This window comes from Pongo abelii, chromosome 7, assembly GCF_028885655.2.
Source record: "Pongo abelii isolate AG06213 chromosome 7, NHGRI_mPonAbe1-v2.0_pri, whole genome shotgun sequence".
Lineage (NCBI taxonomy): Eukaryota > Metazoa > Chordata > Mammalia > Primates > Hominidae > Pongo > Pongo abelii.
Window position 1 is genome coordinate 76,737 of NC_071992.2, and position 72,089 is coordinate 148,825.

Sequence of the window (72,089 nt, forward strand, 5' to 3'; positions counted from 1 at the left end):
TCCTGTGTAACCTGCCTCTGGTGTTTTTTGTTTTTTATTTTTGTCTCTGTTTCCTGCTATTCAACCATCTTAGGAAATTTGTTCTAGCAGCTCAAGAATGGCCCATGGGTCTTTACCTCCTCTGAGAGGTTTTTGTCCTGACAGGGAACACTGTGCATTGATCCCTGAAGCAGTTCCACTCCTCAAGGCAGCCTTCTGTGGCTCCCTGGACTGTGCTCCTTTAGAGGAAGACCTCCGGACCTCATCTTCTTCCTGTATGAGATGAGGGAGGCTGGCATTTATACACTCCTTACAAATTCATATTTTAAAGCATTTTCCAGCCAATCCATCCCCAGAAGAGAACAATTTTTCTGCGTCTCCCAAACCAATTATTCAATAACGCGCTGTGATACCCACCCAGCGCAGGCTGGAGACAAGATGGAGTGTGGACTCTTGGGAGGCGGCGGCTCCAGGCGTCCACCGGAGCGGGGCTTAGGGTCCCTGAGGCGGCGCGGCTGAAGAGTTGGTTTAGGTTTAATTAGAAACAACTTGGCAAATCTGAAAAACAATAGTTGGGGAAAGTGTTAAAAAAGACCAAGCCCAGGAGCATGAGACAAAATCTGGCAGTTCCCCCCCGCGGCCGCCAGGGGTCAGTGCGCACCTTAGGAGGGGGAGGCCCGGGATCGGGGAGCACCTGAGGAGGGAGGGGTCGGGGGTCAGTGCGCACTTGCGGAGGTGGGGGCGGCCAGGGTCAGTGTCCACCTGGGGAGGGGGGCTCGGGGGGTCAGTCTTCACCTGAGGAGGGGGAGGCCCGGGGTCAGTGCGCACCTGGGGAGGGGGCGGCTGGGGGTCAGTGTGCACCTGCAGAGGGGGCGGCGAGAGGTCAGTGCGCACCTGGGGAGGGGGAGGCCAGGGGTAGGTGAGCACCTGAGGAGGTGGGAGCGGCCGGGATCAGTGCGCACCTGCGGAGATGGGGGCGGCGGGGGTCAGTGTGCACCTAGGGAGGGGGCGGTCTGGGGGTCAGTGCGCACCTGGGAGGGGGCGGTCTGGGGGTCAATGCGCATTTGCGGAAGGGGCAGTCCGGGCGTCTGTGCCCACCTGCGGAGGGGGTGGCAGGGGGTCAGTGCGCACCTGCAGAGGGTGCGGTCTGGGGGTCAGTGCTCCCCTGGGAGGGGGCAGTCGGGGGCCAGTGCGCACCTGAGGAGGGGGCAGTCTGCGGGCCAGTGCGCACTTGGGGAGGTGGGGGCCGCCGGGGGTCAGTGAGCAGCTGAGGAGCGGGCGGGGCCGGGGGTCAGTGAACAACTGTGGAGGAGGCGGCGGGAGTGGGGAGAGGGGACCAGGAGGGGCGTGTGGGGAGACGGGAGAGGGGCTTGGGGGGACCCTGAAGTGAGATGTGGGGGGGGCAATGAGTGGGGTCTGAGGGGACAGGGGAGTGTTAGGAGGATCCTGCAGTGGAACGTGAAGGGACCGAGACGGGGGTGTGGGGGGACCACAGGGGATATGGGGGCATGAGGGGTTGGGAGGGTTGGGGGGACCCTGGAGTGGGATATAGGGCGACCAGGAAGGGATGTCTGGGGAACAGGGGCAGTGGGGGGATGTGGGGAGATGGGTGAGGGGATTGGGTGGGACCTGGAGTGGGACGTGGGAGGATTGGCAGGTGGGTTTTGGGGACAAGGGTGGCTACGGAGACCCTGGAGGGGGATGTAGGGGGCACTCACTGTGGGATGTTGGGAACAACCTGGTTGGGAGCTGGGCAGAGTGGGGCAGATTTCCTGTGCTCTTGTGGAAATGCAGCCTGGATAATCGCTAGACCAGAAGACCACCGCACAGAACGGTTTTAGTTGACAGAGCCCATAATGTGAAGCCACATCCATGTGGACATGCTTAGATAGACATGAGATTTTTCTGGAGGGATTCTTCAACTGCTAAGAGTGGGAGTAGAAATAGAAGAGTGGGGAAGGGCACAAAACCTTATTTTTCATTTCATAACCTTTGGAACTCTTAATTTTTTTCTATGTGCATGTATTACCATGTAATAAAAATTAATTTAAAAGACGTTTACTAAGAGCGTAGAGGCATGAAGGACTATGGTAAGGCATGAATAAATTACAGTGTGCTTGAAGTCTTCACCATAGGATGAAAGGACAAACAGAGAATTAGGAGTATTGTTTTCCACATCAAAATATCATGACTTGGCTGAAGAAATATATCTATCTGTATCTGAAATCAATGTTAATGTTATCAGATAATTCAGACTTAGAGTTTTCAATAAATGTATAGAAATTGTTTTATTCAAAGACTAAGGGGGAAAGGGTGAGAAATTAAGTCTAGCAGTACAATTATAGAACCTATGGTGTATTCTCATGGGAAAATTAATGTTTTAGGTAAAATGGAGAGGACAGTAGTTACGATAAATACTTGAGAAAAGCCTATGAAATTACTGACTTTGGTAGTCCAGCCAAACATTTGCTTCAGGAAAAGCATCCGGAAATATAATGATTTAGGGACATCAAGGTATACTATATAAAGCATTGTTGTATGTATTATTTCCTCTTTTCCCTTGGGCAGTAGGATCTGAATTATTATCAGACTCCTAATGAGGAAACACTCTGAGAAGTGAGAAGCCTGCCTTGTGTCAGAGTGGGCAAATCAGAGACACAGAGGCGTTAGGGCTTGAACTCAGGTCCTCTGACTTTGCAGGGCTCTATTGAAGTGGCCACCTTGCCTGAGGCTATGAGGCTGAAGGAGTGGGCAGAGCAATACACTGTGGTCATTCACACCTTAAATTATCATCTTACCAAGGAACCACCTTTCCCGATTAGGTAACCAATTCACTATTTATCCTTTTACTATTCCTTAGAAACCCCAAAGCCAATATATACGCTATCCCTTAGTAAATTATAGGGTCAATGAAGTTGAATTGATTGTTTCAGGCCACTCTGATAAAGGGAAATTGAGTAAAGTGTAAACCTGAAACAGCATGGGTTAGGATACTTCTCAAGGATTTCGGTGCTACCCTCATATTATCTTTGCTTTTAGGCATTTTTTCCTTCAGATATATAGGTTTTATGCACAAATGTTAGTGAAACAGACTGTGAACTGTGAGGTAAAATTTTTGTCCAGCAAATTTTAGTTTCCACATTAAATGTTTCACTGAATTTGGATAATTTGAAAAGAGGAATATATTATTTTATAAATTGTTAACTGTTTTAAATTTGGTTAGGGGAAAACAGTGTGGTGATTCCTCAAAGACCTAGAACCAGAAATACCATTTGACCCAGCAATCCCATTACTGTGTCTGTACTCAAAGGGATATAAAACATTCCATTATAAAGATACATGCACGTGTGTGTTCATTGCAGCACTATTCACAATAGCAAAGACATGGAATCAACCCAAATGCCCATCAATGACAGGCTGGATAAAGAAAACGTGGTACATATACACCATGGAATACTATGCAGCCATAAGAGGAATGTGGTCATGTCCTTTGCAGGGACATGAATGGAGGTGGAAGCTGTTATCCTCAGCAAACTAACACAGAAACAGAAAACCCAACACTGCATGTTCTCACTTATACGTGTGAACTGAACAATGAGAACACACGGACACAGGGATGGAAGCAACACACACTGGGACCTGTTGTGGGGTGGAGTAGGGAGAGGGAGAGCATCAGGAAAAATAGCTAATGGGTGCAGGGCTTAATACCTAGGTGAGGTTGATAGGTGCAGCAAACCACCATGGCACATGTTTACCTATGTAACAAACCTGCACATCCTATACGTGTATCCCATAACTTAAAATAAAATAAAATAAAAATAAAATTCAGAAATAACCACCCTCCCCCAAGAAAAAAAGAAGGAAGGATGAGAAGAGTAAGAGGTTTGTTTCTGTGCCACCGTGTTCCAGAAAAGAGTTGAAACAGTTTACAATGAAGTATTTAATAACGTAAAACCAAATGAAGACAGAAAATAATTATAGAGTAAAAATGGAATATCAAGACAGGAATATCAAGAGACAGGTAAGTGATGGGCATTGTCACAGATCTTATTAGAGGCTGAGCTCCTATGCAGAACCCATGAATAACTGGACCTAAACTCTATGCAGCTACCTGATAGATGTCATATGCTCAAAAAGATGTTAGCAAGCAGTGGATAGCAGTTGAATATGAGCCTGAATGTATGTTGTATAAAGACGATGTGTAAGAAGTAATGTGTTCCCTTATCCACATAACACCACCACTGAACAAAGAGCAAAAAGAAAGAGGGAGGGAGGGAAAGTGTCTATCCTACATGTTGACTGCAAAGTTACATTGTTTGAATACCAATGTAAGGAGCTTTGTCACCACCTTTGCAGACTGCCTTGACTTCATACATTCTCAACCTTAACAACAATGTAATTTTTGCAACTACAGACTGTTTTAAAATTAGGGTGGACAACTATATTCAAAACAGCAGGCTCTGTCACTTCAAGATCTGCTTTGAGAAAGGCAGTGATAATGGAGAATCTTTGCTGGGGTGACTAAAAAATTGAACACAAAGGGGTTTTTCTGTCAACTGAAATGAGCACTAGCATTTTAAACTTTCATAATTTTAGGAACACACAGTTGGTTTTCATTAAGCTGGGGATGGCTTTGACCACCTGGTAAAGACTACAATCTCACAGAGGTCGAAACCATGGCAGATGCTTTAGATGTAGACATAGTCATGTAAATTATAATGCTTCGTTGAAGTGAGGAGAAATCACACTTACATAGCTTAAAAATATCTCACTGGATTTTGCTCAAATTTGTATTAAATATTGTACTGAAGAGCTATTCAAGATCAGAGCCCCATGGATAAACTCAGGGCTTATCAAGAAAAATATGCACAGCTGTATTGATTTTCAGATATACAGGACTCTAGAGAACGGATGTGATCAAGCAAACAACCTAACATTTTTAAGTGGCTAAACCAAGGCCCAGAGTGGGGAGGGGACTTACCCAGATTCACAGTGAGCAGTGCCAAAGCTGGGCCAGACACACATCCCCCTGATGCCAGCCAGCTCCCCGACATAGGACAGATCAGAGTAATACTTGAAAATTTACAATTCACTATGTAAGATTTGTGTTCCTGGAGAAGCAAGTCGGTCAGTGGGGGCGGGGCAGGGGGGCAAGTGCAATGTACAAGTGAATTCTGTGATCCCTAAATACCCGAGGAGATGAGGGAAACCAGAGCTAGTGACATCAGGGGAGTCAGAGGCGGCGCTGTGACAGGGCTTGAGTAAGGATATGGAGCAGATCTGAGTTCCTGGACAGGATAGTGCGTGGGGTGGGCACCTGGGTAAATGGAAAAGGAGGAACAAGAGGCCTGGGGGAATTCATGATGGACTAGGTCACTTTAGGCCATATGGGCAAAGGGGATCAAACAATTAATTTAAAAAAAGAAACAGATTGTACATCTCCTCAAGATTTAGCACCAGAGATATAGAAAGTAATAAGACACAGTTCGAGCCCTCCAGCCTCACCACACAGAGCAAACGACAAACCCTAAACTGATCACGACATGCAATGAGAGAAATGTCACACTGGGGAACTCAACAGGGCATGGAAGACCTGTGCAAACTGTTAAGAAAATGAGATGAATTCTTCCTGGGAAAGTGTGACAGGTTCTGAAGAGCAGCAACAAAATATCTGCAGTGGGGGCTCTGAGAGTGGAGTGAGGGGAGGGGCAGTGAGAAGCACCTGCCCCTGCACTGCTGACCAAATCCTACACCGGAACCTGCAGGCCCCCCAGCTCCAGCTCTAGGCCTGTGTCCACCTCCTACCAAGCCTGTTTCCTCCCGCCTGCCTCTGTCCCCACATTTTCACTCTGAAGTCGTGATACCAGTTTGCTGTTTTCAGAAACATCTGCAATTCCAAAGGAAAAAATCTAAAAGAATATCTAATGATGACGTTTCTCATTAAAATACCTTTTTGATGTTATTTGCCTTCTAGTGAAAATCATACCTAATCATTTTAGAATTAATTTTTAAAAATTTTTGTAATATCAAAAGAATATTACATTTTCTAAATTGGTCAGTTGGGTTAAATACACAACAATAGAGACACACACAAAAGAAGCAATACCTGAGGCTTATAGTCAACAGTTACCCAAAATGGACACTCAGAAATCATTGCGTTACTTATTTTTAACTGCATCCTATCTTCTTTAAATAGTAGTATCTGAGATTTGAGAAGGCAATGAGTTGCAGTTCTTCGAGAGCACTGAATTCCTACAGATATATTCGTTTTGTTTGTTTTCTCACTTACCTTTTTTATTCTTGTTCGTCAAAGCCATGACATAACAGGTCCACAGATCAGGAAAACACCTTATTACATAAAGGGGGAAATCAGATTCACACCCTACCTCGACTTTAGCCCAAACCCAGATGGCAGAGTGTCCTCCAGGGTGGGAAATTAGCCATGAGCATCCGTTTCAGTCACTCCACATGTGTAATCACTCCATGTGTATTCACATGACCTGCGGGGGGCCCCAGAGGCCAGGCGGCCGCTGGTTCTGGGGATGTTTTTCAGAAGAGCAAACACACCAGATGTCAGGTTTTGGAAAGCTTTTCACACCCTGGCCATCATGTTTCCCCTAAAGCAGACCCCAAAACCCAGCAGCGCTGAGCACTCAGGACCGTTTATATCTGTGTTATTGCCCATGAATAGAATAGATGGCATGAAAGACATTATTATTAAAGTTGGTAGTGCAAGAACACACAGCAAATTTATGTCCTGTAGTCTAGATAAAATATTACAGTGTCTGCTACAATTTCAGCAGGCTCACTGGGGCCTGTGACCCCAGCATCCTGGGAGCTCCATGTAGCCCACCTTAGCGCTGGGGTCCAAAGCCCTCATCCAACTCACACCTCACACTGCTGCCACTCACAGGTGAGACTGAGCTGCTGGGAGCATAGGGCCATGCTGACATTCCTTGTCACTGCCCTGGCGTGAACACAGGACATCCTGCATGGAGCATGGGGAGGGGTAGGGTGGGTGTTCCTTGGCTTCCTGCTGCATGTCCCCAGTCATCACACCCTCCTGAGCAGGTGCTTCATCAGTGAGTGGGATGCTCCATCTGTAGTGAGGACCATTGTGATCCCTGCAGGCAGGGTGGTGAAGAGGTTGAGAATAGGGGAAGGCTGCCCGAGGGGGAGCTTTGATGCTGTTTAATCTGAGGCCTTTTGTGGAGCCCAAGCACCTCACCCTCTCTCGCAGAAGGAGGCAATTGAGAAGTTGTGACCCAGTGCATGCTGGGCTGCTTACCGTGTGCAAACTCAACAGCAAGTGCAGTGAATGGAAAGCCACTTTATTTCCATAGCCACAGGGGGAAGTGGCCAGGTTTACACCTAGAGAAACTGCTTTGAAGGTTGGCTGACGGCAGGGGTTTAAGAAAGAAAGCTTGATATGGGAGGCATTTCACTTTGTAATGGTAAGTGAGTGATGTGGGGTGTGAGATCTGTGTCTCTTGTTTCAGTAGCTATCTCGGGTCACAGTCCTCCTGGAGCATGGACTGGCATAACCACAACAATGACCAGGTTGTGGACTAATGGCTTTAAGGTGATATTTGGAATTTTGCAGCTGGGTCTCCAGGTTTGGTCTGTCTCAAGGGTAGCACCTGTAACTTCTAAGTAAGCATACAATTAGATAATGTGGAAAGAGTTTACAGCCGGAGAGGGAGGGATGTGGAGTCTATTTTAAGGTTAAGGGGAAAAGACTTCTGCAGTCTGCTTGAGACTAGTAACAAAAGAGAAAGCAAAAAAAGTTTCAGAATGCATTTTGAAGCAAAGCTGCTCAGCTACAAGGTTAAGGGTTATGAGACAAGGTGATCCCCTCACCTCTGCATCAGCATGAAAGTCAGCAACATCCCCAAGACGTGTGAAGAAACGAGTTCAGAAAGATGGGATATGGCATCCAGGGAGCCCCAAATGACAGGGCCGGGATTCACACCCAGGTTTAGTTTAGGCTAAAGACCATGCTTCTTCCAGGACCCCTGGACTTCCTTAGCACTGCCCCCCACCCAGAGCTCTAGGGCCTGGGATCCTGAAGATGGAGGGGGTCCCTGGGTCAGATTTGTCCCATGCCATCCTCCTGGGTGAGGCCTGCAGTAAATAAACCAGAGCCCAGAAAGGCCAAGGGCAGAACCCTGCCCCGCAGTGAGGAAGAAGGAAAGAAACCCAGGAGCCAGAAGTGGGAGGCACACAGGAGGGAGGTTGTGGGTGTGGGAGTGGGGGGTTGGGGGACTGAGGGGTGGGGATGGGAACAGGGGTTGGGGTGCAGATGAGGGGTGGGGGAAGGGGGCGTGGGGTAGAAAGTGTAGGGTGGGAATGGGGTTGAGGGGTGAGGGGTGGGAGGTGGGGGTTGGGAGCAGGGGATGGGATGTGGGGGTTGGGGTACAGGTGAGGGGTTGGGATATGGGATTTGGGGTGGAGGGGGTGGAAGGTATAGGGTGGGGACTGGGTGAGGGGTGAGAAGTGGGAGGTGGTGGGTGAGGGTAAATGTGAGGGGTGTGGGATATTGGACTGGGGACTGTAGGGTGGGGTAGGAGTAGAGGGTGGGGTTGGGGTGAAGATTGTGGGGTGGGGGTGGAGGTGGGGGGTAGGAAGTGTGGGATGTGAGGTGCAAGGTGGGAGGCGTGGGTGGGGTTGGGGGTGTCAGGTGGGAGCTCTGCCCTCTCCTTGGCTCCCACAGGCCCAGCTTGAAAGCACATTTCCAGTGCCCTCCCAGGAACCGATGTGATTCAAAGAAGTGAAACAGACTCTCAGAAAGGCTTAGTGGTTTAGCATGCAGCCTGGGCAAGCACGGGGATTAATCCAGTTGCTGTGAAGTGTGCCTGCTTGGGTTTGGTTCCTTTTCAAAGTCAGGTGCTTCTTATCTATCAACTGGGGGTCCCAAGAGGCAAGCTCACCTGGTTAAATAAGGATTAAATGCGCTTTCTATGCAGACTTGAGGCTTTTCCCAGCATGTAATCTGTCAAGGGCCTGAGATAACAAGAGGGTGGAGCCCTGCAGGAAGGCAGCCCTGGGCACCGGCAGCTGCCAGCAGAATGGCCAGTCTGCTGCTTGTTTACACAGCAAATTACATTTTCCAATAACATATCATAACAGATTAAGCCTGAAAAACACATTCTTTCCAGGCCAGCAAGTGCTTCAGAGGATTACTCAGCCCACAGGGCTTCTGACCTCCCTGCTCTCAAGGTCAGGGGAGCACAGGTTCCCATCTGCCACCTCTAGGTCCCAGTCTGAACCTGGAACGCAGCTGATCTCAGCATGGAGCTGCCCTGCGGTCACCACACCTGAGAGCTGGAACTCACAGAGGCCACTGAGAGTTACTTTCTCTTAGGAGATGCAGCCAGCTCTTATTTTAAAGCCCATAGCATCCACTTAAATGAATGAGCACTTTTTTTTTTCCCAATGAGCACCTTTAAAAAATTAGTTTGGAACGACTACAGGGGTTAAAAGCCACTTCTTGGGGCTTGGTTTTTCCATAGAAGGAATGCTTGATCGCTTCAGCAGCTGAACCTGGGAAGCCACCACATTCCTGCTGGTAAAAAATAAATCCATTCCCCAGGGAGGTACCCTTGGGGTCCGGTTACCCCAGGATCCAGGAGAGCTGGTCTTTCATGGAGAGGTCAGGAGAAGCAGGAATAACATGCTGTTTCATGGGTCATGAATCTTGGTGGCAGAGGCTGCCCACGAGTGGCCCATGAAAATGTGGGGTGTTTGTTCCTCAAAGTGATAGTGTGCCTCATTCTATGCCTCTGACTTAACACAGCTTCTGGACCCCACAGCCCGAACCCAGTTCTGCCCCCTCACTACTGGGGCTGTCGTTATGTCATTGACTGGGGGCCCCCTGTGGGACAGACGCTTGCAGGGAGGCCTGCCCGCCTCCCAGTGCCTGTTCTTGTGGCCTGCACATACGTAAAACCCACACTGCAGGAGTCATTCCTCTGTCCAGGAAGGCTCTGCAGCCTCTTCCTCCCTTCACAAAGGCTGCCAAACTCTCACATAGGAGAGGAACTCATGAAGCCTGCTCCGCTGAGACACCAGCGGCAGAATCGGGCCATGTCAGATTTGGGATCATTCAGCAAATGCTTACGGAACACTAACCTTGGCCACCTGGGCCCAGGGCTCTGAGACATGTGGCAAACGAGACAGGCAAGGGTCTGGCATTCAGGAAAATGTATATGAGTGGCAAGAAAGACCACAAATGGTGACTTGGTGACTACATAGACCAGAAAAGCTCACTGAGCGATGGGCCTGTGACACACAGTGCATCCTGCAGGGGCTTTCTCCTTCCAGCCCATTAGCGTCACGGGGAGGCTGGGAAAATGGGAAGGTCGGGGTGAGGCAGAGTGAAAAGCAAGGAGACGCAGGAGGGAGTGTGCTCCCCGCCCTCGAAGTTCAGAAAGAAGCCCTGAGAGGCTGCCCTGAGAGCCAGGGAGCCAGCAGGACCCGAAGCTGCAGGGAAGGGTTTGGCTTCTTTTCATCTTTTCAATGTGGATGTGACTGGCCTCGATCTCCCTCCTTAAGGGCTCATTTCCTCTGTAGTGTGGAGAGTGAGAGGCCAGTCAGAAGGTGTTGGCTTGGTTCAGCTGAGAGATGACTTTGGCAGAAGAATCAACAGGACTGCTTTGAGACTGGATATTGGGGCTAGGGGAAGGAGAGGGGAAGTGGGGGAGGCAGATTCGAACGCCTATAGGAGGCAACACCCACGCACAGAGCTTGCCTAGCTCCCTAGATGCTTCTGTCAGCAGGGGACAGCCTAGGCCAGAAGCAAACCTGATTTCAGTGATGCCTGGAGGAGGATGTGGGTAGCCCCACCTGCACCTTTGCTGCAAAATTCCCCCAGGGATTTAGTCCTTAGCTGGAGTAAAGGTCAGACTCTCTCCGATCTTCAGTGAGTGTGGAGACAGGAGTGCAGTGGGTCAGAGAATGGGCACAGAACAGACGGGAAGAAGCATGACAGGGAAGAGGCCACTGGGTCAAGAGCCAGCAGCATTGCCCACGCAGCTGCAGAAGCCGTTAGCTCTGTGTGTGGTTACTGTGTGACGGACTCCAGATGCCCCCTGGGAGGCCACAAGCCACTGCCCCCAAGGGGTGAATAGCTGCCCTCTCACCAGAAGCATTTTGCTGAAATGGACTCTCAGGCTCTTCCATATTTAAAATCAAAATAGATAAAGCACCCTAGGTGTGATACAGCTTGCAGAAAATGCACATACCTCTGGCAGCTCAGCTTCCGGGTAGGGTTGAGTCAGGAAGACAGCCTCTTTGGTGAGGGTTTTGGTACAATTTAGAATGCTTTTGATGCTGCAGAGTGGCACACAAACCCAGTGTCACAGGACGCGCATCCAGTTCTGGTCTACAAGTGAGATTGCTTAGGATTCTGCAGCGCTCATAGTCCTGTAGGATGGGGTCCATTCCTGTTCCCTTCCAGATGTGTATGTATGTGTGGCTTTGTACTTATTTATTTTGCTTTTTACTTTTGTTATGGAAATTTACCAATAGTACAAAAGACAGAATAAAATGTACAAGTCCCTGGCTCACAGAATTGCAAGCAAATAAAAAGGATGTGATTTTAGGGCACCGTGTTTTAGGGTGGCATGTTACACAGCAACAGAGAAACAAAACACCCACGTTCTCGTTTCCTCCCAATTGTACTTAGAGTTTTTGGTTTGAATCAGAATCAGAGGGTCTCATCCATGATTAATTGGAGTGTCTCTTGCATTTCTTGTAACCTAAGAGTTGACCCTTCCTCTCCTTTTTTGTCCAAGATACAGAATCATCTAATTTCCCACAGCATTACCATGAGCCATTTAACACATTTCACCATCTCCTGTACTTGGATCTAGAGGTTTGACCAGTGTCAGGCCCACTTTCTAGTTTTATTTCTCGCCAAATGATGGAAGATGCATGTGGATGTGGCGGCTCCTTTCCTCCTTCTGGGAGCTCAGCAGTGAGCAAGCTCAGCTGGACTCGGCTGCCCTCGGGAACCTCAGGGTCTTTGGGTAATGTTGGCATCCCAGGTGGGCATGGCTGTCCCAGGCCCTGTCATGGACCAAACGTTTGTGTCTCCCCTGCAAATTTCTATGTTGAAGCCCTAACCCCCAATGGGATGGTATTAGGAGGTGGGGCCTCTGGGAGGTCTCTAGGGTTAGATGAGGTCGCATAATGGGATTGCTGTCAAAAGAAGAGGAGGAGACCACAGCCCTTTGTCCTCCTGGTGAGGACACAGGCAGAAGGGCCGTCTATGAACCCAGCACCACCAGAACCCAGCCTGCTGGCACCTTCGTTCGTCTCAGACTTGCAGCCCACAGGATGGTGAGAAAGCAGCTCAGGTGGTGGTGAGCAAACCCTCCCTCTAGATGTCTGTTCCCTCTCCAGGCTCCTGGCCTGGAACTCCTTGGACAGATCACTCATGATGTAGAGAAACTCGACATCCGCACCTCTGAGGCTCACCCACAAAGTTGCTACATGACATGGGCAGGTCTGGCTCTGCCCTGCAAGGGTGTTCATGCACACCAGCCCGACAGCCAGTCCCTCTCCCAAACACAGTGCACCCGAAACTTCTGCATCCAGCCCATGCTGTGGAGGAGTGAGCATCCATCACTTCTCTGTGACAAGTTTTGCACATGAAGCCCTATGTTGTATCTGCACATGTGGCAAGAGTGGCTGTTACTGAGCTCCTCGCACGGAGCAAGCAAGGTCCACCAGCAGCACGTGGTGTCTGGTGGCCTCTCCCTATGGTGTCAGCAGCCACTGAAGACTATTGCCTAGATTTACCAATTTATTAGGATCTATGAAATGATGATATTTCAATTCCAAATTTTTATCAAAGAAAAAATTCCTAATTGACTAGTTGTTTACCTTGAGGTCAAGTTCATATTTTGGACTTTTTGTTTTACTTTGTTTTAGTATCACCATTAACTCATAAATTAAACAGTTGATGTGTTTCAATACAGTGGTTATTTTCCTTACTGATGCTCACGCTCTTGCAGCATTGGCCAATGGGGGCTTATTTGGGTTGAGCCTTTGGAGGTAAGTTCGGCAGTCTCTGATAAGTCTGTTCCTTCGGTTGTGGTGTGCTGTTGCAGGTGCAGTTGGGACACGCTTGGTTCAGGCCTGGAAACCCACATTTCTCCAGAAGCCACAGGTCGTTTGCTGAGAGAGGCCATGAGTGACCACAGTCTACTCACGAGGTGTTCACTGATCTGGATTTCATGCTTGTTTTTAGTTTTTTTTCCTAGCTAGAATTAGTCGTTTCATATCGGGTGATTCAAATGCAGGAATACAGTGTTTTGAGTTAACCTCACCGATTGCACAACAATTGCCTTTCAATCACATTAAAAATTTTGATTTTCAATGATGCAAAAGTAACACTCACTTAAACTACCCAGCATGTAAGTGCCCACCTTGCCTCCAGGTGGTCTAACTTAATGTTTTTGTTTTTTTAACTTGTTTGCTTTCATCATTATTGTTATAGTTGTTAACATAGTAATTTCTTTTTAATATTCAGGAAAATCTATATTTTCCTGACTTGCTTTTATTGTGGGTGGGGATTTGAAAATGCTTGTGTGGATTTTCCCGTGGTTGTTATCTGCTTTCCTAAGTGTGCAAGACAGGGCGGGAGGCTGGGATAGGTTCCTGAGTGTGGCGGCTCCAGAGTTTCTGTTGTTTCCACAGGGACAACTTGGCCTTGTGCATTCAGAAACCAGCCTTCCCCCGCTCCCTAGTCTGGTGTGGAGTTTCCTTCCTTTGCTGTGTTGTGCTTGTCCTGCTCCTGCTCTACTTGGATCCGAGTCTGTTCCTGGCAGTTTTTCTGCAGGGCAGGGATGTGCTCGGTACAGGAGTTTGTAGGGAGCAGACGGCTCCGTGACTGTGGGATCCTATTCCATTCATGCTCCCTTTGGCCCAGCTACAAATTGTGCCCTTCAGGAGCTCCTGGGCCAGGTCCTCTGCTCATACCTCACTTCCCCGTGAATTTCTTTTGGCATCTTGAGGTGCTTCTGTTTGTGGGGCCATTGGAAGCATACTTCCCTTCCCAGCTTTCTTCGACACAGAGTTTGAGCCGTAGTGTTTGTCTCTGCCCTGCCATATGTGGGGTTCATGGGGGTACTTTGTCCCTGGTTTTGTTGAAGGTATTTCAATGGGTCCTTAGTTTTGCTATAAAGTGTAGTCTGTGTATGTTTCTGGGAGAATTTGGGGAAATACACAAGCAACAGAACATTGCCGCCACCTTCCCAGAATTCCTCTTAAATGTGCTTTTAATTCTCTGAGGAAACTTAGAACAGGGTTAATTATAGAAAAGATCAGATGCATGTTATGTTTAGCTCTACAAAACTCTATGAAGTATAGATTCTCATGCATTCAAAGAAAAATAATACATCATCATAAATTGTGTCCAATATAGTCATTCCTCCAACTCTAATTCAGTGTGACTTTCTGGTACCCAGAATTCTCTAGAAATCTCGTCTTCTCCAAAAGTTCTTGACTGTACCATATTTTTGATATTATTTTGCCACTAAAATTATGAAATAACTCTTCTAACCGCAAAGCAAATATGTTCACTACGCCTCCTCCCTCACAGGAGTACTGTGCATGGTATTGACCATGGAACCCTGAGAGCAGGGACGCTGGAGAGCAGCTTAGAAGAGGAAAGACGTGGGTGCTGGGTTAGATCCTGCAGCGGCTGTAAAAAGTTGCCACACACTCATAGTTTAAACAATTTAGTTTTCTTACAGTTCTGGAGGCCAAAAGTCCTGAAATCAAGGTATGAGCAGCGCTGCGTTCCTCTGGAGGCTCTGGGGGAAAATCTGCTCCCAGCCTTTTCCAGCTTCCAGAGGGGCCCGTCTTTCTGGGCTCGTGCCCATCTTCCATCCTCAAGGCCCACAGGGCAGCACCTTCATTCACCAACTGTGACCTCTGCTTGGCTCCTCACACCTTTCTCCTGCCTCCCCCTGTATGGACCCGTGTGACAAACCCAGATAATCAGATAATCTCCATCTCAAGATCCTTAGGTTAGTCACATCTGCAAAGCCCCTTTTCCAAGCGAGATAGCGTATTCACAGATTCTGGGGATTAGGATGTAGGGGGCCATTTGGGACCTTTGGGGCCATTATTCTGTGCACCAGTATTCTAGGAAAAACAAACAAGATTAGGGCACTATTCTGACAGGTGAAGCCAAGACGAAAGGTTTCTGAACACCATCATGATGAACAGCATAAGAAGGAGGAACAAGGTTGCTCCTGAGGCCCTTTCACCCATGCACTCACCCCCACCCCCAGCCTTGCATCTTCAGGGTGCACCCAGGCTCCTCAGTGAACTGCGGGGTGAGTAGAGTGGCCCTGGCCCGAGGATTCCTCAGCCAAGGAAAGCAGATGAACAAATGAATCATTGTAATTTTATATTGAAAATCTATGATAGTTACACACAGTGCCAGAGAGGAAGAGACAAACCCCGGCTGGGGAAGTGGGGAATGCTGAAATAAGTTTTGATGCATGCTCAGTGTAGAAAAGATGACAAGAATTCTAGGATAAAGAAATCCTGTTAAACACACAAGGACAAATGGGAGAACATGATTTTTGAGAGATCTGTGAGTGGCTGGGTGTGGCTAAAACCTAAAGGGTCCTGACTGTAGATGAGGAGAAGACAGAGGACAGAGAAGGAAAATGGATTCCGACGCGCATGTCTCTCTAGGAAGTTGTACGGGATTAGGTCTTCTCCTGCAGATAATGCGGAGAGCTTGGACATTCGTAATCACAGCTATTTTGGAGAGATCCCCCTCAGAATCCTCTGACAAGCATTGTCCGTATCATGGCCTTTTGTGCACGTGTATTTCCTCCTATACTGATTTGTAAACTCGTTGCAAGTCATGGCTGCATTTGTCTTACTTTTCCTTCCCTGTAACTTAAGTTTTCAAAAAATTTTTTATAGTTAAATTAGGTTGGACTGAATTGAGACCACAAAATGCTATGAAATGATGGAACTTTTATATAACAGGTATATTTATATTAAAGATATATTTAAGACAAAATACTAATTTACATATTCTATTGTGGAATTTAAATAAGCATGTATTCATTCTAATACCTCATATGCACATGCTTTTTAGAACACCATACTCAGGCATTCGAAAACAATCTGAATTTGAAGGTGTGTTCTCATGTGATGGTTAATTTTATGTGTCAACTTAACTGGGCCATGAGATGCCCAGATAGCTGTTAAAACATGATTTCTGGGTGTGTCTGTGAGGATGTTTCTGGAAGAGATGAGCATTTGAATCAGTGAAGATCATGGGCTGGCCTCATCCCATCCTCTGCAGGCCTGAATAGAGCAAAAGGTAGAGGAAGAGGGAGGAAGGTTGAGTTCCCTCTCTGCCTGATGGTGGGGCTGGAATGCCAGTCTTCTCTTGCTCTTGACTTTCTGGCTCTTGGGCCTTTGAACGAAGCCACTGGCTTTCCCAGATCTCCGCCTTGCAGATGACAGGCTGTGGGACTTTGCAGCTTTCATGATCACTGAACCAATACCTCACAGGAAATCTCATTGAAGCTCTTTCTCCAGTCTTCAGACAGAAGGTTCTCTGTTAGGCACAAGAACAAGCTGTCCCAGCCTTGCTGTTTGTGCTGGAAAGGGCCTTATTGGAGACACTCCATGTTACAGAGTCCACACTCCACGTTCAAGCACAGGCCATGTGTCCTCTTCCCTGTTGCCCCAACACCTCCCTGCAACCCCCACTCCGAGTCTGAGGCTGTGGGGTTCTGGGTGGGGTCACACTGGTGTTGAGGTGGGGTGTGAGGTCACTGCAGTCTCCTGAGGCAACAGGCAGCCAGGGCCACTGCGGCTGCGGGGGAAGCACCTTGCCTGAGGAGCCATGCTTCTCGTTGTCCAGTTTCTAGGGATCTCCAAACTCTGCACCTTCCAAACGGGCTGGGTATCAGGCATTTTCCAATTTTCTTTGTCCAGTAATCTTCATTTCATCTCAGACTTCACAGTGGAAAGTGGTCTGCAGAGATTGCCCTGTGAATCTCCATTCTTGGGTCAAACTTAACGTAAGATCAAATTTCTAATCAGTTTGGCAACTGACCACTTTCTCCCAGGACTAATCTGCCTCCTGCGTTCCTCTGTTCTGGCCAACTCTCTGCCATCAGGGACCTCGATCATGTCTCCTGCAGAACCACAGAGCAAGAAAGTGCTGAAAGCTGGATCTGCAGCAGCAATTGAAAGGCAGTGCAGTCACGGCATTCTTTATACAGGTGGCATGGGGTTGGGGCATGCATTTATACAGTGAGGCCCCTGATTTCGTAAAACTTTTCCATGTGAGAAGACAGTGGCTTTGAGAAGTAGCAACAGGACTAACCAGTACAAATTTTTATATGCCAATCATGTCCCAATAAAGTGGTCTTAAAAAAGGCTGAAGCTTATGACAAAAAGAAAGAAAGAAAGAAAGCAAAAAAGAAAGAAAAGAAAAAAAGAACGCACCCGCAAGGTGAATTCCAGGCAGCAGCAGCAGCCGTGGTGGATGGGCTCAGACCAACCCTCAGCGGAAGGGGCTAGGGAAGACCCCACAGCTGCCCCACTAGGTAATGACTGTGGGAAGCTGGCCCTAATCCCAGAGTTCCCAGTGCCCTCACAGTTTGTTAACACAGGACACCCCTAACACACCAGTGTCATGAAAAGAGGGGGGTCCCTGAAGAGCACCCAGGTCCCTCCAGGCTACCCAGGCCCAGGGGTCGGTCTGGACCTGCCATCTCCTGCTTGTTCCCCCCAGCCCCTCTAGGGTCTGCCTCTGACACCAGCTGAGTATGACCTTTGATGTCTCAGGGCTTCCGTGTCGTCAGCTGTGAGGTCATCTCTTGTCTTTCTTTCCCTTGGTGTTGGAAACTTTCAAATAACGTCGCACTCAGAACTCAACTTGTAACACTCCCATAGGGACACCTTCAGTGATGCTGGCTGGTAGCTGCACCCCTCATCCTTCTGTCTGTGCTGCTTCTTCTAGTCCTTTCTTGGGATCTGAATTTTACCCCTAAACTCTGTGCCAGGGGCCAAGGCCACAGTGCATGCTGGATGACGTCCCAAAGCTGCACTCAAGAACAGCTCACGTTGGCGAGGCACAGACCAAGCGCTGCCCCATATGGAGAAGAGCCACCAGGACTTTAGACAAACCCGAAGAGAACCCCAGAGGTGAGGACGCCCGGTGCTGGCTGGGACCTGTGCTCTTCCCCACGGGCCGACACAGCAGGGCCTCAGATACAGGGCAGACACATCCAGCCCTGCAGGGAATAGCCAACAGGCTTCTGTGGGGGACGTGGAATCCTCTGCAGAGCTGTCTGTGTCCAGGGGCATTTTGTTCACTAAATCGTTCACTGAAGTGCTGTCCTGGAGAGATTTTCCAGCTTTAACGTATTTTTCAGTTGCCTTTTATGAGAAATATCTGGTAGCGATCAAGAAAGCGCAGTTGTCATAAATCAATAACTTTTTTAATGGATTTTTTTTCTTTTAAATAGACTTCAGTTTTTAGAACAGTAACATTAAGTGGAAAGTACAGAAAGTTCCCTTACCCCCTCCCCTCACAAGGCCTCCCCACAGTCAACATCCCCCACAGAGCGTTGCATTTGTGATAGTCAATGAGGCTGAGTGAACATCCTTGTCACCAAGAGTCCATAGTTCACATTAGGGTTCACTCTGGGTGTTGTTATTTCTATAGGTTTGAACAAGTCTAATGATGTATATCCACTATTACAGCACCATGCAGGGTGGTTTCACTGCCCTAAAAATCCTCCGTGTTCCAACTGTTCATCCCTCCCTCCCAGCTAACCCCTGACAGCCACTGGTGCTTTTACTGTTTCCATAATTTTGCCTGTTCCAGAATGTCATATCGTTGGAATCATACAAGTATGTACCCTTTTCAGGTTGACTTCTTTCACTTAAGAATGTGCATTTAAGCTTCCTTCATGTCTTTTCATAGCTTGACTGCTCATTTCTGTTTAGCTGTGAATAATATTCCATTGTCTGATGTACCACAGTTTATCCATTCTCCTACTGAAGGGCATCTTGGTTGTTTCCAAGTCTTGGCAGTTATGAATAAAGCTGCTGTAAACATCTGTGTGCAGGTTTTTGCATGGACATGTTTTCAGTTTATTTGGGTAAATACCAGGGAGCATGATTGCTGGATTTTGTGGTAAAATGTTTAGTTTTATAAGAAACTGCCAAACTGTCTTCCAAAGTGGCTGCGCTGTTTTGCATTTCCACTTTGGAATGGATGAGAGTTCCTGTTGCTCCACGTCCTCGTCAGCATTTGGTGCTGTCAGGGTCTGGATTTTGGCCCCTCTAATAGGGGTGTAGTGGTGTCTGGCTGACATTTTAATTTGCATTTCCCTAGTAACATATCATGTGGAGCATCCTTTTCATATGCTTGTTTGTCATCTTTATGAATTTTAATTCAGTTTCCAACATTCTTAAAGGAAAAAAGAAGATTTTCAGCTAAAGTTTTCTGGTAAATTGAAGATGTAACACATATCTATTCATATGGAAAGTGATGTCACCTCTGAAACATAGATAATTCTCAAGGAGAAGTTTCCACGGAGGACACAGCACAGCGAGCTCCGAGTATTCTAGCTTTCGCCAATTGTGAGAGGCTCCTGTAGGTTAAAGGCAGAATATGGTTAAGAAAACCACAGGGAAAAGGGGCATTCTCCAGTCTCTTCGTAAAGAAATTGGAGTCTAGAATAAAATGTGCCCCTTTGTTAAAATATTACTGCTCAAGAGGTAGAAATATATAAAATGTATATATCATATATATATAATACACACGCACAGCAAAAAAAATACGGTTCCAAATTCATTCAAACTGGTTCCGTACTGTGCTTCAATTCTCATGTCAGATGCTGGGTTGGAAGGATTTTGGGTGTCATGTAATCTGAAGCCTAATGATCCAAACAGATTGAACGTTAAGTCAGTAAGAATTTCTTATTGCTTTTTATAGGATGTTTACTGATTTGAAAACAGAATGTTTTTTAAGAGAAAGAAGTTAAGTGCCACACATTTCAATTTAAAATGTGAGATGAAGTATATTTCCTTGCCAATAGACACAAAAACATGTAGCTTTTTTCTTTTTCCACAGACTTTATAGAGCAGATCCATTATTTCTGTGGAAATCCCTGGTGTGCCTGTTGATGGAATAAACAGTGAGCTCAGAGCACCTTGCCGCTCCCTGGCCACAGGCGTTCCTCAGCTTCCCGTGGCTCTGGGGTGTGTCCAGGTCCTGTAGCCCCCAACAGATGCCTTCTGCTCCTCAGGCTCCATGCTCGGCACACTGTGTTCCAACTCTGGTCCTGTAAAGCTCCTCTTCTCTTAATTCCACTGACCATTTTTGTCTCTTTCCTCTTCACATTTGTTGATAGTTCCCTGCACATGAATGCCAGCCTCTTTTTCTCCAACAGTTAAGAGATGCCCAGGTTTCCCAGCCACTGCAAAGGGGCCCTGCGTGAGGCAGGCAGCGCATCTATCCTGTCTTGGAATCAGATGACCTGGCTCCAATTCAGCCACTCACGAGAACTGTGGAAGCACTTACCTTACTTCAGCTCTTCAAGCTTCAATCTGCCCCGACAGTGGAGTGGACATAATTTAAGAGACGACGTGCCTCTGGTGCCTGCTCCATGCTGGACATGGTCTCAGCTGCTGGGGATGGCAGAGAGGAAGGCAGAGCTCACCCAGGAGGCCAGGCCATGCAGGGCTGTGGGCCACTGTTAGGGGCAGGGGCTTGATTCTGTGGGTGACAGGATTTCATTGCTGGGTTTTGAGCAAGGGAATGCTATGATGGTATTTACCTTTCTCAGGCTCAGGCTGCAGTGTGGAGAGTGGAGGAGGGGAGACAGCAGGAGGCCTGGTAGCATGGGGCTGCCAAGCTCCTGTGGAAGGGACAATGATGCTTGGGCCCAGTATAGCAATGAGGCGATCGACAACCTGTCCAGTTTGGAATGTGTGTTGAGTGTAGAGGCATCAAGGCTCACCGGATGTCAGGAGGTGTGGGTTTAAAGAAAGTTCCTAAGTCTGGGCCGCGAGCAGCCCGATAAATGCGGTGTCAGTTTCTACAGTGAGGAACAGAGCAGGGAGAGAAGTCAAAAGTTCTGATTTGAACCAGACTTCCAAGTGGAGATGTCCTACAAGAAGTTGGATATGTGAGCCCAGAGAACAGGGCTGAGTATATAAATCTGTGAATCCACCAGCATGATGACTCCTGGGACGGCGGGATGTGGCCTAGGGAGGCACAGAGGAAAGGCAGCTCCGTACACTGGAGCTTTCCAAAGTGTGCAGTCCGGGAGAGAAGGGTCCAGCTGTGTGGCAACGAGACAAGGAAAGTCAGAAAGGTGGTGCCTTGGAAGCCAAGTGAAAAAACTGTTCACAGAAAAATATTTCAAATGTTGGTTCCTGAAAGGTTAGCAAAAGTGTCCAAGTGAGACTTCATCTCTACAAAAAAAAAAAAAAAAAAAAAAAAAAAGCCAGGCATTGGGGTGCATGCCTGTAGTACCAGCTACTCAGAAGGCTGAGATGGGAGGATCGCTTGAGCCGGGGAGATTGAGGCTGCAGTGAGCTATGATCACACCACTGAACTGCAGCCTCGGTGTTAGAGCAAGACCCTGTCTCAAAATAAAAATAAAAAAAAAAGTGTCCAAACACTGTTGAGAGGACAAAGAAGGTGAAGAGTGAGGTTTTTGAATGGATTTTGCAAAATGGACATTAATGGAAACTTTGTAAAGAGCAGTTCCTTTTGAACCCTAGAGTTGGAGGCAAACAGAGAGAGTGAGAAGTGGCTAAATGCAGAAAGGAGGACGGGCAGCTCTCTTGGGGGTTTACGGTAACAGAGGAGAAGAACGGGCTGGTATCTGGAGGTGGGTGCATGAGCACCAGAGAGGAAAGTCAGGTTTTCTGTTGCTTTTTGTTTGGTTGGCTGATTTTTGTTTACTTTGGTTTTGGATGGAGAGTAGCATATTTACATATTGATGGGTTGATAACTCTGGGTTATGAAAAGATCTCATTAATGGATATGGAATACCTAGTCGTGCGAGACATTGAGTAAATGCTGGCTGTTGTTTTCATCACTGTCACCTTTTTCTAAGCCTCTCTTCACACGTTCTGGCTTATTCCAGTTTGAGTTAGAGCACTGTTGTATGAGCTACATTTCTGGTTTTATCAAACACTACATTATTCTACACTATTTCTCACATGGGCCTTTGCTTCTGGGTTTGGTACAAACTCCTGGATGGCAAATTCTGTGCCTTGTCCACTGCCCACCCTGCAATACCTGGCGTTGTGCTAGCTCACAGTTTGAATTCAAATCAGCTGCAAAACTGCACCCAAGAGTCATCTGGAGGAAAGCGTTGCTTGCTCTTGGAGCATGCAGACCCAATCTGATGGGGCAGATGCCGTGTCTTCAACTCCCTCTGTCCCAAGGAGGGGTAGGAGGAGGAGTGGCACAGGCAGCTGTTGTACCTCCCTGTGAACAGAAACCCCAGTGGCGGAGTTCGGATTTCTGTAGCTGGACACATTCTTGGCCTCAAACTGCACTGCAATCACAGCCATTTGGCTCCAAGTTCTGAAAGGGTGGCTTGTGAAAAAATAACTCTAGAGAGAAATTAAAGCTCAACTTCCAAGAGATTTCTAGTCTGTGTATTTGTGTTTTATCCCCAGTTGATGGTACCTGGAAGACCAAAAGGAAGGCAGCTTCATGTCTGAGAGTAAGCACCGACTTGGAAGTCTAAAAGGCACCATGCATGAGCCCCGTCTCCCATCCTCAAACATTTGAGGCCCCTGCACATGGCACCCAATAGCGTCCTCTTCTCAGGAGGAGAAACCACCACATGATGTGCAGACATGGAGACACATTTCCCTCAAGTGTGTGCAACGGAGGTTGGAGCACTAAAGCCCTAAAGTTACAGCCAGAGGTGTGGACAACGCAAGGCCAAAGCCTTGACAGTCTGCTTTTTCATCTAGCGCTAAACAAAGGAGAATATAGTTCAGTGCAAGAGAAACTTTGAAGCCAATAAAATAGCAGGAAAAATGGAAAATAAGAGGAGGGCCAGGTAATTTAGGATATATTTTAAGTTTTACAGCAGAAACAGACACAAAAACCTGAGAAAGACAAGTACAAATTTAAATGAGAAAATGAAAGCACATTGTTTGTTTTCAGGATACCTAAGATAATGACACAAGAATGAAAATGAGTTCATTTCTACAATTACATGAATCGACCAAATGGGCGTTAATGTCTGCGTATTATACATCTTGTCCCCTCTGAAGATCTGTCCTCATTTCTCCTCCCTCTTTCAGAGTCTCCATTATTTTCCTCTAGAGATTGGCATTCAAGGCCCACGGCTCTGAATCAGAAGTTGCTGTAATTAGGGTGTATCCATGGTAATGATAACAAGGGCTAATACTAATCCCTCCTTCTTCCGTCTTCCTTTCCTTTTCTGACTCTTGTCCCCAGGGTCCCCATCCTACTCATGTGTGCACACACACGTGCACACACACACACACAGGTGCACACAAGCACTCTTAGGACATCCACAAGAGGGTGGGCACCCATGCAGAGCGGCCTTGCCACCCCCAGAGCAGATGGCCAGCCACACGTCAACACCAGAAAGGCTCATATCCTTCTGAAATGTAGGACTCTCTGTTGTGAATCTAATAGAATATCGACATGTGGACACCACAGTTCAGCCAGATTCTCTTGAAAGTGTCTCTGCTGATAGAGGTCCACAATGCCATACTCATGTTTAGAAGCCTGAGATATTTGGACTGTGCATTCGGCTGAATTGTGTCCTGCCAAAGTCCTGTGTTGAAGCCGTAACCCTTAATGTGGCTGTCTTTGGAAATGGGGTCTTCAAACAGGCGATGAAGGTTAGGTGAGACCACAAAGGAGGGTCCTGATCCAATGGGAGTGACGTCCCCAGGAGAAGGCGAAGGGACGTCAGGGATGCGTGTGCAGAGGGAAGAACATGTGAGAGCACGGGAGGACATCAGGGATGTGAGTGTAGAGGGAGGGCCACGTGAGGACATAGGAGGATGTCAGGGATGTGAGTGCAGAGAGAGGACCACGTGAGGGCTCGGGAGGACATCAGGGATGTGCGAGTAGAGGGAGGACTACATGAGAGCACGGGAGGACATCAGGGATGCAAGTGCAGGGGGAGGACCACGTGAGGACATAGGATGATGTCTGGGATTCGAGTGCAGAGAGAGGACCACGTGAGGGCACAGGAGGACATCATGGATGCAAGCGCAGTGGGAGGACCTCGTGAGGACATAGGAGGATGTCTGGGATTCGAGTGCAGAGAGAGGAACATGTGAGGACATGGGAAGATGTCAGGGATGTGAGTGCAGGGGGAGGACCATGTGAGGACATAGGAGGACGTCAGGGATGTGAGTGCAGGGGGAGGACCATGTGAGGACATAGGAGGATGTCTGGGATGTGAGTGCAGGGGCAGGATCACGTGAGGACATAGGAGGATGTCAGGGATGTGAGTGCAGGGGGAGGACCACGTGAGGACATAGCAGGATGTCTGGGATGTGAGTGCAGAGAGAGGAACATGTGAGGACATAGGAGGATGTCTGATATGCGTGTGCAGAGGGAGGACCACATGAAAACATGGGAGAAGATGTCGTCTGCAAGCCAGGGAGAGGCCTCAGGAGGACCAGCCCTGCCACACCTTGCTCTGGGACTGCCACCCCCCAGTACCCTAGGAGAACACATTCCTGTTGGTGAAGCTGCCAAGGCCGTGCTGCTGCATCGGGGCCTCTTGTTGACAGACTGCAGAGCAACGATACCAGTGGTAGCCTCCACGTAAACTCTCTAAACGGATTTTGTTTTCTATCCTCATTTTTCCTGCCTTGTCTTTCAAGAGGCTTCCTTTACCTTCACTCTGTGGGTTCGTTTCTAAATACAGAGGAGGAATGCAGGCAAGGGAGTACCAAGCCAAGCCATCTTTTTAAAAGATAAAAAGGGCACATTTTTCTTCCTTCCTGAGCAACTCATACACCAAATATGTACAGAACACCTGTAAATGGTAGAGGATTCGGATATTTTTAAAGCACAAAACCTACTCTCGAAGAACATACAACTGCTGAGTGGTAACAAAGTTTTGGCTGCTATAGCTGCTAAAAATAGAGTTGTCATAACCTAAAACTAAAAATAAAGAAACACATCAATGATCAAACACATCAGTGATCAAACATGCTTGATGGCCTTCATTTGCATACGGTCATGACAAGCCCGCTAGGAGGTGTCAGAATGCTTGGGTGTTAGCCCTGCCCCCTGAGGAACTCATGATAACGGTGTTCACAGCACGCTGCGGTTGCTCACATTGCAGTTCATAAGGCATTTTCTCACACGCCACCTAAACTCTTCTGCGGGGCAGCTGGGGCAGGCACCGCCTTTCTATTTCTCAGGTGTGAAAACTGAGGGTCTCAAAGAGGCAAGCACTTGCCAAAGTCACACAGCAAGCAAGGACAAATGAGAGGGAGGCGTCTCCAACCAGGCGCAGGCCGGCAGATGTGGGCCCGGGAGCGCCACTTACCCTCAGGTCTGTGGCAGGGGTCAGACAAGTGACAGCCACACGAGAGGCCATCCTCTTGGGGTTGAGGAGAGAGGCCACTCTCCTCTGGGGCGGTCTTGAAACACGTCTCCGTACAGGGTGGGCAGAGAGGAGAGGGAGACCTTCTCAGAGCAGGGAGGTGCACGCCGTCACCAGGAGCTGGCCAAGAGGCTCACCAGAGCTGTGGTGGAGGCCGTGCAGACTGTGCGGCCGGGCTGGAACCTGGTTTCATAGAAACAACAGGGAGAAAACAGAGTTCTGAGCTGGAGAGGTTCATGGCCAGACGCGCCGCACAGGTGGGTGGTGGGCCAAAGGCTACAGTGGCCAGGAAATGCTGGGAGGGGACAGTGAGGAAAGGGGATGTCCCAGGGCCGTTCATGCTTGTGACCACAAAGAAGAGATGGCTGGGCCAGGCTCCCCCTTAGCAGGTCTCGTAGCAGTTATGCAGGTGCGATCATCAGTTGATTGAAGAGCTCTCAGGTGAAAAGACACAGAACAGTTCCCTTGTCGTTGGTGCCAGGGTGGGTTTTTATCTCAAAGAAGGCCCGTGCCCTACAGCTGGGAAATGCCATTCCCTTCACTGCTGCTTCTGCATTTAAAAGTCCTATCAGTGCTAATGGAACTCACAAATGCCTCACGCAGGGGAAAACACACTGCATGAATAGGGATAGCAATTTATAGGACTGATTGAACTCAAAGGCATTGAGATTACATCCTGCAGAAAGAGGCTGGCATACAATCCAAAAACTGGCCTAGTTAGGTGGCATTCAGAATGAACATCAGAAGTAGCCTGTATTTTTGCCTCAGTCAGCCTCTGCATATTCTTTTTCTTAAAAGCTTAAAGCAAACAGAAGGACACACTCAGTCCTAAAGGTTCTTTGTGGCCCAAGATGTTCTGGCATGAGAACTGCCCTATGCCAGGAGGGAAATGTTCCAGGAAAGGAGGTGCTGGTGGTTTTCAGCCACAGGAATGAGCTCCTTGTGACACCCAATCCTGGGGAATTGTGTGACCCCAGAATAAGTTTCCAAGGACAGGGATGTCACTTGGGTAAGGCATACCAATTCTCCAACTGTGAACACATGTCCGCTTTTCCAACCTCAGCCAAAGGAGGCTGCAGCTCTGGTCGGGCTCTAACATGTGCATGGCTGTCATGGATGCCCATGTGTGCCTGGGCAATAGACAAGGAGGGTGTGCCTTGCTGGCCCTTTTTGTGGTGCCCTGGCTAGCCCAACACCCATTGTACAGAGGAGGGTGCTGAGGCCTGTGGAAGTTACTGCAAGGTCACCAGCCCTTGCCTCTGGAGGAATCCGTGTGGTCCCAGGTCTCAATCTGCACACGTTGTATCTCCTCCTCAGGGGAGGTTTCCCACCCCCTCTGAACACAGTGAAAAATGAGTGTGGTTGAAAGCACTGGCCTCAGTCCATGTTCCCTGATAGACATGGCCACATCTGTCAATCTAACCTTTCGGCACAGCACCTGCAAGAAACCAAGGCCCAGGCTGCAAAGAAAGGACGTGACAGAGCCTGGGCGCCGCTGCCTTCATGGGAGCCTGCGTGTGCGGGTGATACTGATGTGGCTCCTCACATCCTGTAGGTGAAGCTGGAACTCTGAGGCTTCACCATCCCTGGTTCCCCACTTCCCCAGTTTTAATGCTGTCCTCTCTCCCCACCCCTGCAAACACATCCTATGATCTAATTTAGCATTTTTCAATTTATTCACAAAATCATTTATTGCTCATGAAGGGATCAAGATCCACGCTCACAAGCATTATTCCGGTTTACACAGCATCTTCTCGCTTCTGTGACAGATTCACTTAGGATTGTACACCTTCTCAGATTGTGTTTCCTTCTCATACAATGTCCAAACACCACTTCTCTATCTGGTGAGCTCCTAGTCATACTTCAAAGCCCAATCCAAATGCTACCGACTCTGAAACCTTCCACTACCCAACCCTGTAAGCAGAGCTGCTGTTCCCACAGCCGTTTGCCGTATAACTGATTATATTTGTATTTTTGTATTATATTTGTATATTCCAGATATTTGCTCACATCTTTTTCCCGCATTAGGTAGTGTTGCATGCCACAGCACCAGCACCAAGTGTGGCTCGTAATGTGCTTGCTCTTTATCCAAGGAAAGAGGCATGAAAGAGGCACAACACTAATGAGAGAAGCATTTCATTGGACTGTGTAGTAAAACCTAAGTACAGCTGTCCTAGGGAACAAGCCAAGGGAATCTGCCCTCCCCTCCCTCACTTCCAAACAGAACTGGCAACTGCAGGTGCACCCCTTCCTCTTCTTCATAAGGGCCCTTGGTTTTTCTTTGGAAGTCATTCCTCTCTGACAGTCTGAGCATTAATTTGGATGGGGAGGCTCCAACCTTGTGTTTTCAGGGTAGGCACAGAACCTGGGACTACCCTAGGAGAGTTATCCATCCCCTGGCCTCTGAGATTGGTGCAAGACGGCTCCTGACCCCAGCAAGACCAGCATGTTACCCCAAATTTTGCCAGAAGTCTTGAGGGAAAGTCCTCTCTGATATACTGGCTGCAAAGCATCATGCAAGCCCTGAGCTTTGTTACAACTGTGCAGAGAAAACCATCTTAGAGATGAAGCCCACACAGAGAAAGCAGAGTCAAAGATGGAGACAAATTTCCAGATGTTGCTGAGCACCTGGATCCAGCCATGCCTGATGCTCACACTGGGACTTTTGGTTACTTATCCTAAGCCATTTTGAACTGGGCTTCAGCCTCCATTGCCACATAAAGTGTCCTGGTCATTCCCCATGAATCTCCATATCAGAGGGGAACCAGCACCATAGTCAGGCAGCATGGAAGACGGTGCTCAGGGAAGAGATAGAGGAGTTTCTGCTGCAGGGTCCTTGTCATCCTGCAGACCCAGGTCTAGGGAGGACAGACACCCAGCATGGTCAGGGCATTCTGCAGACCCAGGTCTAGGGAGGACAGACACCCAGCATGGTCAGGGCATTCTGCAGATCCAGGTCTAGGGAGGACAGACACCCAGCATGGTCAGGGCATTCTGCAGACCCAGGTCTAGGGAGGACAGACACCCAGCATGGTCAGGGCATTCTGCAGACCCAGGTCTAGGGAGGACAGACACCCAGCATGGTCAGGGCATTCTGCAGACACAGGTCTAGGGAGGACAGGCACCCAGCATGGTCAGGGCATTCTGCAGACCCAGGTCTAGGGAGGAAAGACACCCAGCATGATCAGGGCATTCTGGGCAGAGGAACTGATCATCAGCCCCTCAGCCACCACAGAGGGAATGAGTAAGGGAGTCACCAAACAGCAGAAGCAAGAAAGCATCATATGCCTTTGCCTTCACAAGGTCCAGCCTCCACCCATTGTGACAATGATAACGCCGACTCAGAGGAGATGTGGAGAGGGCTCTGGCTCCACTTCTGCTGCTCTGTGCCCATGCTGAGAGGTGCAGCTTCTGGAATAGCTGCCATTTCCATGCCCCCTTGTTTATCTTTTGTTGTCAGATTACAATATTTCTGATAGCTGGCCGAAATTCGACATTTCAGTCTGCTGACTTTTGAACCTAACTGGTAGCATTCAGTGAAGTTATGATGCTCAGTCTATCATCCTTCTCTCTCTCCATCTCTCTATCAATCATCTATTATCCATCCATCTATCATCTATCTACTATCTACCTTATCTACTATCAGTTATCTATCATCCATCCATCATCCATCTATTTATCTAGCATCTCTATCTACTATCCACCTATCTACCATCTATCAATCATCTATCATCCATCCATCCATCTATCATCCATCTATCATCATCTCTATCTACCATCTACTTATCACATCTATCTACTATCTACATATCATCTATCATTATCTATCTATCATCTATCTACTATCTACCTATCATCTATCAATCAAGTATCATCCATCCATCATCCATCTATTTATCTATCTATAATCTATCTACTATCTACCTATCATCTATCAATGATCTATCATCTGTCTATCAATCATCTATATACTGTCAACCTATCTACTATCTATCAATTAATTACCAATATCTGTCATCTACCTATCCATAAATCAACTATGTATCTATCATCTATCCATCTTCACGTGCACACATATGCACATACACAAATATATGTACATGATGTGTGTGTGTATACTCACACACACGCATATAAAGGAAATTCTTATTTCTTATTTTCAGCATCTCCTCCCTGATCAGTGTTTGAGCTGTCCAGGAGATGCATGGCTGCTCGAAGGGTCTCAGAGCCAGTTTGACTGCCCCTACACCCAGTTCTCTCCACATTTTAATGTGACATGACAGAAGAAAACAGTCATTTACTTTAATAAATTCTCCTCAGCAAAATGAGAGATTACATTAAGATCGAAGCAGCCAGGGCCACCACCCTGGGTGAAAACAATTACATTGATTGCTATGGGGAGATTAGAAACTCTTACAGAGGGCTAAGAAGAAAAGTCAGCTTAAAACGTCCACATTCAAGAGTTAAGTTAGTACTTACAAAGGGCAGGGAACTGTCTAAGGCCACGAACACAAGCATAGGGGGCATCTGGGCATCAGCGCCAGGCCAGCGAGTAGAGAAGTCTGGCTTGGAGAGTACAAAACAGGCGCGATGTCTGAAGTGCATTGTGCCGCTGAGGAGAGAGGCCATTTCTCTGTCTCCTGTCTGAAGAGAAGGAGGAAGTAAAAGTTGAAAAACAACAGGAATGAATTCAGTGGCAAGACCAGCCGGTGCCACTGATGATCAGGCCTGAGGTTAAAAGATTAACCCCCCACTCTAAACACATGTGCTCTCAATCTATCATGACCTTTTCACGTGGAACCCTTAGAGTTGTAAACCCTTAAAAGGGTCAGGAACTCAGTCTTCGGAGAGTTCGGTTCTTGAGACTTGAGTCCGCTGAAGCTCCCGGCCGAATAAAACCAAATCGTTCCATAACCCGGTGTCTGAGGGGTTTTGTCCGCAGCTCATCCTGCTACACCACCAAGAAGTGCCAAGAAGGAAAAGGGCCTCTGGCCCGTGGGTGTTGGGCAGAGTCAGAGAAGGTGGGCTGGAGAACCAAAGAGGGCCCGTGGCACTGACATTAGCAGGCGCAGGGAGGATGTCTCGCTCCTGGAGCCTAGAATAGGAAGGATGACTGGGGAGCTGGGAGGGATGGAGGGCGGGCATTTGACGTGGACAGGACTTCTGCCTTCAAAGAAGGGCATGTCTTTAGGTTCCCTGATAAATTCAACTTCTCCTGTGCTCAGCCTACAGCAAAAAGAAGGTGGAGCCAGGTGCAGTGGCTCCTGCCTGGAATCCCAGCATTTTGGGAGGCCAAGGCGGGAGGATTGTTTGAGCCCAGGAGCCCAAGACCAGCCTGGGCAACATAGTGAGACCTTGTTGCTACAAAAAAGTTTAAAAATTAGCTGGGCACAGTGGCATGTGCCTGTGGTCCCAGCTACTCAGGAAGCTGAGGTGGGAGGATCGCTTGAGCCCCTGGAGGTGGAGGTTGTAGTGAGCCAAGGTTGTACCACTGCACTGCAGCCTGGGCGAAGAGCAAGACCCTGTCTCCAAAAAAAAAAAAAAAAAATGGTAGTGATGATTCTAGCACCTTCTTCAGGTTTCTTTAGATTCCTGGTTCTACCTGCATGGAGCATTTTGTATGGCAGGAAATTTTTTCTTCTTGTAATAAACAATACACAGGAAATTGTGGAATGAAATGAAGCCCAAGTTATTCTGTTGACAAAAGCAGCATTTTAGTTAATTTTCAGATAAGATTTCTCAGCCCTCTACTGTGAATTTGCCTTTCTGATTGTTGGAGATAATGAAACAGGTCATAAAACCTTCTTTAAGGGTATTATATCATTTGTCTTCAATGTCATACAATTCTAGAAATCAAAGCTGAAAAGAAACTAAGACGATTTGTAGACAATTTCATAGGTGTAGTAGAGGTGTGTTTAATAACTCAGGCTGCAATTCTGAAGGGAAATGTAGATATTTCCAATAAGAGTCCACCTTGTTGAAGGTATGGGGCAAGGGGCACTTGCAGACACTATTCATGGGTTAATTGATGAAAGCTTCGTGGAAATCAATATGTCAATCAAGAGCCATGATACACATTGACTTTTCGATGTAGGAATTTTAGTTTTTAGGAAACTAGACTAAGGAAATAATTAGAAATATAAATATTCTTCTACAAAGATATTCATGACGGTATTATTATAATGGAAATTATTGAAAATATGTGAATCCAAAATGATGAAATAGTTAAATAACAAATGATATATAAATGCAATGAAATGTTATATAGTCATTAAAATTACTGTTGTGAAAAATTTTTATCGGCTGGAAAAATATTTATAAAGAAATATTAAGTGAAATGTTGAGAAATATATATAACTTTACATAAAATATATTAGCCATGCAAATACATGAATGTACGCTTTTTGTGGATAGACATAAATATTGCTAGAGAAAGAATAGAACAGAATCCATCAACACATTAACTACACATTTTTCTAAGTTACAGGTATCTTAGTGTTCTAGGTGTAGGTTATTAAAATTTCCTTCTCTGTACTTTCTAAAATTTTAATAATAAGAATATCCTTTTAAATAATTTTTTTAACTTGAATATCTCACATGATCACCTGAAGTCCCCATTTTCTCAACTTAATAGAGAACTTAACCGACCTCTTCTTATTCCTTTTTTTCTATTCTGGCGCACACAGTGGATGGAAGATGGCATTGAAAGAGCTCTCAAGTCCTCTCCAAGCCTCGCTGTTTATGACGTGATCATGGCAGTGAAGGGACACGGCTCTGGAGTGCTGGGCTCCGTTTGCTCTGCACTCAGCCACCCATCTGGATGGGGTTTCGAATGCTGCCTAGGGCCTGCCTTCTCTCCCACAGGAAGGATGTTTGGCCCCAAACCAGATGCTGAAAGGTTTGGCAGAAGCACCCGATGCCTGGGCTATAACACAGCACGGTGCCCTGGGAGGCTCCATACTCACCTGGCTCAGCACCACCCTCTTCCTTCCCTCCCGCCGGGCTGCCCTCTGGCCTGCATTTCCTGTGCTCTACGGAACTGAAATGACAGGAGCAGCGTTTCAGGACCTCCCCCTTAAAACCCGCTCCTCTGTTCTTATCCACATGGCTTATTACTACTTTCCAGTCTCATCTCCTGTGTTCTCCATGTGACCAGCTTCCAGGCCAGCAGCCCTGTCGCGTGGCATCCCCAGCCCCACCATTCCCGTCACCCACCCGGAGCACCCTTCCCCCGGCCACACGGTGACAGGCTGGGCTGTGAGAGCTTCGGTGGAAACCAGGCCTCCACCACTTCATCTCCCTTCAAGCCACACACAGCTGTTGCAAGTTCTGCATACCTATCATTTTTTAAAAAATCAATTGCTATTTGAGTCAATATCTGAACAATGTATGAAAACAATCCGTTTTGAGGCCCACTTATTTTTAAGCCCAGATGACATCACTCATCCTCGACCACTCTCCTTATTCAGGATACTCAGATTGGAACAGTTCAGCTCCTCAGAAAACAAAACACACTCTTCAATGAGTAAGTTTTACCACCAGAGAATAGATCTTACACCATTGATTATGGAGACTGTTTTAAAAAAAGGAGTTCAAAGAAAGCTTAAACAGCGGTCAGATCACTGCCACCAGTAGGTGGCCTCCAAGAAGCTCCGTTTTCAGTTCTCATTTAAAGGCAGATATTTCTATATGTTAAAAAACCAACCTGTGCTGTATAGTCATATGTTATACACCTAGCTCCCAATTCTAAAACTGACCCCTTAAGAAAAAAAAAAAGAAAAGAAAGAAAAAGGAATTGAATCAGCACAAATCACCAGTGAGACAAAGCTCAATTAACATCATATATGGACATTTTCTCTTTGATATTTAAGTTCCAGAAAATGGCTAAGGTTTCAAAATTAAACTGACATTAGTTTTTATACACTGCTTGTCGCAAGCCATGTACCTGGAGATAGTCACAACTAAAATTTGGGGATGGTGAGGGGGAGAGAGAAAATCAAACTGTGCTTCAAAAACCTTCGCTGGGAAGCTGCTCAGGCCTCTCATTTCCCCTCCGTGCACCTTTCCTGATCCCCGTGGGTCCTGCCCACTTGGTCACTGCTCCTCACAACGCCTCTCCTCCTTTGGTGATTAGGCCTTTCCAAACGAGCGCAGTCAGCACGTTCTCTGTTCATCTTTGCTCCTTGGGCTTTCCCCTGGTAATTGTTCTCCTCAGCCCATAAATATTCTATTTATTATCTCCCTGTTCTTGACCACTTGTTCTGCATTTTATCCATCTTCCTTGTGATTAGAAACCTCAAACAGAATGTCGGTCGTTGGACTCCCAGGCATTTACTTTGCCTCTAAAATAGGCAGAGCTCCACTCCCGTGGGTCCTAATTTTAATCAAATCGGTCGTTTTTTCCGAGCCTCATTGGCTTTGTGCCTCCACTAACGGACTTTTAGCTTGCATGTCTCTACATGGATTATTGTTGCTGCTGGACAGAGCTGATCAGGAAGGAAATTTATTGTACAAGAATGGGAAGAAATTATCGAGTTAACTGATGTGTAAGGGAGGTGTACCTGGAAGATGCTCTTTAATAGGCAATGCATGTGTGGGGATATTTTTAAGTTTTATTGGTAGAAATGAAATATATTGAACACAAATCGAACAAATATGACTTGGTCGTTAACAACATCCCTCTGATTAAGCAGGAGTGCTGCTATGAGAAAGGGCTGTGCCATTCTGCAAGCACACGAGAGTCACTGGGTTTTAGGGTAGTCTCTGTGGAGAATGGTGACTGGACCACCTGGGACAGGGGCTTGAGGCAGGAAGGGGAGCAGACTCCAGAGTTCAAGAGGTGTTTGCATACAGTGCCCTCTTGTTTCCCCTACAGTGTGGCTGTGGCCAGCATTGAGAGCCAAGTGTTCAGGAACTCACGCTGGCCTGCCGGTCCCACCTGACCTGAGAGTGGCGGGCACTCAGCATTTCAGCAAGCTGCTTCCTCCACGATGCCTTTGATCTCTTATTGTTGCTGGGGAGGCTGGAGTCCACCGAAATCGAGTGGGAAGTGTGGTCAGCTGCTACGTCTCTTACCTAGGAGCTTTAGAGGCTCAAGGGCATGACTGGAACAGACTGGAACGCAATGGAAGAGTTTGGATGCAGCATCTGTCCCGCTCCACTGAGCCCCAGGGAGGAAGCCTTGGCCACTGGCTATGCTGAAGAAGGTCCAAGCCGAGTGTGAGGCCAAAGAGCAGAGGCGTCCTCGAAGAGAAGGCCGGGGCTGCAAACCACAGGAGCAGGGCATCCTGAAAAGCAATGGGAGCAAAATCAAGATGCCCAGAGTCTTGGGGCTGTTTCAGAAACCCCAAAAGCAAGAACACGGGGTGTCCAGTGGGTGGAGTCAGCAGTCCCAGTGCCATTTGGAGTTCAGTCACAGAAAGAACTTGCAAATGACAGCACAGCACCGGGCACTTGACCAGGTGGGGGACCTGCATCCCTGAGGTGGCTCAGGGGACAGGACAGAGGCAGGACCTTGGATCCGGGGGTAGGGAGCAGAGCACAGCAGGACAAACCCAAACCCATCTCCATCATTAAGAAAATCCCTAGCAGCTGGGGAAGGAAGAGCGAGAAGGCGAGAGCCAGGCAAGGCTGGCAGTGTCTGGTGCACAGGCTCCCTTTTCACCCTGGTTTATTTGGGATGGAATTTAAAATATTTTTTGCAAGATAGATTTTGAGCTTTAGAGTGAGACAACTATTTCACAAGAACTTTATTTCATTTATAAAAGAGTAGATATGGAGACAAGGCATCTGTGGCCCGTAGTATTTAATGCGCTCGAACACATTTAACTTCCAGGGTAGATCTGATGTCCTCCCTCCACCCGTAACTCCCCTGAAATCTCCTTAGTGTTTACTGGTGCTGTGCTTGCTTTCTCACACCCACCACTTGGCCCTTGTGACTCATCTCATACATGCATCTCAATTCTTAGCGTCCCCGCAGCCCAGACTTTCTGTTGTTTTTTTTTTTTTTATGACAGTGATTAGCATTTATTAGAATAATATTGGGTTAGGGTTCAATTAGAGCATATTAAATTATTTGATGGCCTTTCATGTTGCTCTTCTGATATATTCTTTTTTTTTTTTTTAATTTTTTTTTAATTTTTTTTTATTTATTATTATTATTATTATTATTATTATTATTATTATTATACTTTAGGCTCTATGGTACATGTGCACAACGTGCAGGTAAGTTACATATGTATACATGTGCCATGCTGGTGCACTGCACCCACCAACTCGTCATCTAGCATTAGGTATATCTCCCAATGCTATCCCTCCCCCCTCCCCCCACCCCACAACAGTCCCCAAAGTGTGATGTTCCCCTTCCTGTGTCCATGTGTTCTCATTGTTCAATTCCCACCTATGAGTGAGAATATGCGGTGTTTGGTTTTTTGTTCTTGCGATAGTTTACTGAGAATGATGATTTCCAATTTCATCCATGTCCCTACAAAGGACGTGAACTCATCATTTTTTATGGCTGCATAGTATTCCATGGTGTATATGTGCCACATTTTCTTAATCCAGTCTATCATTTTTGGACATTTGGGTTGGTTCCAAGTCTTTGCTATTGTGAATAATGCCGCAATAAACATACGTGTGCATGTGTCTTTATAGCAGCATGATTTATAGTCCTTTGGGTATATACCCAGTAATGGGATGGCTGGGTCAAATGGAATTTCTAGTTCTAGATCCCTGAGGAATCGCCACACTGACTTCCACAAGGGTTGAACTAGTTTACAGTCCCACCAACAGTGTAAAAGTGTTCCTATTTCTCCACATCCTCTCCAGCACCTGTTGTTTCCTGACTTTTTAATGATTGCCATTCTAACTGGTGTGAGATGGTATCTCATTGTGGTTTTGATTTGCATTTCTCTGATGGCCAGTGATGGTGAGCATTTTTTCATGTGTTTTTTTGGCTGCATAAATGTCTTCTTTTGAGAAGTGTCTGTTCATGTCCTTCGCCCACTTTTTGATGGGGTTGTTTTTTTCTTGTAAATTTGTTGGAGTTCATTGTAGATTCTGGATATCCTCACAGCTGCCCAGCGTGATGGCTGTGTCCAGCCCAGCTGATGGATTGGCCATTTCAACGTGAATCCCAAGCACTCCAGCCTTCCTTTGCAGGTGCCATTTCCCCACCTGGGTTAGTCTACCGAGTTCTCTCCAGCTTTTATCTCCACAGCAGCCTCCCCACATCCCACCAACACAAACATGCAGCACATGCAAGCACAAACACACATGCAAACATGCTTAAATACCATGTACACATGCACACAGGTGTACATGTGTACACACACTACACACACTACACAAACATGAACCCACATATACACACATGCACACCTTGTTGCACACAATACACACACAGACACAGACACACATGCATGCGAACACAGGTACACATGACAACACATACATGTTTGCATTAAACACATGTGCAATACAGATTCATGTACACAAACATATGCTCGTATGTGTGCATACACAATACACAGACACACCCGTACCTCAACCTGCATCAAAGCACATGCATACACAGACACATGTGCAACATGCACAGGTACACACATGCACACATATGCTTTGGAGCTGGGTTCACATGCTGAGTGGATGGTGTGCTCTGCACTAGAAGCCCAAGGCCATGGCCCACTTACCTCAGTGAACCTCACCTGTGCTCCATGTCAGCAACCACACCTGGGTGTCACCTAGAACTGCCCAATTCTGGCCCTGACAACACCACAACCAAGGAAGAGGCACAAGACCCAGGAGACAATGGTGCTGGCTGAGGCCGCCCCTCCCTGAAGGCTCAGAGCCTGCACTTGCTGGATGCTCCATGGCCATGTGAAGCCCAGGGGAGCTGAGCGATGGTACCACAGACCCCAGGAGTGCTCCTCTGGCTTCACATGCACCCAAGCTGTGATTTTTCAGGTAAATATGACTCGGAAGACCTCGGTGTTTGTATGTGATTTGCCTACCTAACGTCGGAGATGGGTATTACTAAATATTTTTGGCTCATCAAATGGTTTAAGGTAATTTCTCAGTAAGATGGCTTGGCTCACATGCCATTTTCAAGAATGCTGAGAAAGGAGAGTGTGCCATCAATCTGTGGAATCGCTTGGTATGCTGTGGAATTCCGTGGTAAGATGGTTTTCAAGGACTGAAGTGCATGGAAGAGGAATGGAAACCTTTGTTGCCTATTCATGTGTTATTTCCAGGTCTCGACCCACCAGTCCCCGCTGCCTCCCTTCGTAGCTCCTCTGGTTCCCATGTGAGTCCCTCCCTTTCCATCCACACGATGCACCGCGTCACTCATCTGCACGCATCTTGCTTTCCAGAGCAGACTAAAAGCCCCTCTGGACACAGAAAGTGCCTCTGTCTCTTTTAATAGCTATTGTACCTTGCAGAGCATGTACATTTTTATTGATGGGTTAATAAATAATTGATTGATGGGGACCGAAACTAATTTTTAAAATTGATTGTCAACTGAAAACCTGTACAAGATATCCCACTGTTTAACAATAGAGAGGAGCTATTGCAGCTGCTGTGACGACTGGCAATGTCCTCTTCTTTACTGCACCTCTAAGAAATCTGCTGGCAAATGACCTCTTGGATACTGTTTCATTAAGGAATTTCTCAATGGATAAAGTTTTTACTATTCTAACAGTATCTTTGTGTCTTTACAGTAGGTGCTGTGTTTGGTTTGGAGGAATTTTATTAGTCTAAAGGACATAATTTCTTCCTTCTAGGAGCTTACAGAGGACTAGAGCATGAGTTACCTGCACAACCCATCACTCTATGGAACCTCCCGTCCTGTGTCCTGAACCCTAGGATTACACACATGTAGTAACATGACTTATTTCCGATACTTAAACAGTTTAGCATCTAGAAGACCATAGAACTATTAGAGAATCTGTTACTGAAAATTAACCTGTCATTTTATGGCAGGATACTGACAGAGTATTTTATCAGGACTGCAACATGGCTGCATTTTTCTCCTCATTACACAAGATGTATCCAAGACATTTTCCCTGTTTCAGGCCATTACTCATCTTGCGCAGCCACTGAGCAAAGCAGGTCGCGGGGTCCTCAACTGTGAAGTGGCGACGTGAGACACACGACCTCCTGTAACCCTTCAGCCTCCAAGAGTCTGGGATTCAGTAGACACAAACTCGCTGTGAAGTATGGGGCCACTCACACAGAGGCGCACAGTCCACCTCACCCTCTGAGGGTGACTTTCCACGGCTGGGACTGGAGGACCCTGGGGCAGATTTAAAAACTATGATCCCAGACGCACAGACCCAGAATAACCACAGTCTGGCTTGTGTTGCTCAGGGGGTGACAAGGGGCACTGGGCAACCCTGCTGGCTGAGACTCAGCCCCAGCCACCTTCCAAGGTTCTAGAATGTTCCAGAACCAAAAAGAGAAGCAGATGGCTACAAGTGAGGGAAATACTATTTCTCAGTGATCATTTACAACCAGCAGCTCCTAAATGCTTTTTAAAAATGTTGACGACTTCACTAACTCAAAGGGACAGTCCTTCCTGGAGGCAGGGAGTGCAGAAAGAGCCGGCAGGGTGCAGCAGCAGTCCTTGCAATAGCAGGAAAATCCCACTTGGACACTTTGTCTGTGCAGATCCACATCTCCATGGAGAAGAAGCCTAACTCCTATGTTTAGATCTGCCTCTGTTTAGCATTCCCTGCACAGCATGACGTGAATGCAGAGGGGGATGACATTTGCTGACAGGTACATCTAAAGACCTATCAAGGAAGAATGGGACTTGCCCTTAGGCCAAGAAGGCCTAGATGCGTCCATCATCCCTGGCCAGCTCTTGTTCTTGGTGTGCCCGCTGAGCAGCATGACGGCAGCCTCCAAGACTTGTTTGCTGAGCAAACACTGCCAAATGTCACTGCTCTGCACGAATCACCGAGTCAGGATCCTTCTCTGAAGGCTTCTCTGCCTACTGAGCACAGAGAAACGAGTTTAAAATCTGCAGACAATTGATTTCAAGTGAAGATAGCTGGTGCTGAAGTGATTCCAAAGTGGTGAGTTTGGGCAGCCTGACCAGCTGCTGCCATGGGGGGCTGTGCAGAGCTGCCTGCCCTGAGGGCTGTGCCTGGCACAGTGAGGCCTCTTCAAAACCATTCTTGTGAAGGCCCTGCTCCTCTCTCAGTACTCCATTTTTATGAACTATTTTGAAGTCAGTGGAAATGTGTTTCTCAGGGCCCTGGCTATGGTTTGAACATATCCCCAAAGTTCAGGTGTTAGAAATTTAACTCCCAATGCAACCATGCTGAGAGGGAGCCTTTAAGAGGTGATGGGGTCACGAAGGCTCTGCCCTGCTGAATGGATTAATGCCATTATCATGGGAGTGGGTTTGTTGTGAAAGTGAAATCAGCCCTTCCTCAGTGTCTCACCACATGGTGCCTTCTGCCATGTTATAAGGCAGCGAGAAGTCCTTGCCAGATGCAGCCCCCTAATCTGGGACTTCCCAGCCTCCAGAAGCATAAGCCAAATAGACTTCTATTGTTTATAAATTACCAAGTCTGTGGTATTCTGTTACAGCAGCAAAAAACAGACTAAGACAGTTGGTCTTCAGAGAGCAGACATTTTCATATTTGAGGATATTTCATCCTTCAGGGATACTTCTCTTATTTTCTCTAAAAATAAGAAAAATAAAAGCCAGATAGGAAGAACAATGAGTGAACACCATACTTTTTCTCACACCCCAAGTGGAAAATATACCTTTCTTAAATAAGTGAGTGAACAGTCCTGGATGGCTTCACAATAGCATGTTGTAGAATCAATGCATTCTTCTTAAAACTGCCTATAAAAATAAAAAAAAAACTATATTCAACAGCTGCAATGCTGTGCTCTTTTATTCCAACCCAATGCTGGAATTACAAGCACAATTCTCCTTTTGCATCCCTCTTGCATTGACCAAAAGTTGAGTTGCAAAATGGAGTGAAAACCATTAAATAATCACCGTATACATTTGTTTTTGAATATTCACTTTTCCACAAAAACGTAGTCTTACCACATCTTTAGCTAATATCCTCTAAAGAAGGTGAACAACTGTAGTCCATGGGAAGTACCTTATGAGGCCTCAGAGTGAAGATGCTGATAAACCTCAATCCTTTCTGCTTCAATGTAAGCCTTTCCGTCTTGAACTATATGTGTTAACAAACAATTGAAGTTTTTTGTTTTTGCTATGAGTTCAGGAGACAGTGAAAGATGGGTACCCCACAGCCTCGTGTCTGGCAGAGTGAAAGGGTGGGCTGGTTCCTGATATACTGATGTTCTCAGGGTCTACAGGTCCCTTTGTGCAAAGCAGCCTGCCCTCCAACGTCCTCTTTCAAGAGCTGTTTGGACCTGAGCTTTCCCAGGCTCTGACCTCCCTCATGCTTGAACGGACACTACAGCCACTTAGATCAGTGTCATCCGATTTGAGAAGTCACACCCCTCAAAGACCCCAAAGACCTGAGAGTCGAGAAATCCTTACCTGAGGGACCGATGTGTAGTTCAGTAAAAACACACTTTTAAGTCGTGAATTAACAGTAAAAAAGAGAAGTATTTTCTTCACAGCATTTAACTTGGAAAGAATTCATCATAAGTGCTATGATGGATTTGAGGTGACTGTCAGTTTGGCAGCAGAAATATGTTTCTCAGACACACATAGTTCCCAAGAATATATCAATGAACCTTATGGGTTCTGAAGACCCCAGTTTAAGAAACACATTTTGATATGGTTACTCTTGTATCCAGGTTCATTTTCTCCAAATAACTATACCTTCATTCATTAATGTGTCATTTCTTTCAGGAACTATTTTCTGAGTCCAAAACATATTTCATAGCACTCTCAAGCTTGAGGTCTGCCTGAACACGCCCCTCCTTATTTTCTTTTGTGACTCTTCATTTCCTATGGAATTAAACCTGAGCTCCTATATGTGGCTTTCGTAATTATCCGAGAGTATTTTCTAGACATTTCCTATTCTGACCCATTGCTGTAGTCCGAAAAGAACCTCATTAGCACACAGCTCTGTCTGTTTACTTGACTTATTCATTTCTTTAGTAACCACTGGCTGCATTCTAATTTCTGCAGAGAACTGTGGCAGGCACTTCCTGGGGTTCAAAGAAAAATTCAGCAGAGTCCTCCTTCATGACAGACCCTGCCATCAACACTGGAAATCTCCCTGCAGAGGGCTTATTGTCTAATGTAACACTGTGCTTAGGGCCACAGGATTTGGAATCAGATCTGTGTGAATTTGAGTCCCAGTTCTGCCACTTAACAAGTAGTCACACAATCACTTACCCGCCCCTGAGCCCCAATGTTTCCATCTGCCCAAGAGTGGGTGAATCCCATTGCGTTGTTGCAAGCATCATCTGAGAACCAAGGTAACGAACTGGTGGCCGATCCAAGGCAGGCACTCAATCGTAGGATTTTAAGGGCCACAGATACGGGAATGAAGAACTCCATAGAAGATAATGATGGAAACTGATAGAAGTGAGTGAGATGTTAGTTTGGAGGGAAAGGAAACCTTCACAACACCATGTCTTAGCAGGATCACCCTTCCTTCTTTGCAGCCATTCAAATTCCGTGAGGGACCAGCCCAGGTTGCTCATGTCCTAGGGTCCTTCCTGAGCATTTCAGACCTGGGTGCATCCCGCACTCACACTCAGTTCCTACCTTGTGCCCGGCCCTGCCATCAGCCCAGAGAGCCATAGTAAGACTCACCATTTCCTTTGAAAGTCTCGTGGGCTATCTTTCTGTCCTCTCACCTCACCCTCTGACCTCCCAGATTCAGCCCGTGTGCCAGGGCTTCTCAGCCCTCTCTGTGGGTGGTGGAGAAACACATCCCCTTCTCTACCTCACTATCTCGGGAACACAGTCCTTTCCCCCTTGCCAATTATACTCTGGGGCCAGAACCCAAATAGTCTATGAATCTCTACCACTCAGTTTAGCCTCTCCCTCAGTGTGTTTCAAGGAACACTAATCTTACAAAATGTTCCCAGAAGAAACTGTTTCTGAGGCCAACTAATTATGGGAAACATGGCTCTCCGTATCATCCTCTTGGAGATTTAATGTTTTGACTATGAGAAATCTTGCAGTAAGGAAGCTTGTTGATATTTGCCTAACCCAGCATTTCCCAAACTCACTTGTCCATGGAACCCTCCTGCAAGGGACAGCTGTGCACAATCCACACGGCCAGGGCTCCACCGGGCATGTTCTTCGGGTATGTTCTGGGAAATGTGCCGTATGTAGCTTTGTTCTGTTTCCACTTTTGTTAGCTTCGATGGCAAGAAGATTGAAGGCGCCCTGAGATAAGTGACTTTGTTTTGAATTGTTTAGTAATAATAATAGCTAATTCGTAATTCTAAACACCAGATGGGCATATAGTAGTGCCCCTTGACACTCAGTGCCCCTTGACAGCTCAGCCTCCCTGGAGTGATCATTTTTCAGATCTCGAATTTACCTGACTCATACAAATATCATTTGGCTTTGGCTGTATGCATGCCTGGCCTCATTGCTTTGGTGTATTTTTAAATAAACGATTTTTAGAGCAGTTTTAGATTCAGAGCAAAGCTGAGCAGAAAGTACAGAGATTTCCCACATGCCCACCTCCCCACATGCATAGCCTCCCCCATTATCAACATCCCCCACCAGAGTGATGCATTTGTTACAGTCCATGAACCTCCATTGACACACTATCGTCACCCAGAGTCCACAGCTCACATCAGGGTTCACCGCTGGTGCTGTACATTCTATAGGTTTGGGAAAACATATAGTGGCATGAACTCATCATTACAGTATCACACAGAGTAGATCGTCTGCCTTAAAGATCCCCTGTTCTCCACCTGTTCATCCTTCCCCACACCACCAGGCCTTATCTTTCACTGTGTCCATAATTCTGCTTTTTTCCAGGATGTCCTGTAGTTGGAAGCACACAGGGTGTAGCCTTTTCAGACTGGCTTCTTTCACTCATTTATGCATTTAAAGTTCCCCCATATTTTTTCACGGCTTGATACCTCATTTCTTTTTGCGTTGAATAATATTCCACTGCCTGGACACATCACAGCTTATCCATTCATCTACTGAAGGACATATCACAGTTTATCCATTCATCTACTGAAGGACATCTTGGTTGATTCTGAGTTTGGGTGATTATGCATAAAAACAAATAAGCTTCCATAAACATCCATGGGCGGGTGTTTGTACGGATGTAAGCTTTGGTGCATTTTTGGTGTGTGCTCTTGAAAACTGGGCTGACAGTTATCTGAACCAAGCCTGGAGAGCAGGACGTGCCCTGGCTGGCCCTCACCTGGTTCTGAACAATGAGAGGCATTTTGACCCCCTACACCTCAGGAATGTGACTTCTAGAGTGAGGCTCGGCCTGGCCTGAGGCTGACTGAATTATCTAGCTCTTAACTTAGGAGTGTCTGAAGGCAAAGAGAGATAGGAATAGGCAAATAGCACTTGCTTCCTAGCAAGAAATTGCAGCAGGTAAGTTTGGAGTATAGAAAGAGGAAAGATGGTTTTATGTGTTTCTTTAAGCAACTCTCCAAAGATTACAAACTTTCATGAGAATAAGTGAATTTTCTGGTTCAGAGATTGCAGTTCAAATCTGTTCTACCTTGTAGGCAATTTGATCCATGCCGAACAGAAATGTAATAGAGGAACGGAAGGGCACTAGCTTAAGTCACGACTTGGATTAAATTGAGAAATTCAGGTCTTGTTGTTAGAAAGTATGGCTCCCATCTCATAAACAATTCTGAATCTGCAGCCTCCAAGCCCCGACCCGGGCCTGTCCTTAAGTGAGTTTGTTCCCATCAGAGACTCATTGCAAAGCTTTTGGGGGACACAGCACTTGCGTTCCAAGCGGGCTCTGAGATAACTTACTGGGGTTCCACCAGTACCTTGTGAGCCATTGCCACTCCCCCTCTATGAGGACGTCGCCCAGGGCTAAGGGGAAAAAGCAGCGGGGCCCCCATGGACCTATCCGAAAGGAGATTAATCCAGGGTACTCAGGAAAATCTGTGTTGGAAATCCCTGAAAAAATAGGGAAGTAGCATGGTGTGTGATTCAGTACAAACTACAAAAAACCTGGAGAAACAAGGCTTCTATGGGAGATTCGTAGGAGCTCTGTGACCTTATGCCATGAGCTCTAAATCAGCATATTCCCTCATGTTTGCATAAACTTAGTGATAATACTCACTGTAATTTAAATGAATTAAAATAGAATAAAATGAAAACTTCAGTTCCCCAGCCTCGAAGGCTGCCATATCCTACACACAGTGATGAAGACCCTGCCAGAGAAAGCTCCCCTGGCAGCTGTGGAGAGCCGGGCCTTACAGGAATGTTCTGACACTTGCTGCGTGAACTGGTGACTGCAGAAAGGAAACAGGCTCACATGGCACACAGGAGGGTCGCTCCAGCCCTTTTCAGCTTTCCTGGCAGCAGGATGCTGATCAAGGTACAGCGAAACCTACCAGTTCGAATCCATACTGGCAGAACCACCGCAGCCCATGCAAGGCAAGGGCCTGAAAGGGGCAAGAGTGTGGGAGAACCAGCCCCACCCTACTCCCTGCAGACCCAGCTTCCTGCTTGACAAATGTATACAGAGGCTGCTATTTCTCTTTGAAATATTCCATGTAGCTTTCATTTTTTTAAAAAAAAACCCTCAAAACCCACAAGATTCTCACTTACTTAAAGATCACTGTCATAACCTGGTTAGCAATCATCACACACAGCATGTGGCCTGCAAAGGGACCAACATCTGCTCAGAGTGAGGGAGCCTGGCCTAGCTCCACTGGTGCAGACACTGAGGGAGTCCTGAACTGCTGAGAGAGGAAAAGTGTTTTAGGGTTCACCTGCTGGGAGGCTTAAACAACAGACATTTCTCTCGCACAACCCTGGAGGCTGGAAGCCCCAGATCAAGATGTGGGCAGGGCTGGTTCCTCCTGAGACCTCTCTCCTTGGCGTGCAGATGACTTCCTCTCCCTGTGTCCTCACACGATCGTCCCTCTGTATGTGTCTGTGTCCTCATGTCCTCTTAGGAGGATGCCAGATTGCATCGGGGCCCACCTGGTGACCTCACTTTACATTAATCACCTCCCTAAAGGCCCTGTCTCCAAATCTAGTCCCATCGGGGGTAAGGACGTCAACATAAGAATCTGGGCAGGACAAAATTCAGCCCATAACAGATCAATACTGAGATGTTCATATCACCTGGGCAAAATTGGGACATTGTTCTCTCTCACAGCAAGCCGTCATAGGGTTCATTTGTTCAAATGCTGGAACGTTCTTCAAGCCCCGTCTTAGAATCTCAGAGTAGGGGCCTCAGAGGGCCCCTCAGTGAAACTGCCTCCATAGTGGCTGCACCTGAGCGGCTGCCATGGGGGTGACACCCCTGGAACTTGCCCCAGAGTCACCCACTTGTCACTCAGTGGTGCCGTGACCACGGCCTCCCCAGGCAGAGCTGATTTGATCACGAGCTTTGACTCCTGTGATTGGCCTTGGATATTTTTCTTACCAGTGTGTTATTTTCCTATTCCTATTTGGTATTCTCTAGTGATTCGAGTAAGAAGGTAACTAAGTTTCCTGTTTTAATGATATATTTAGCAAATTCTGATATCATTTCAAGTATCTTTATTTTCTTTATTTTTTATTTTTTTATTTAATAAAGTTTTATTTTTCCAAATGTACAGCTGGTTGGACCTATTCATGCATCTTCACCAGCAGCTGGAGCATCTCCACCCTTGGTATTTCTGGTGTAAATTACTTGAGCTCTGTGCTTTGAAACCAGTTTGGTAAGCCTTTTACTAAGGAGCTCCTGAAGGGCTGCCCTGGCCAGGGAGCCTCGAATCTTCAGTCTCTCAGAGACCACAGCTGGGGTTATAAGTTTATAGTTGGGAACTTCCTTATAGAGTTTGTCATAGGTAGCTTTGTCAAATAAGACTAAGTTATTGAGCTTGTCCTGAACTTTGCCTTTGGACCACTTCTTCTTTTTGGCCTTGCCCCCGGATTTGTTCACTGGGTCTTTGTCTTTCTTGGCCGACTTTCCAGTGTCCTTCTTCTTCTTGTTGTCCTTGGGCGGCATTGCGAAGCTCGGAGAGTAGCAGCAGACACCGCAGCCTCGCCAAGACGTCGGACAAAAAAAAAGCTCAAGTATCTTTAAAAACAAACTACTTAATGTCAGCAACCAAGTGTATGGAAAGTTACGTAAAATCCTCTTTACAGATGAGAGAAGGTGGCTGCTGTGGTGACAGCACAGTCAGCAAAGAGGTCCAGAGGATGACGTGCAACTTCCCGGTGGCCTGGAGAGCCCCCCAGGTCTCACCCCCTCTCGCTTCCATCTCAAGGCCCTGGGCACCCCCCTCTTGCAGACCTGCTTCTATTTTTTGGACAGTTTGGGAAAATCACACTCTTTAATCCTGAACACTTTGGATCACTTCAAAACAAGATGCTCAGAAAAGGGAAACTCTAATCCATCAACCAGGGAGAGAAAGTAACTGTCTAATTGCACAGCATCCCACAGTGAGCAGCCGCCGGGCCGGGACAGAGCAGACCGTGCATCCAGGTGCCTAGACTGCCCCCACCTTCGAATTCAGAGGAAAAAAGTCCCAGTTCGCTGCAGCAGCATTACTCGGAGTAAGGCCATGATCTCATAACCTCTCAGTAGTGGCTGTGGGGTGGGGCTGGCTTCTGGACACCCAGCTCAGCTGTGTTATCACCTTCTCCCATCCCGTGGGAGGACGTGTGCACTGATCACTCCTGGTGTGAGCAGAGAGGGGTCGACGCGGTCGGCGCTGCTGAAGGCCGCCGTGCATTTGTTCTGTCTAACATACATGCATTGGGCACCCGAGGGGCTGGTAATGGTGAGTGAGACAGACACACAGAGGCTGTCGGGTGCTGCCGAGGATGGTGACTGAGTGAATCATGAGCGGTCGGAACAGGCAGCAGGAGGTGTTGCAGGAGAGGCGGAGACCTGTGGCCCTGGGAACCCTTAGGTGGGAGGAAGAATCAGTGTCTCTTCTAGTTAGGTTTGAAGGATGGTGCAGGACTCCCTGGTGAGCCAGGTGGACATGACCTCGAGCTGCTGGGCCCGTTGCCTGGGATGCATCCCAAGGCACGCACCAGGACCTAACTAGTGTCTTCAGCCTCTGCTAGGAGCTTCCAGTCAGAGTCCACCTGCACATTCAAACGTGTGACAAGCATTCTTGATGCTTCACCTATGCCCAGGATTTGACTCCAGCCAATCTTTGCACAGTTGTCCACCTCCCTGTTCACTTTCCTTTAAGTCATGGATAACAAAGAGTGGAGATTTGCTGGTGTTGCTGTCTTCTGCCGAGTGTGGAATAGCCCACAGGGCCTCTGAGCACTTCACCATCCATTCTCCAGCCATCTCTGTCTGTCCCATACCCCTCACTGTTTGATCTGCTGCCAGGCAGGAAGATGTTGAACTGATTTTGCAGATTGGGACCAGACACCTTCGGTGGCTGGAACTGCTGGTGTGTGTGCTTCCTTTCCCTCCCCCAGTGTCAGGGTACTGAGGCTGGAGTTGGTGAAGCACTAGGGCTCGTGCAGCCAGTGAGGAGGGAAGCTCCTCCCTGGGAGGGACAGGCACCCCTATTCGCCTTCATGGAGCCCTTCTTCAGCTCCCAGTATGTTAGCAGGAGTTTCAGGAAAGAAACGACAGAGGCCATCATATACGCAGATGAAACTTTTAAGTGAAAGGAAATACTGTGCAAAACTTTCATTTTAGAAATGAAAGAAGCAAGGTCCCGAGAGACAAGAGGGCCACCCATGGTTGCTCAGCGTGGGCTGCCAACGGCTGCCCGGGCCTGGTGCATGTGGTTTCTCGTCTGTTGTGCCCTGAGCACAAACTACATGCCAGGCTCTACCCTGTGCTTCTAAGACATTATTTTTCAATACTCACGGCAAACTTATGATGTAGATATTGATGCCTCCTTTACAGAGTAGAAAACAGAGGCTCACAATGCTGAGAGCTTTGCCCAAGGTGACACGCTAACCTGTGCTTCCCAGGCCTGTGTGTCACCAAGGGTCTTACCACAATGAAGATTTTGATTCAGTCCGTCTGGGTTGGGGCCTGAGATTCTGAATTTCCAAGAGGCTCCAGGTAACATGAGTACAGGAGGCCCCAGGACTGCCCTGTGGGTAGCAAGTCTCTAAACCAGCATCTCTGCTTGTCGTCACAGAGGGGCACAGGCTGATTCTGCAGGCCTCTCCTGGCTGACGCTGGCCTCGGCACCCAAGTGCAGAGAGAACTGGTCCTGGCTGGGAGATTCAGGGCCTCACCTGGACTGTGATTCTCAAGGCCCTGACCATCACAGGGGCCCATGGGTGGGGCCCTCACACACCTTCCAGGCCCCCCTCTCTCTGCCCAGCAGGGTCTCGCTTCTGTGCCGAGGTTTAACCCTGTGGCACTGAATATTCACAGCTTTTCACAAATGCGTGTCACTGGTGAGATTCCTACAATGTGGACCAAAACAAGAGGCATCATTTTTCCTGAAACTGACTCCATCCCATGATAGACAAAAAAGTAAAAACACTGAGCATTCTGACACTGTCTTGTTGCCTTGTTATTTGAAGAGGCAATAAATGGATCAATAAGATATTTAGGACATTTCAGCTGGCAAACTCAGATATTGTTCAGCCATTGTTATCAAAAGCCAGATTGCACTTAGCCCATAAAATACTGAAGAAAAAAACTGCGATGAATAATATTTTATAATTTCTTGGCAAGCGTTTGATATGTACCTACACAGCATAACAAAGCTTGCCTTTGCCTGTGATTCTACCACACCTCACCAATGCGTTTGTTAAAACAGTCTGCACGGGGCTGCAAATGCTGAGGCCAAGGGAAAAAGTAAAAAGGAAAACTATATTACCTGGGGGAAATGGTTTTACTTGATATGACTGAAACAGATGCTGAACAAAACACATCATCTAGAATCAAGAGTGTTGGGATTCATAAGTAAATTCATCACAGAAATGTTTCAGAGTCTTTCAAGGTATTGTGTCCTTGAGTAATTCAATAATTTGTTGTTAAGGCAGGTAGAGGAAAATAAACTTTAGATTCACACAGACCTGGGTTTGGATTCTGTCTCTGGTGCATATTTGCTGTGGATGAATATTTTTGGGGAAGTTATGTAGCTAATTTTGAGTTTCTGGGTAACAGAGCCCTCCACTAAAGATTGATTTTACAATTATGTACACAAAATTCTATTCTTCTTTTCTTTTGTTCTTTTTTTTAATACTACAATGGTTTTTAGTACATTCACAGAGCTGTGAAATCATCACATTTTTGTCATTCTCTAAGGGAAACATGCCCATTAGTACTCATTTCCTTCTTTCTTGCACCCACATCGCAAGCCCAGGCAACCATGAATCTACTTTCTACTTCTATGGATTTGCCTGTTCTGGACATTTCATATAAATGGGATTATACAATATGTGGTCTTTTCCTTAATCCAGTACAGTTTCTCCCATTTGCCTCCTTTGTACTGTTACTGTCAAATATATCACATTTCTGTATGTTATGCATCCAATAATACAATTCCATACTTATTGTTCTATGCAGTTGCTTTTGAAAATGAGAAAACAGGAGAAAATATATGCATTTATACTTTTTTAAAAAATTACATAATTACCTTTACTACTGCTCTTTGCTTTTTTGTGTGGATTTGAAAATCATATGAGTTCATTTGTTTTCAGCCTGAAGAATTCCTTTAACATCTCATAAAGCAGTTCTGCTAGCAAGAAATTCTCTCCATTTTTGCTTATCTTGAAATTTCTTTATTTTGCCTTCATGTCTGACAGATGGCCTTGCTGGATATAGGATTGTGGATTAATTGTTTCTTCCTCTGAGCACTTTGAATACGTTATCCCACTGCCTTCTGGCCTCCATTGTCTTACGGAGAGGTCAAGTGTTAATCCTACTGGGTTCCCTTCTTTGTGGCGAGCCGTTTTATTCTTGTTCCTTTCAAGGTTTCTCCTTGTCTTTGTCTTGAACATCTTGATTCTGGTGTGTCTAGGTGTATGTGTCTAGGTGTGTCTCTTTCTGTAGAGTTTTTTGGGCTTCTTGGATGTGTAGGTTAACATTTTTCAGCAAATTTGGGAGCTTTTCAACTATTATTTCTTGGACATTTTTTCTCTTGGAATTTTTTTTTCTGCTTCTTTCTCTCTCACATCTCCTCTGGTACTCTCATTAAGGGTGTCCCATGCTTCTATTCATTTTTCTTAATTATTTTTCCCTCTCTGTTTTTCAGGTTGTATAATCTCTATTGACATAACTTCAAGTCTGCCGGTTCTTTCTTCTGACTGCTCCAATTTACTGCTGCACCCCTGAGTGAACTTATCATTTCAGTTATTGTTTTTTTCAACTCCACAATTTTTTGTTTTTTAAAATAATTTTTATTTCTTTATTGATATTCCTTATTAGATGAGACATTGTCATCATAATTTCTTTTAATTCTTTTAACATGGTCTCCTTTAGTAACTTGAATTGTTTCTATGGCTGTTTTGACATTGGCTGTCTTTGTCTGTTAATCTGATGTCTGGAATCTGTCATAGACAGTTTGTGTAGAGAATATGGGCAAGGCCCCAGCAGTGGACATTATGGAGGTACTCCAGGCAGAGGGAGTATCACTAGCAAAGGCCCAGTGGCAAGGGAAGACCACAACCAGGTCCGGGAGAAGTGGGCAACAGCAGAGCCACGTGGAGCCAGGGCCTTGTTGGACACAGGCCCCTCCTTTCCTGGCACATGAGACGGTGTCCTTGGTTATCCTGCCCTGGAACATACTTAAAGGTGTCCTATAGTCACTTATGAATTCAGCCAATACTGTAGTGCCTGTGAGTATCAGATGTTTCGTTATTTAAACTTCAAGTATTCCTGTACGTATTCATTTCATTAGTAAGAAAAATAGTGGTCAAAAGGTGAGATGAATTGCCCATATCACATAGCTTGTAGAGCTGCAACCACCATAACTGAAGCATCAAAAGGAAAGGAAATCATGAACAAAAGTCCACGATGCCTCCAGCACACGCACAGCGTCTTTAATTCACACCTTCCCTACGGATTGGGCTGAAAGGATAAGCTCCAAATTTGCAGCATATTAGTGTATTTTTTTCATTAAAGATGATTCAGTACTTGCAAGGGTCATTTCAGCAGCTACAGGCCAAAGGATGGAAGTCTTTTGCCCCTTCCTAAAGATAAGAGGAGCACAGTCATGTGGATCCCTGCACCCTGACTCAGGTTTGAGGAATGCATTCTTCATTCTGTGCCAGGCTTTCTAATTAAGGAACAGCTCAGATGCCACCTGCTGCATGGCAGTCACCCTTGACCATCCCAGGCTGGGTCAGGTGCCCCGGCTCTCTCTATGCTTCCCCAGCACTCTGCATTTAGCTCTTTTTTACCCTTCATCAGGCTGCATGGGACATAGCCTGATCCCAGATCCTGGCTGTGAAGTAAGCCATGTGGCTTCGGCGGCACACCATCGTGGCCATGGGCTGGCTGAGCACTCAGCTCCTCAGCACCTTGGAGACACCTTAGCCCTGCACATGGTCCTGCTGTGGGGCACTGGTCAGGTGAGGGTGGGGGGTCTGCAGTGATTAAAATACTCCATTACCTGGGTATGCAATCTGTTCAGATATTGGCAGGTGATCTAAGTTAGGACAAATAAAATTCACCCTGAGAGTTTATGAACACTGAGAGATGAATTATGAGTCTTTCTCTAGGGATCTTGCTACAAGGAATAAATGGATGCTGCTTTCAGGAAGCCTTATGAAACAGAGAATAGTGAGAACAAAATACAAAGAGAAGCAGAGACAAGAAGACAGAGAAGTGGACGGAAAGATGCAGGGATGGATGAATGGGTGGGTGAACAGGGGGTGGAGGGATGGGGGAGGGAGGAATGGAGAGATGAAGAGGTGGATGGAGGGATGGGCAGATGGATGGGGAGGGAGGCAAGGGAGAGGGATGGAGGAAAGTAGAGATGAAAGGATGGATGTGCATGTGGATCAATGGATAAAGACATGGGTGAGTGGGTAGGTAGGTGGATGGGTGGATGGAGGGATGGAGGGAGAGTTGGATAGATAGGTGGGTGGATGGATAGGTGGATGAGTAGCAAAGAAACAGTTTCTGACAAAATTATTTAAATTTGTATATCTAGTTATGACTTCAGCTAGAATCTTTCACTAGATTTTTATGATGTGAGCCAATAAATTCCCTTTGGATTCAGCTAGTTTTGCTAGGTTGCTTGCTACCAAAAAATTTAAAATTTGCCTAATATATGCTCCTCTCTCTCTTGAATTCCCTGCTTTGCCCACTCAGCTTGTATCTGGAACCCTCTCCCTCACTGCTGGCTATCTCTAATCCCCTCCTTTTCCTTAGCCTTCATGCTCTTAACCACGCCTTCTTTCCTGTAGGAACTGTGCTTCTATAGGAAACTGTCATTCCACTGGCTTGAGACTATGCTGGGGAACAAGAGCAGTTCCAAACTTGCCCACAGCCCAGGAGCGACGTGCACAGAAGCAGGAACATCCTGCACCTTCATCACAAGGAGTGACTAATGGTGGTTCCCTTTAGCTACAGATGACTCCATCCTTCCCACTCTTGCCCTTTAAATATCAGTCTTCCCCCAGATATCCACACCCAGCTCCCTCATTCCCAGCTCCATACTTGCTTCCTGGTGGGCCCTGGTGGGCCCTGGTGGGTCCTGGTGGGTCTATGGGACTCAACAGGCACCTGTGCTGATGGTTTCTGGGTTCCTGGATGTTTGCTGCTGGTGCCGCTTCTCATCTTTCTCATGAACATTTCCAACTGTACCATGATCCCACTGAGACACCTCTCAGGGAACTCATTGTGTGCAGAACTGAATGCTTCTCCTCCTGCATCCCGTAACACAGAGAGTGGCTTCTCCATACTCCCAGGCCCCAGCCCCCCAGCCCAGAAACCTCTCAGTCCTTTGTCTCCTCTCCTAAATAAACAAGCCCTGTTGGCTCTTGCCAGCGAAGTTCCTCTCACTCTTTGGCCTGCCTGTCACTGTCCAGTCCTCGTTAATTCTTGCTGGACTTCTGTGACCATCTCGTAGCTCTGGGAATCATCTTGCCTCCAGCTTCACCCCCACACAGCAGGGACCTGTCTGCTACAAGCCTAGCTGTCACCGCATCCTGGACGTACATGAGGGTCTCTGTGTCTTTCACAGCGAAGTCCGGACTTCCTGATGGAGAGTGCAGCCCTTCATGATCTGCCCCCAACACTCAGCTGTCTCATCCTCAGCTCCTCTCACACACGTCTCACCGGAGCCATATGCTTTGCATCTTGGATATTATTTTCAGGAAATTGCCCCAAACCAAGCAGTGGGACCAGGGACAGTTGGTGACTTCTCTGGTTCTGTCTTTCCTTATCGATAAGATGAAAGGCTTAGACAAGGCCACCTCTACAGAGCCTGGCCACTTTGCCCCACTGGGTTTCCTTTTGATATACTTAATGACACTAAGAAACCATTTAAAGGTACAAATTCTGGGAGAGGGAAAGAAACAGCAAAATCCAAATTCTACCAGTTCACCAAACCCAACTTAAATCTCCTTCAGGAGCAGGATGCAGCTGGCTCCCACCCAGGCCTGCCAGGAGCCTGCAATGAAGTTAATTATTAGACCTGAGGGCATTTGAGTGGAGTGGGACTCCCAGCACACTGAGGAGGCAAGAAAAACCTGAAGTAAAAAGAGAGCTAAGCTAAGACACCTGATAGATGTTAAGTCAGGAAAAACCCCCTGGAAAGTAAGTTAGGAATGTAGAAAATTTTTCCAAGTTGCTCACTTAAATCACTTCCAAAATGGTTTGACTTTTTCCTTATGAAATTGTCATCATGATAGGTGCGACTTAACTTTGGATTTGAGTTCATAATATCTCCTAAAATCAATTAGAATAATAAAGTCATATATGTTTCTGGCAAGTTAGTGTGTAAATATCTGGCCCTAAAACTTACTGTCAGCTGAGGCCGGGTGCAGTGGCTCATGCCTGTAATCCCGGCACTTTGGGAGGCTGAGGCGGACGGATCACCTGAGGTCGGGAGTTGGAGACCAGCCTGATCAACAGGGTAAAACCCTGTCTCTACTAAAAATACAAAAATTAGCCAGGCATGTGATGTGCACCTGTAGTCCCAACTACCCGGGAGGATGAGGCAAGAGGATTGCTCTAAGGTGGAGGTTGCAGTGAGCCGAGATCACACCACTGCACTACAGCCTGGGTGACAAAGCAAGACTCCATCTAAAACAAAACAAAACAAAACAAAACTTACTGTGAGCTGAAAGAACTCTGGCCATCGAACCTGCCTATGCCCGTGTCCATCAAACCTGCTTACACCCGTGTCCGTGTGGACCCCCCCCAGCCAGGGCCAGCCTCTCCAGAGCCCCAGACACTGCGGGACAGAAACAGGAGACCAGGGATTAGCAGGAAAGGAAAAGGAGGAGTGAGAGAAGAAAAAAATGAGGGAGGAAGGGAGAGAAAAGAATCAGCTCAAGTCTCCATGCCCTGTCCTGGTGACGTGACGGACCAGCACTTGGGCAAGGCTGGAGAGTGGAGGGTGTGTGCTGAGGGGGACGGCGCGGGTTTAGCAGGTGAGGGAGCTGACCATTCTCAGCCCTTCCTGAGTCACCCTGGAGACCAGGCCTTTTAAGGACACCTCACAGCCCCTCTCCATGGCGACTTGGCGGGAGGAGCCCTGCCGCAGCTCTGAGTCTTCTCTGCACTCACCAGCCTTTTTTCCCTCATAGTCAAAGTTGCGCAGCTTAATGTTGACACAGCCCTTCCGACTTTACAAGATGCTTGTAGTTTTGGAACCGCTTCACCTACACCGAGGGAGAAAAGCAGCTAAAACCAACAACGGAGGCATTTTATTCTTGAAGACACTGAGAAAGGTGGCGAAGGCCTGGCTGTGGAGAGAAGAAACAAGGGCGCCCTCTCCTCCCTCTTGTTTCTCGCCACACTGTAGCTCCCACTAAAACAATTTAAAGCCAGTTCTTGAAGGGTTTTCTCCATAACTGATGTGTCAGTTTTGTCTGACAATTCATTTTTCAAATAATCATCCATTTGGGAAGTCCTTTTTTGTAAAATTCACATTCTAAGAGAAATTTTAAAAAACTAAATCCTCTAAAACACGGATATATCTACAAGAAGACGGCACCACAAGACACTATCAGGTCCCATGACGCAGCCCTAGATAAGCTCTTCGAAATAAGAGGGAGCTCATCTGCCCAGCATCTCATCAGTTTCATTAACAACTCCCAATCCAAGCCTGTCAATTAATGACAAACCGCTGGTTATGTAATGAAACACACAGATCTTTCTGACTTACTGCTTCTACATAGATTCATCGTGTTTATTTATGACTTCTTCAAGAAAGAGAGATTGAGTGAGGTATTGCAGTCACTGCTGCAGAAATAATCAGTATTTAGCATTTGGACAGCACTTTCCTTGACAAACACCTCACTACCTGTCACTTAATTTAAATCTCTCGCTAAAGTGCCAGCGCCTTTCAGAAGCCAGCCATTGCCCTGCCCCCATGTCTGTCATCACACTTCACTGTCAGAGAGAAGCCTCTGAAAATGGAAAGATCCCGGCATGGCCCCCTGTAGGATGGAGCTCAGGTGCTCTGGTTTCTGGGCCCCACCACCAATGCTGAAGCAGGGAGTTACAACTTAAAATCTAATTTAGAATTACATTCACTATGAAGGACTGAATTATTTTAATTTCTGAGCTGATAGTCTGCTTGTGACCTGCAATGACTGAAGGACATTTTTAAACATAAGACAAAGCAGAAAAGTCATAGGCATGTCCACGTGTACCCTAGGAAAGAGAAACTCCTCCTCCAATGAATAAATGTAAGTGAATAGAAATAAAGTTGCTTTCTAATTACATCCCACAGACCCAGCCTGCAAGAGAGAGGTCCAAAACCAGTTGCCACCCACCATATAAAGAGCCAACCCAGGGAAGGAGCACATGCGTCCCCGACCTCTGTCCCAGGCTGGAGAACAGACTGTCCCCTCTGGGAAAACTTGATTGGACCAAGAGAAAATGCTGACGGATACGGAGAGCTGAGAGCTGCCAAGGGAGACTGTGCGGCCCGGTCACCCCACAGCAGCCCCATGTGAACAGATGGTCAGGAGTCAACAGGAGGATGCACCATGAAGGACAGAGATCAAAACGGGAAAAGGAAAACAGACCAAAGACAGGTGGAGAGCAGGAAGGAATTCCAGTAACTGCAACGACTATCTTCAGAGAGAAAAGATACGTCACCACTAAAGAACTGGAAGTCATGAAAAATGAACAGTTAAAAAAAGAGGATCTGGGAACTTAAACGCTGAAACAATTTTTAAATTCCATAAAACTTGTACTAGATAAAGTTGGTAAACCTCACAGAAAGTAAATCAACAACAAAAAGAGATCTAAAAGGTGAAAAATAGGAGAAAAAAGTATAAGAAAATTGGAGAAGTGGTCTGGAACGTTCAACACCAGAAATAATGTGTTCAAGGAAGAGAGAAGATAAAAGACTGAGAAGAAAAAATTATCAATCAAAGAATTCCAGAAAATGTCTTAGTGTTTTACTCCATTTGTACTGCTCCAACAAAATACAGGAGACTGAGTAATTTATAAAAAACAGAAATTTATCTCTCACAGTTCTGGAGGCTGGGAGTCCAAGATAAAGCACCAGTGGGTTCGGTTCAGTGTCTGGCGAGGGTTGGGACTCTGCTTCCCAGATGGTACCTTGTGGCTGGGCCCTCACATGGCAGGAGGTGGAAGGGTAAAAAGGCAAACCCAGGCCCTCAGCCCTTCCTTAAGGGCACTGATCCCGCTGTGAAGGCTCTGCCCTTGTGACTTAACCACCTCCTACAGGCCCCACCTCTCAGTACTATCACATTGGCCATTAAGTGTCAACATATGAATCTGAGGGTACATTTTCAGACCATAGCATTCAGAATGCAACACAGGTTTCCAAATGAAAAGAGCCAGCACAGAGATAAAAATGAACCTACACCATATTATCCTGCAATTTCAGAAAGCCAAAAATGAAGAAAAGACCCTGAATGCTTCAAGATAATAAAGAAAAAAGAAGTATATAGCTTGAGGATGGGGGACGAGATTGCGACTGAGCTTCTCTAGAACAACACATGAGGCAAGCGGAAAATGAAACAGTGTTTTCAAAATTCAGAGAGAACTTCATATCCAAAATATATTCTATAACCAGAGAAACTGTTAGTCAAGTAAAATGTGAAGAAAAATCTTTATTTCCTATGCACTCATTCTCCTGGAGGAATTCAAAAAACAAACAAAAAAACGTGATCCAGGAAACAGCACTGCAGTGCAGGTGAGAGGTGAAAAGAGTGTTCAGGATTAAGGTGAAGACGGAGCTCAGATGCTGCACACCTGTACTGCATGCCCCTATAATACACCTACACAGCACACCTGTACAATATACCTGCATACCATCCCTATACAGCACACCTTTACAATACACCTGCATGGCACACCTACATAATATACCCCCACAATACATTTTCACAGCACACATGCCTAATACACCTGCATAGAACACCTGCACAGTACACCCACACAGCACACCACTCAGCACACTTGTACAATATACATGCACGACAGTCCTGGATTGCAAACACCACTGTTGGAGCAGGACCAAAAGCTTCAGGAATGATAGCTCCTAGGAAACAATCAAGCAGATAGATTACCTGATGCATTTGACGTTATCAAGATTATGTTCACACACCTGGCAGAGTTCAGGGATAAATTATTCGTGGATACACGGACAACTAAACAACAACAAAAAAGATAATTATTGACTACCCATCAAGCAAAAGGTCATCCAGTAAAGGAAATATAAATATATTAGCTTGAATCTGTGGCTTGGATGTAAATAATATTTATAAGTTAGTAATATAAACATTGAAGATTGATGTAAAAATTATTATATATATTTTATTTGGATGAGGGGGATGTATGTGTGTTAACAACAAAGAAAGAAGAAGTGATAAAAAAGATAATCCTTATAACTTGGAAAGGCATTGGTATTGTTTAAAAAGAAAAAAGTCAAAGAGTAGTAAACCCATGCTCTTTAAAAGTTTAGAGGTGAACACTGAAAAACAGATAAAACTTGAAACAGTTGCCTCTGGAGCAAACGCATCAGTTAGCAGTGTGGAGGGGTGGGGTTGTTTTTTGTTATAAAAGTTATACCAATTTATTTGACTTACTGAACGACATAGGTGTATAACAAAATTAATTTTTGCAGCATGATGGAGGTGTAACCAATTCATAGGAGCAGGGGCTTGAGGAAGGAGCTGAGAATTTCAAGGAGTTGGGAGAGGAACAGGCTCTGGGTGCAGCAGTCACTGTGTTGCAGGAGCTGTGCTAAATGCATTGGACCAACTCACGTTAATCTCCATTATGATCCTCATGAAGTGAGCACTGCTCTTATCCCCCTTTACAGACCAGGGAAACAGGCCACAATGGTTATATAATTTGTCCAAGGCCATAGCTGATCTGTGGCAGAGCTAAATTCTGATTCCAGGTGGTTGAGCTTTGTCCAGGGGCCGCAATGGCTCAGTGAGCCACCGGCTGCCCCTCGGCCGACACGTTCTGTTTGGCTCCTGACTCAGTGTTCTGTTGTTACGGATTTCTCCCCTGGTGATGCAGTATCCAGCATTACTTGAAAGCTGACAAAAGGAAACATGTTCCAATCTTTGTCACACAGACATTCTGTAAGTCTAAATAAATTGTTCTTGTACTACAATTCTCCGTTTGTATCATCAGATTATTTTCACTGCAAATCAAGCCAATGTTTTCTTGCTCACTTCTCATGAAAATAGAAAATATTTGCTCACAACCTCCTGTGACTTTTTTTTGTATAATGCAGAGAGAAACTAAATATTTCTGCTTAAGATAAATGATCTACAGACTTGCAGTCAATCAGAGACGTCTACCAAGGGTCAGCTTCCTGCTCAGCACTGTTTGACTCCAGGGCTCAGGGACACAAGTTCGTGTCCTAATCCCGGTGAGCTTGTGCTCCACAGTGGAGAAAAAACTACATGGGCAAAGAAAACCAACGATCGGCAATAATCTTTACCAGGAACCCGGGGTCGGGGGAATGTGGAGGATGGAGGGTGGTTAATGCCAGAACGAGAGCTTTTGGAAGAAAGGAGACCAATGAGGAAAACCTTCATGGAGGAGGTCGGGCTGGAGAGGGTCCTTAAAGAGAGTCAGGGGCCATGAAGAGTGGGAGACCAGTGATCCCAGGAGGGGCATGCAGGCCAGGGGATGGGGCAGCCCAGCTGGAAAGGGGAGTGTGTTTGGGGCATGGGGGCTGGGTCTCTGCCTTGAGACCTGTGGTGACAGAATGGCCTCAACGTTGGAAGGGGGGCTCAGCCTCAAGCTGCATTTTCCTTTGTGGGCCTGACTTTCCAGTGTCCTTACTGCTGTCAGGACCCTCCCCGGCCCCCTTATGAGCACATGACATTTATGTCCAGCTATGGTGCTTACTTCTAACAGGAAGAATGGAACAGAAGCTAAATGAAGGCATTTCTGCATAAAGCTTGTAATACAGCTACGTTAACCTGAAATTGCTGATCGAAGGCCACCTTCCCTTGGGACTAAACTCAATATAAATTCTCATGCCTAAATCTAATAATGGCACCATGTTCGATCATCAGGTATTGATGAAGAGAAATGCTAATCATGATCTGGGTGTTGACTACAGGGGTATGTTTGCTTTGCTAAAATTCATCGAGCTGGACCTTATGATACCTGCCCTTTTCTGTGGTGCATTATACTTCAGTTAAAAGTTTCTAAAAATTCTAATTAAAGTAACTTTTATGTGTGTCTCTATTAAGTGCTTGGCACAATGGCAGACATTCAAATGCACAGAGTTAGGTGTGGCAAGCTAAATCGTGGCTCCCGAAATATGTCCAGTCCTAAAGCTCAGTTCCTGTGAATGTGACCTTATTTGGAAAAAGGGTCTTTGCAGATGTGAGTCAGTCAAGCGTCTCAACCTGAGATCATCCTGGATTATCTGGTTGGGCCCTAAATCCAATGGCACCTGTCCTTACAGAGAAACAGAGGTGAGAGAAGACCCTGTGAAGACAGACAGAGACGGGAGTGATGTGGCCACAAGCCAGGGGCGGCCTGCAGCCCCCAGACGCTGGAAGAGGCAGGAATGATGCTCCCTGGGAGTCCCTGGAGGGTGGGCAGCCCTGTCCCCACCCTGATTTCAGGGAGTCCCTGGAGGAAAGGCAGTCCTGTCCCCACCCTGATTTCAGGATGTCCCTGGAGGGAGGGCGGCCCTGTCCACACCCTGATTTCAGGATTTCCCTGGAGGGAGGGCGGCCCTGTCCACACCCTGATTTCAGGATTTCCCTGGAGGGAGGTCGGCCCTGTCCACACCCTGATTTCAGGGAGTCCCTGGAGGGAGGCCGGCCCTGTCCACACCCTGATTTCAGGGAGTCCCTGGAGGGAGGGTGGCCCTGTCCACACCCTGATTTCAGGATGTCCCTGGAGGGAGGGCGGCCCTGTCCACACCCTGATTTCAGGATTTCCCTGGAGGGAGGGCGGCCCTGTCCACACCCTGATTTCAGGATTTCCCTGGAGGGAGGCCGGCCCTGTCCACACCCTGATTTCAGGGAGTCCCTGGAGGGAGGGCAGCCCTGTCCACACCCTGATTTCAGGATTTCCCTGGAGGGAGGGTGGCCCTGTCCACACCCTGATTTCAGGATGTCCCTGGAGGGAGGGCGGCCCTGTCCACACCCTGATTTCAGGATTTCCCTGGAGGGAGGGCGGCCCTGTCCACACCCTGATTTCAGGATTTCCCTGGAGGGAGGCCGGCCCTGTCCACACCCTGATTTCAGGGAGTCCCTGGAGGGAGGGCAGCCCTGTCCACACCCTGATTTCAGGATTTCCCTGGAGGGAGGGTGGCCCTGTCCACACCCTGATTTCAGGATGTCCCTGGAGGGAGGGCGGCCCTGTCCACACCCTGATTTCAGGATTTCCTTGGAGGGAGGGCGGCCCTGTCCACACCCTGATTTCAGGCTTCTGGTCCCCAGAACTCTGAGACGGTAAAGCTCTGTTGCTTTCAGCCTCCGGTTTTGAGTGATTTGCTGTCATAGCCCTAGGCTGTTTTACGGAAAGCTGGTGAGCTGTACTTAGGTGATTTTCTATGGCTAGAAGGTGGCAGTGCAGGGGTCTAACCTGAGGGCCCTATTTTCACTGCGCTTCTTCTAACTTTAAATCACTCCTCTCACCAGTGAGTCCAGCGATGCTGTGTTTCTGCAAATGACCTTCCCAGCCATACAAAAATCGGGCGATTGATTGCTTGGTTTCTCATAAAATGGGAACGTACCCTGCTACAGTATAATGGTCTTATCTGGCTATCAGGCACTTAGCAATGCTGTAATATTTCATCACGGTCATGACACCAGTCTTACATAATAAAAAGCTCTTTCTGCAGGAGAACATCAAAGCATACTCCCGGGAACTTTTTAAATGTGTGAGGAAACATCTACACGGAGGAATGGGAAAAAATGCTATAATTTTATGTGGGTCAATCCAAAATGCCATGAAGCTTTTGTTTGAGGACTAGCATAAAACACATTCTCCTCCCTGCTGATGTCGTGGGCATTAAACTACCGCCGTCCTCCTGCGGTTTTCTGACAAGCTTTGCAGTTCTCATTAATCACGGAGCTTTGCTAACCAGACAGCAGCCATGGGCCTTCCGAGGCTCATGAAAGCAAAGGCTTCTATGCCCTTGGCTTCAAGGGAGGTTGGACATGAGCCAAAATAGAGGCTGGTGACCACCACTGTGAGCAGGGGATTCACGCAGGTGGGGTCTGGGCTAAGGAGAAAGACGTGGAAGAGGAGATCCCAGTCCCCATCAGGCCTGTGATTTGCCCAGGCTGTGTGCCGTGCATGGGAGGGTGTTGAGAACTAACAGTGCGTTCTGTGAGATACGCATCCTGCAGCAGAGGGCTGACTGGCTTATTGAGGAATGTCAGAAGCCTGTTTACACACTTATTTAACCATGTTTTAATTCCAAAGATTTAGGGGAAAAGACCTAGACTCTTTAAGGAAACATAAACATTCTCTACATCCTCTGCAGTCACTCACTAGGGGCTGCTGAAAATAGGACCAGGAACAAGGGTGGAATCCTTAACTGAATGTTTCTGACAGCACAACCCGCTTTCCTGAAAGGGTTCATAGCAGACGTTAAATGGGGCGGGGGGATCATAATTATTTTAAGATACACAAGATCGCAGCCTGAGGTTGTAAAGCCGTGGCCACCGTGCGTGTGTATTGAAAGGATTCTGGCTGGAAGAGCTGAAGCCCACTTGCTTCACGCTGTCACACGCTTGCCAGGAAGTACAATTTATCTAGGCAAATGTAAAAATGTGAACTACTTATTTTTAAAGCTATCTCAGGAGAAAATCTCAAATAACAAGGAAAAGGCTTCATTATAGAACAATTGAAAAAGAAAAAGTTATCTCACGGCATGCCAGAAAGAATCCTGTTTTCCGTTCTACGTTGCAGATTGGAAATCTGAGCAATGCAATAAAAAGTGGTGCAAAGGATGTGAAAAAAGATAAGTTTCACGTTGCAGTATTTCCCAAGAGCACAGGGCAGGACAAGTTCACACCTGGGGTTAGGGGCTTTCCTCCAAGGAAATACCATTCAATTCAATGAGGATTTAAAGCAATCGCTTGCAATGTAAAGGATGAGTAAACCCCAGTCCCTTCTTCGAGGACTTCGTGGTTTGGGAAAGGAAGAATGTAAGCCCAGAGACTAGGACAATGCAAAGTTGAAAGGAAAACAAGGTCATGAGGGTTCAGTGGGAGGAAGAGCTCACATGCACATTTGGGGCTGGGAGGGACGGCTTCCCAGAGGAGTCAGTGTTTAAAAGGGACCGTGAAGGTGTTGGGCTGATTCGTATGCAACAGCCAGTGTTTGGCCATTTTAACCCACAAGGAAACTACAGAGGTAGTTTCTGCAAGGTAGATTTGAACTCCTTGCCAGGTGCCAGGTCAGAAGGTGGCAAGGCAGGCAGGAGGAGCACACAGGGCAGCAGGAGTGTGTTGGAGGCCGAGGGCCCTGGATTCTGCCCAGGACAGGTGCAGGCAGTGGGAGGGACCTGGCCGAGAGTTCAGGGGGCACAGCACTGGGGAGGGGCCCAGTGCCAGGTCTGGGTTAATATTCTGGGCAAAGCAGCGGCACTTCAGGCTTCCTAGTAGGATATGGCAAGTTCAAGGCTGTGTTTCAGGGAAACTGACCTGGCAACCTGGTGTCCAGGAGTGAGGATGTCTGGCTGGAAGGAGAGAGTCTGCAGCCTGGGCTTGAAGGACCAGGGCTCAGAGCACTGTGAACTGGGACGAGCTGGCCAGAAGGAAAATGGCCACAGGCCTGACCTTGTGCACAGTTCACTGGATCTCGGATCTGGTGAGAGTCAGGAGTAAACAGGACTTTGGTGACCAGCGGAAACTAGGAAGGATGCAGGTGGACCTATGTTTGGTAGAAAGATGGTGGGCCTGTGGGTCTTAAATTGTTGCAGGGCATCCAGAGATGCTGGTCAAGAAAGAGATGGGACCCCAGTGTGGGATCTGGGGTGCGGCACCTTTATTGATTGGATGTTTTGGACACTGAAATGTGTCCACCTCTGGGCAACTCACTACGATTTAAGTGAATGGATCAACTGTGGGAGCATCTGTGTGATCATGGCGGGAGGGCAGGAGATAGGCCATTTAGGAGACAGGAGGCACGGAATGAGAGCCCAGGCAGAGCTCTGCAGAGCACCAGTGTTTACACGCAGGACAAAAAGATGTGGCCACAGCAGGGAAGAGGAGCAGCCAGAAGGTGCGGGAGGAGCCCTGGTGGCAGCTGGTCTCGGGAGCACAGAAGAAGATTCGAGTAGGAGCGAGAGAGCTGCCGTCCCTGGTTCTGCCCAACCGGTTGTGTGACCGTGGAGAATCCCATCCCTCTCCTTATCTGTGATCCTCAAATTCAGTTATATGATCATTCAAGACGAGTTCTCAGATTTCTGAGACCCTGAACACAGATGATCAAATGAAACAGACGTGAGATTGACCTTTTTCCAAGCAAACCTGTGGGACTGTTAATCCAATTTCCCCACGAGTATGCTTGGGCTGAGAGCTAGCTTTACGTGACAGTCACCACACTGGATAACTCCTGGGTACCTATTTGTCTTTGAGATGTTCTCTGTTTTTGGAATCTGAAGGGGGTGGCTGAAACTGGACAGGCAGCTCCTTCTTCAGCAGAACCATGGGTGGAAATTGGACCCCAGTGTTTCATGTCCCTGCCTCCTGGTAGCCGGCAGCCCCAGGCCAGGGATGCTCAGGTAGAAGAGGAAAGCCAGTGATCTGAGTTTATGTGGGCCCAGCCCTAGGAGTTACAGATTGTGAGGCTGCATGGAGAGGGCACGCAAAGGTAATTATATCTGACTGTTAGCGTTGAACCACATCTCTCCTAGATTCATATGCAGACGTCCTAGTCCCAGAGCCTCAGAAAGTGACTGTATTTGGAAATAGGGTCATTGCAGATGTAATTAGTTAAGATGAGATCATCCTGGAGTTGGTTGGGCCCTAATCCAATAAACTATCCTTGTAAAATGGGGAAATTTGGACACAGACAGACACATGGGGGAAGGCCATGTGAGGACACAGGGAGAAGTCACCATCCACAAGCCAAGGAGAGAGGCCTCAGGAGAGCCCAGCTGTGGATTTCAAATGTCTGATTCCAACCTTGGTCTGGGACTTCCAGCCTCCAGGAGGGGAGACGGTAAATGCTGTGGTTCATGCTGCCCATCTGGGTGCTTTGTTCAGCAGCTCCAACAATTGAATGCCCTGCCCAAGTGCCAGTTGGGTGATGAATATGATAGGGCTGGGGAGCAAGCCCAGAAGAAACAGGCCTGGGGAAGCACAGGGGAGCTGGGCAGCTCAGGGCCGAATCTCAGTGATGCTCAAATGCTGCTCTGGAGCCTGCCGTTCACCTCACAGGTGACGGGAGGCTCCAGGAGGGGTTTGGATGGCTGCCTGCTTTAAACGCTGGAGGCCTGGTGAGTCTCCCACCCTGGACTTTGGGAAAATGCAAGATGCCTGAGGCCCCTGCCGTCAGTGCAGCCCCTGCTCACGTTGGCTAATTGGCCAGGCCTGAGCCCCACCCATGACCAGACCCCCCGGCTCCCCAGTGGGACTTACCGAGGAGCTCAGGTTCTTACAAGTACTGGAGTGCATCACCATTTTCAGTTGATTAACCCTATTTCTTAAGGGTTGGCCTGGGAATCTGATATCCTGTGCTACATGACTTCTATGGGAAAATATATCCCAACCTGCGAGAAACTTCTGGAACAAGCTGCTTCTAGGCTGGTGCCAGCCCAGGCGCTGTGGGCCTCAGTGGACATGTGGCCTTGCCCGTTCATCCTCTGCGGGACTGAAGGCTCCTAGGCGTGCCCAGGGCAGAGGGCGCAGTGGACGCACAGCGCCTCACAGCCTTTTCTGGATGTAATGGAAACACATTTCACGGAAGCATTCGGTAGGCACCAACCACCCTCAAAGTAAGGCATTATTTCTTACAATTATTTATGTCTTGTACTCATTCACTCTCTCCCAAATTGACAGGCACACCCCATGGGACCTGTTAGGGCTCTGAGGGAAGAAAATGAATAACTCTTCTCCCTCCTCTGAAGCAGGAACTCATAATAATAGGAGGGCAGGTGAAAGGAGACCCTGACGTCAGCCTCACAGCTGAGAAGGCCAGACTGGGCCAGAGGAAAAATGGGCTTTCCCCACCCACCCAACAGATGCACCAGAGTGAGCACAGATCCCATTCCCCAGGAGGCAGACCCACCCCTACCCCCGCCCCAACCAGCTTGCTCCGTGCAGAGAAGCCACACATGTTGGGGAGCAGGGGACCCTGAGGCCGAAGCGGGGACTAATGGCACAGTTGAGTTCACCACCCGGCGAGGGGTGAGTGAGGAACGAAGGGCCTGGGGTGTTTCTCTCCCATGTCTTACCCTGTGGGATTGCCGTGGACCCAATGTCTGTGTCCCCAAGATGCCTACGTTGAAGTCCTAACCCCCAGGGTGATGGCGTGAGGAGGTGGGGCTTTTGGGAGGTGATGAGGTCCTGAAGGTGGAGCCTATGAATAGGATTAGGGCCTTTATGCAAGAGACCCCAGAGAGCTCCCCTGGCCTTCCCACCACGCAAGGACACAGCCCCATCTATGAACCAGGTGAACCAGAAAGCAGCCCTCACTGGAAGCCGAATCTGCCATGCAAAGATTCTGGACTTCCAGCCTCCAGAACTGTGAGGAACAAATAAAAATGGTTGGTAGTAACTGGGTGCCATTTTGAAATATCCACAAGGCAATGAGACCAAAAGATACTTAGGATGAAATCTCTGTCCTTCCGGTTTTCAAAGCCGTGCACATGACATTTTCCTAAAACTCTCGTGAATCTGCTAGACCCTGAGTGACCGCAGGCAGCTTCTATAGGTTGGCTTCCATCAGTGATGGCAGTCGGAGGAGTTCTCGCCGTCGGAAGGTCGGGTCCTGAGCAGAGGAAGGAAGGGAAGCAGAGGCTTTGGGGAGAGACCTGGCAAGGGGCTGGGCTGCCCAGTGATGGGAGGGAGTAGGGGAAGGCTGCAGAGCTGCTGAGAGGAGCCTCCCCAGGGCCTGGAGGTCATCCTTTTCTGAAATCTACAGAATGTTTTCCTGTGGAGTCGTCTTTGTGCTTTTTGACTAGATGTAATCATATAAACCATGACAACCAAAGTAAGAGGGTTTCCTTTCCCTATTGCCACCTTCCTTGGTATGACCTTGGGTTTTAATGGGGTTTCCAGAGAGTGGGGCCAAGTATTCTTCAAAAAGGACATTCACTCCTTATGACTCCACAATTTGGGGTCTTCAAGGTCTTTTTTAAAAAACACTTTGGTTCAAAGCCCAGCTCATTCCAGGCCTTGTTTCAGACAGAGAGATGGAGAGTCGGCACACAGCTCAGGGGTCCCTGGGCCAAACTCCCCACCTTGGCGTCACGCATTACTGACGTTCCCGACACACAGCTCGAGGGAATCTGGGCACAGGAAGGAAGCTGAGTGAGAGTGGCCTTCCCGGAGAAACTCACTCCTGAGGGTTCAGTGCTGACAGCGGCCTGGCTCCATGCAGCTTCTCAAACGGAGAGGCAGCGATTTAATTAAACCACTCTTCACCCGACTCTCCTGCCAGCTTCATGATTGGATCTGCAACGTTCTCCAGCCCTGCCAGTCCAGGCCCTTCTGTTCTTTGTCTCATTTTTCACAGTCATATTTGCCTCTATTAAATGTGTCACATTTCTAAGTTACCTCAAACAATAACAGTGCTGATCATATGCTTTGGACAGGGCAGGTGTCTCATCTTTTTTTTTTTTTTTTTTTTTTTTGACAGGGTCTTGCTCTGTCACCCAGGCTGGAATGCAGTGGCACGATCTTGGCTCACTGCAGCCTCGGCCTCCTGGGCTCAGGTGAAACTCCTACCTCAGCCTTCCGAGTAGCTGAGACCACAGGTGCACACCACCACACTCAGCTAATTTTTGTATTTTTTGTAGAGACAGGGTCTCCTTATGTTGCCCAGGCTGGGCTTGAACTCCTGGGCTCAATCAATCTGCTCACCTCAGCCTCTCAAAGTGCTGGGATTACAGATGTGAGCTGCCATGCCCGGCCTAACACTTTCATCTGTGGTTGTCCAGATGAATCTCGTGTGGATATAAAGTTAACAGCCATGCAGCAAATGCTGTTTGTGGCTTCAGGCTCCTGGCGTCATGGAGCCAACAGGACTCAGGCTGGGCTCTGAAGGCATCTGGGCAACTGCTCCAGGCACATGATCTGTGCTGCAATTTCCCCCTAAAGGATGCAGATCTGATATTTGTTCATTAAACATTTATTACTTTTTAATTTTTTAATTTAATTTTTTATTCCTTAATAAGCATTATATAGATTTAAGGTGTACAAGGTGATGTTTTGATTTACAACATTTACATACATTTACATACACGTAGTGAACCGTTTGCCACAATCAAGCAAATTAACACCCGTCTTCCCATGTAGTTACCTGTGTGTGTGTGTGCTGGGGATGGGAGAAAGTGAGGACATTTAAGGTCTCTCTCAGCAAATTTCAAGTATAGAATACAGTGTTATTAGCTATCGACATCATGCTACACACATCAGGTCTCCAGGATTTATTTATCTTATAACTGAGCTTTTGTAGACTCGCGGCGTCCATCTGCATGAGATCAGGCAGAGTTTGTCTCTCTGTGTCTGGCTTATTCCACTCAGCATCATGTCCTCCAGGCTCATCTATGTTTGTGCAAATGGCAGGACTTCCTTCTTCTAAGGCGGAAGAGTGCTCCATTGTGTGTGGACCAGAGGAAGGAAATCGTCCTGAGAAGAGATGTCCACAGCCCAGTGTTTACTGCATCACTCATCACAGTGGCCAGGATACGGAGCCAGTCAGTGTCCATTGACAGATCAATGGATAAAATGCTCATCAGACATTTACTGGAAAACTGTGCACCTCTTTCCCTGGGCTGTGTTCTGTGAGGGTTTCCGCCCCCCACCATGTGTGCACCACGATGAGTCCTCTCTACCCTGGGAGACTCAGACTCACGCCGTCTCCATCATTCAGAGGCCCCCTCCATCATGGTCTCACAACACTGCACATCAGACTCAGAGGCCCTCTCTACCATGGTCTCACAACACTGCACAGAACCCGGCCACAGCTGTGGACACTTAATATTAATTGGAGAATGAACACTGCTTAATATGTTTCCCATGATTCAGACCTGTCTGGAAAGTGTTGAGGAGCTGGGGTGGAGCCACACGAGTTGCAGACCCAGGAGAGGAATCCAGGGAGAAGCAGCCACAAGGCTGCAATGAAGACAGAGGCAGATCCAAGACATCCGCAAAGGGCCCCTGTCATCCTAAACTGTGGTTCCAGCAAAAGCAGTGAAACTTTTAAAGAGTGCAAGCCTCACGTCAAATGGAGTCAACTGACGGACTGGCATTTTGGAAGAAAATGTGCAATTCTGATGACCAATATGGGTTAATATCTGCCATATATAAAGATATCTTAAAATGACCAAAAATCAAAATTGTCAAGAAACAAGAGAAAAATGTGTAAAGCATAAGCATAGGTTATTTACAGAAGGAACACACAACTAATAATCCTACAAAACATATGAACAAATGTTCATCCTACCTAGAATTTAGGGAAAACTCAAATTAAAATATTATCAGGTTGAGAAATATTAAGAAGTGCTGTAACCTATATAGCTGCAAGACGTGAAAGAAAAAGGGAGTTCTCAAACATTCCTTGTGAAAATGAACATTTTTGCAATCTTTTGAAAACAGTGTGGCAAGATATATTAAAATTATAAATGACATACCCTTCATACCAGTGACCTGACCCCTGATGATTTATCTCATAGAAATAAAAGCACATATGGAGATGGGCACCAGGATGCCGAGGGGCCGAGACTGCCAACCTAGTTAACTGTAGAACTGCCCCCGATGCATCCCTCAGCCCCATCATCAGGGAGTTTGGGGGTAGAACTGCTGGCACCAGACGCTTTGTTGGCCGACTGCCCATCCACGACAGTGACAATGTCTGTGCCAGGTGGTGACAACGTTTCTCCACTCCACATTGGGGGGATGGCGCCAGTGAGGACACTGCAGGAGAGAGTACACGTGTCTGCAGCAAAGTCAGGCATCACACGGGCACTGTCTTAGTCATTCATTGCTGTGACACTCAGCCATAACCTGGGTGACTTGTTCATGCATTGGTTTCTCACAGTTCTGGAGGCTGGAAGTCCAAGATCAAGGCCCTGAGGGATTCGGTGTCTGGCGCGGGGTGGGTGGGGGTGGGGGCGGGGATTGCTTCCTGGTTCACAGAAGACACCTTCTTAACTTCTTAAGGGGGACAGGCCAAAAAGCTCCCTTGGCCTCCAATCTCACTCATCGGGGCTCCATTCTCAGGACATAATCACCTCCCAAAGGCCCTGGTCCTAGTATCAGCACCTCGGGGGTTTGGATTTCAACAGATCAACTTGGGGGACCCAGCTTTCAGACCATGACAGCTAGAAACACAAACATACACAACACTTCTGAGCCGAGCCTTGTCTAGAGTTCTGCTCTTTCCAAAACTAAAGTTAGGCCCTCAGTGACTCTGAATTCCTCTGTGGAAGTCATAGTGCCCCGATCTATTTAAGCCAATAGAAAGGAGACAGACAGACCCGGTCACCCAGCCCATTGCTCTCACTAAGCAAGATTATTCACACTGATACATACCCTATCATTGCAGGCCATTAGCAAGGTGCATGTAATGTTCTGCATGCCCTGGGGAGACTAGAAATAATGACAGTTGTCAACGCTCCCTTCCTTCCAGAGCCCAAGACACTGTCTCCAATGTCAGTCCCAATGACGGCTGAACGATGACATTGTCCGTTGTCCTGGGCTGCCATCTACGACGCCCTCTGTGTGTGAACCCAGCAAATAAATCTCTGCACTCCCCTACCTCCTTAGAGAGTGGAAATCCTCATGGAGAAGCAGGCACAAGTGCGAACTGCTTATGTGAGTGGCGTCAAAAGAAGAGGACTCGCAGAGTGAGAGAAAGAGAGCCGGGATGTGAGATGAATGGGTCTCAGTGTAAACTGTTGCTTGGGAAGAGTTTGTATGTTGGTTAGGATGAGAGAAACTTTATGTCGGACCTTGGCATGGTGTTCCCAAGAATAATCTCAGGACCAAATAAAAAAAAATATGAGCAAAGACATAAACTGGCATTTCACAAAGAAAAAAATATAAATTTTCAATAAATGCATAGAATAATATTTAAGATCATTAGTCATGAGAAAAGAAATAAAAGAAAACAAATGTCATCGTTTCCAATGCGACATTTAAAAACACTATTATGACAACCCGAAAAATAGCCACATTCAAACATTTCATACACTCCACATTCTGAGAAAGAAGAAGTTGATCCAGAATTTCCCGAGCGCTGTCAGGCAGTTATCCAAGACTCACAGAAACATTTACAGTGGTATCTGGGTTTGCTAGAGATGGGTAAGTTTTACTTTTTAAAACTACTTTGCTGTGTGTTTCAAACTTCCTACAATGATCATATTATACTTTTATAATCAGAAAAAAACTTTTTTAATATTTGAAATTTTCATTAAAAATTAAAACGTGGGTCTTTTAGGTGGAAGTTGCTGCAGACTATGAGGTATGGAAAATGGCAGCATGTCCCCATAGGGCCTGCCCAGTGCCAAACAATTATTTCCTAGGGGAAAGGTGCGTGGGAGCACCAGGCCCGGAAGGGGTGG

At 47.1% G+C, this 72,089-nt stretch overlaps 1 protein-coding gene and 1 long non-coding RNA gene across 3 annotated transcripts; both read right to left on the minus strand.

Annotated features, from left to right (window-relative positions):
• Window positions 1–25,227: 25,227 nt before the first annotated feature.
• LOC129060860 (uncharacterized) lies at window positions 25,228–55,292 on the minus strand. 2 transcript variants are annotated; one of them, XR_008527715.2, is made up of 7 exons: window positions 54,981–55,292; window positions 42,816–42,975; window positions 41,971–42,153; window positions 40,404–40,485; window positions 34,701–34,912; window positions 30,105–30,269; window positions 25,228–25,808 (listed from the first exon to the last, which is right to left on the minus strand). It is a non-coding gene; the product is annotated as an uncharacterized LOC129060860 (long non-coding RNA). The 2 variants fall into 2 exon arrangements; XR_008527716.2 differs by having other exon boundaries at window positions 25,234–25,808; window positions 42,816–42,947.
• On the minus strand, window positions 46,343–48,957 carry LOC100443392 (small ribosomal subunit protein eS25-like). The gene has a single exon (XM_054561133.2). The coding sequence runs from the start codon at window positions 46,754–46,756 to the stop codon at window positions 46,379–46,381; it is 378 nt and encodes a 125-aa protein (XP_054417108.2). The 5' UTR covers window positions 46,757–48,957; the 3' UTR covers window positions 46,343–46,378.
• Window positions 55,293–72,089: the final 16,797 nt, after the last annotated feature.

Bases quoted from the DNA above. Each gene is read 5' to 3' on its own strand.
- LOC100443392 (XM_054561133.2), bottom strand. From the start codon at position 46,756: ATGCCGCCCAAGGACAACAAGAAGAAGAAGGACACTGGAAAGTCGGCC.